Source organism: Vipera ursinii (assembly GCF_947247035.1).
Source record: "Vipera ursinii genome assembly, chromosome: 1".
Classification (NCBI taxonomy): domain Eukaryota; kingdom Metazoa; phylum Chordata; class Lepidosauria; order Squamata; family Viperidae; genus Vipera; species Vipera ursinii.
Window position 1 is genome coordinate 334,228,195 of NC_139512.1, and position 72,089 is coordinate 334,300,283.

Genomic DNA, 72,089 nt, shown 5'->3' on the forward strand with positions numbered 1-72,089 from the left:
GGGCAATCATCCCCGGGCAACTTGCAGATTCCGTACTGCCCGATGCAGATTGTGTGGGAAGACCGGCCACATTCAGGCCATTTGCAGGGGTCGTGCACGCGACAATCGCTTACATGAAGTCAACGTTTGGCCCGAAGGTAAGGTAACCCCTTACTATAGTGGCAAAGAGACCCCTAGACCAAGGGCTAAATTACCGAACCGCGGGGAGGTGGCGCGAGTCAATCACCGTAGAAAGGGAAAAATTGACAATAGTGCGGGAGGAAAATTAAAAATTATAGTCCAATTGCAAGGAATTCCTTGCAAAATGGAAATCGATTCTGGGGCCTCCGTGTCCATAATCTCCGGTGAAACCCTTAAAATGATCGAACAGAAAAGTGGCAGAAAGATTCCCCTTAATTCAACCAAAATCCAATTGACCGACTTCCAAAAAACCCCCATAAAAATTAAGGGAAAAATTACCCTCAGTGTTAAATATAAGGGGTTTAAGGGAGCATTAGATTTAATAGTTACAGAAGGCCAAAGAACTAGTTTAATAGGCCTTAACTGGTTCCCTGCCCTGGGAATTTGGATAGGGGGAATAAATACAGTTATTAAAAATAAGACCCTCAAATCAGTCTGCGATGAATTCGCAGACGTATTTGATGGGTCTTTGGGTAAATATAAAGGGCCCCCAATTAATTTTAATTTAGACCCGTCGGTTAAACCCATCAGGCTTAACGCCCGAAGGATGCCTTTCGCCCTTAAGCAAAAAATCGAGGCCGAGCTCGATAAGCTTGTAGGCCAAGGCGTCCTAGAACCAGTCGAGGGTGGCTTGTGGGAAACGCCGATCGTCACACCCCTTAAACCTAATGGGGATGTGAGGATCTGCGCTGACTACAAAGCCACCCTGAACCTTGGAATGAAAAAACATGCTTACCCGGTCCCGACGGTGAAGCAGGTCCTCGCCACGATACAGGACGGTGCCATATTTGCCAAGTTAGACTTGGCGCAGGCGTATTTGCAATTAACTGTTTCTAAAGAGGCTGCTGAAGCTCAAACTATAGTTACCCACAAGGGGGCGTTCCGAGTCCACAGACTGCAATTTGGTATTGCAGCAGCTCCTGGCATCTTCCAAGAGGTGATGGAGAGGACCTTAAAGGGCATACCTGGTGTATGCCCTTACTTTGATGATGTTCTTATAGCTGGAAGAAATGAAGAGATATTAGCTGAGCGTCTGGAACAGGTATTGGAAAGGTTTAGGAGGGCTGGACTTAAATTAAAAAAGGAGAAATGCTGTATTGGGGTTAAATCTACTGAATTTTTAGGATTTAGGATAGATAAAAATGGAATTCATCCTACCCCTGATAAAATCAAGGCAATTAAATTGGCACCAGAACCAAAAAACAAGGCTGAATTACAAGCCTTTCTAGGTTTAGTTAACTTTTACCACACATTTGTGCCACACAAAGCTGCCATAGCAGAACCACTACATAGACTTTTAGATAAAAAAAACCCATGGCAGTGGCTTGATAAACATAGAGTCAGTTTCCAAACATTAAAAAATATTCTTTCTAGCCAATCCACAGTAACCCATTTTATTGAGAATAAACCAATTTATTTAGCTTGCGATGCTTCACCTTATGGTGTGGGGGCTGTTATCAGTCATTTGGATAGTCAGGGGATCCAAAAGCCAATTGCATACTATTCCAGGACGCTTACTAAAGCAGAGCGGAATTATGCACAGATTGATAGGGAAGCATTAGCAATTGTGGCAGGAGTAAAAAAGTTCCATGATTACCTTTACGGTAGGAACTTTACCATACTCACTGACCACAAACCATTATTGGGACTGTTTACCACTGATAAACAGACACCCCAAATAATGTCTCCCAGAATGCTGAGGTGGTCAATTTTCCTCTCAGCATATTCATTTTCACTTCAACATAGACCAGGTAAGGAAATGGGACATGCAGATGCCCTTAGCAGACTGCCCTTAAACAACATTGAGGAAGACCCTGCTCCTGTGGGACAAATTATGTCTTTACAGGACATTCCTGAATGCCCCTTAACTGCTAAAGATATAGCTGAAGCTACCAAAAAAGACCATACCCTAAAAAGAATCATGGCCTGGGTCCTTAGTGGGTGGCCAAGCGCTAACCCGGATGCAAAGTACATTCCATATTTTAGAAGGAAGGATGAACTATCATCCCATTTGGGATGTATTTTGTGGGGCAACCGTGTTGTCATTCCTGAAATCCACAGATCTACAATTTTATTAGAATTACATGAGGGTCACCCGGGAATAGTACGTATGAAGGCTTTAGCTAGAAGTCACTTATGGTGGCCAGGACTTGATAAGGACATTGAAGAATGTGTTTCAGGATGTTATTTATGTCAATGATCCAGACCGGAGCTGCCTCACACACACACTCATAAGTGGGAATTGGCCAGAAATCCTTGGTCTAGAATTCATATTGATTTTGCTGGACCTTTCCAAGGGTTAACCTTCCTAGTAGTGGTGGACAGTTTCTCTAGGTGGCTAGAGGTAGTACCTGTCAGTTCTATGACTTCTTGTAGAACAATACAGGTCTTAAGGGGCCTCTTTGCCACTCATGGGTTACCTGATGTAATTGTGTCAGATAATGGGCCCCAATTCACCTCTGTTGAATTCCAGGATTTCCTCAGGGCCAACTCGATTAGACATGCAACATCAGCACCCTTCCACCCGTCCACCAATGGCTTGGCTGAACGCAACGTGAGAACCACCAAAGACGCATTGAAGCGTATCATCCGCGGTGATTGGCACCAAAGACTGGCAGACTTTTTGCTGACCCAACATACAACCCCTTGCACGGCTACCGGAAAGAGCCCAGCGGAAATGAGGTGGGGAAAAAGGCTAACCACCAAACTGGACAGGTTACATCCGGACAGACTACCCTCAAGTGCTGAACTGGACATTCCAAACAGATCATTCAAAATCGGAGATTTAGTCTGGGCCAGAAATTATGCACAAGGGGACAAATGGATTCCAGGGGTGGTCACTGACATATTGGGGCCCTTGTCTTACACCATTGAGGGGGAAGGGAATAGGGTAAGTAAAAGACATATAGATCAGCTAAGGAAGAGAATTATTGGTAGCATGCCAGTAGACGGGGATCAAAGTGTACACGGGGGGAATATTGCATCATGGCTTTATCATAACAACCTGCCAGTTAGTGGAGAAGCAGAAAGTCAAAATCAACCCAGAGCATCCACTGCTAACCCACAACACGGTCAAATTGACTGGGAGTTGTCCCCCTTGAGCAGGCCCGCATTAGCTGAGCATCAATATCAAACACAACAACAATCACCATTTGTCAGTAGAGAAGCATCTGAGCCAGCAATCCTAGAGTCCAGACCCACAAATGTAAGCCAGCCAAGCAGACAATCTAATAGCAATGACCTTGGTAATCAACCCAATAGATATCCATCAAGGGTCCATAGGCCACCCAAATACTTAAGAGATTATGTCAATAAATAACAACAACTGGGGGGTAAGGGGTGTTATGTCAGTAGATAGTTGCAAACATGTAAATAGCAGGTTGCAAAGATGGTTCTTTGAAGCGGGAGATTCTGGTGCAACTATTGGTTAAACTTGTAAAAGCGGGAAAATAGAGACTTGTGATTGGATACAGTTAAATCAGCTCCAGTATAAAAGCCTGCGACATTTGACAGTTGAGAGTTGACATTTGTGTATTGAATAAACTCTTTTCGTTGCTAACCTCTCTGAGTCATAGTCTACCTGAACCAAACACTAAACATTAAATAAAGTATTCTGTTTTTATCCTCCAAAGCGCTCTTTCAAACATCTAGCTCCTCTTTTGTCACGACTGTATTCATTTCATACATTGCAAATAGCCAACCTCAACAATGCAAAACAAAGTGTAAATGAGGTAAATTTATTGGTCTTTAAAGGAAGAGGAAAGCCGTAAGTGAAACAACAACAACAAAACCACTCTGATCTATATTTCCTGAATCTAGGAGTTTCTCTATGTATTGTGTATTGGGTGTGGGGGAAGGAAAGATAGCAATTGTAACTGGTTGAAGTTCAGCTTTTTTGCGGTGTGCATCACAGGCCACCATGGATCACACTGTGGTGGTCTATCTTGACTTTTTTTTACCACCACCTCACCTCCTGAAGATGCTCAGTTTGACACTGCTGAACTTGATGAAATCAGAAGTGTCTCAATTTTAATTACCAAAAAAATAGTTTCTAAATTTTTGAGCCAGCTCTTCTCAACCTGGTGCCCTTCCAAATTAAGGAGTACGTTCCCTATGACTTGTAGTTCCATGATTGGAAGTATGCTGGCTATAAATGATGGGAGTTGTAGCATGTACTATGTTATCCTAGCCTATCTTTAAACAAAAAGATGACCAGTACATCCTGTATATCAGGATTTAGCATTCCATTGTTGTAGGTGCAAGAATATGGTTATTGTTGATCACCAACAGCAGGAAGTAGGGTGAAGTATTAACAATACTTTTGAGCCCACAGGAAAACAAAGAAAATTAAGTTGGAGATATTTGTTAGCTATTAGTGTCTTGGGGCCTATCCTTACTTTCCATATTTGTGAAGTTGCCTTCATCCCAAACTTATTTTATCCCTAGTGGGGCAAGGTTAAGTCATTCTTTTATATAAAAACATTAAAATAGCATTTCCACTCTTACTCCAATGTTCTAAGCCATGTTCAAGATATGTAAAATTGATTGGGCTATATCACCCCCTTATCTAAAGGGGTCAGGAAATTGCAGTCACTTGAAAAGGAGGCAAAAAGAGCAATTTTCTACAACTTTGTCTTGATTATTGTCAATCTGCAGGCAAATTGAAGAAATTCCAGTAACTGAGATGAAGACCAAGTTGTATTTGTATTGGGTTGCATTTGTTGCATGTTCCCATCTAATATGAAACATCCGTGGGTACACAGTATCATCTTATTCTCATCAGCATTAAATTCTTTGGCACCCTCCTAGTGAGAATTGTCTTCCTCAAAGAGAACAGCAACATGTTTCATGAAAATGTATTTGACAAGATTTTGAAGCAGGTCAGTTTTTGAATAGGAGCATGCAAGCTCTCCATCCCTCACTGCTGGAGGCCTCTGAAATTTAATCTCAGCCTTTCAAAACTATCCCACAATATTTGCCACCCACTCCGGCCTGCTGGGCCAGAGAGACGCCATGAGTGCTGAGGTCTACTCAGAGGGTGGAATTAAAACAAAGCATCTCCTCCCCCTTTCTCCAAACATACACAAACACGCTGTACTTCCAGATAAAATACTGTGGAAAATAGCTAGGGTGCTGACTGCTTTCAAATCAAATTAAGGGTTGACTAAAACCACAAATCCCCTGGGATCTGGAAAAGAGTGATCACGCAAGGAGTGGGTGTATTGTTTGCCTTCCATTCTCTATAGATCAACCAGCTTCACATAAAAGGTTTCCTAAGGCAAAATTAGCAAGACTTCATAAAGGAGGCAGGAACTCAGTGGGCTTCCCAGGCCAAGCTCTACAGCTTTTAACTAGACTATAAGATGACCATAAGGAAACACTGAGGTGAGAAGGAAATGAAAAAGTCCACCTAGTCATATACATTCATTGTAACTGTTGTGTAGCCGGTTCTTTGCAGGCATTGAGTGAGACGGAAGGTTCAAAACAGCAACAGGCTTTATTGAAGGTCAAACATAACTGAAGCAACAAGAGAGCTGCTGCAAAGCTATTTATACGGTTGGCTGATAGGCAGCGACCAATAGGTTTGAAGCATAGGTTTCCCGCCCAAACACCTACTTAGCCAGCTGGAGACAACCAGTCTGGGCTGGCTAGCAACCCTTACAACATACACCTGAACTAGCACTTAGCAATTGAATGCAAGCAGTTAGCAAGTAGCGCAACAAGAGCAAACACTTACAACATATACAAAAGGCCGACTTCCGGTGGGCTGCCCGCGGCTCAGCTGAGTAATTTTCACCCGAAACAGCGCCGATCAGCTGTTCGGGTGAATTTGAAGCCCTCTCCTCGGGAGAAGAGGAGGGGGTGAGGCCCCAGGTAGGGGTCGAGTTCTCCGGGGCCGCCTGAGCTTGTAGCTTGGGCGGCTGAAGGATTGAACTCCCCCCATAGCCTGGGTTGCTCCCAGCTGGTCAGCGTCTCTGCTCCGGATTTCTTGGAGCAGAGCCAGGCGTTTGCGACCACCCCTGCCTGAAGGAAGGACTATGGAATAAAAGGAGCAGGCAGAGCGGTACAAGAGGAAAAGGTAAAGAGGATTATTATATTTTACTCTCGAGCTTGATGGACTTTTTAAACTTAAAGTGAAAGTGCGTCACAAGTGAAAGTAAAAGATGGCGGCTAAACCTCCTTCAAAAACTCTTCGGAGTGCTGGAACTTCTCCGGTGCAACAGACATCGTTGCAAGCCTTGCTTCCTCCTGCTGCATTGACATCGAAAGATTTAGAAGATGCCCTTGAAAAGCATGCCCAGGTAATTTTAGTAACATTGAGTGATAAACTGGCGAAAATGGAGGAGAGAATAGATGAGAGGATGGAAGAGAAATTTAGTGCGATGAGGGTAGACATTCTGTCTACAGTGGAAAGTGTGGCTGAATGTGTACAAGGCCTGGAAGAAAAAGTGGAAGATTTGACTCAAAAAAATGCTGTATTAGAAGTTAAGGTATTGGAGAATGAAGATAAAACGGACAGAGAGTTAAGCCTTGTTCAGTTTTACCAGATGCAGTATGCTATTAGAATTAGGGGCTTAAAAGAAAATATTAAAGAAGATTTAAAGCAGCTGATTTCTGAAGCCCTGGAAGCAGTATTGGGTCAGCCAGCATCTGAAATAAAGGCATGTATGGATAAAGTTTTTCGTGTAAACTCATGGATTGCCAGACAGAGGAAGCTACCCAGAGATGTGGTGGTTTATTTTACAAAAAGAGAAATTAGAGATGAAGTTATTCAAGCTGTCTATGATACTAAAGTAGTGGTTGCTGACCAAGAAGTTTTGGTTTTAAAGGAAATCCCTCCAAAGATCTTAAGGAGAAGAAAGGACTTTGCATTTCTGGTGCAGGAACTTAAACAACGTGACATAAGGTTCAGATGGGAGATCCCAGTAGGGCTGGTGGTAATGCATGAAGGTAAAAGATACCGTCTGGTTACTGTGGCACAGGCGCATGAATTCTACAATAATGTTTTAAAAGCAACTCCACTATCACTTCTGGAAGCAGCAAAGTGATCTGGAGAAGGGAAACCTCAAGAGGCTGAAGATGGACAGACAGAGGAGAATGGTGCAGGAGTGGATCAAACTATAACTTCGTTGGCTGACGCTGGAGAGCAGAGGGTGACGCGTGCTGCTTTAAAAAGAGCAAAACAAGTAAAAGAACAAGACCAGCAGAAGTTTTTGGAATCTTCAAAGCGTACTTACAGCGAGGCAGTGGGAGGAGCGCGGCCTAAAGACGGCAAGGCCATTGGTGAGGTGCTCCAAAAGCTTTGGGGCGATAAGAATGGCGACTAAATTTTTGACTTGGAATGTTAATGGATTGAACTCGCCTCAGAAGAGAAAGTTAGTTTTCTTATATTTAAAACAATTTAAGACTGATGTTATATGTTTGCAAGAAACGCATATTAGGGCTATGGACCAAAAGCTTTTATTGAACTCAAGACTGGGTGCGCACTTTGTTGCCTCTGCAATGAATAAGAAAAATGGAGTGGTTGTTTATATTAAAAGTGCCATAACAGCGGACTTAATTGAAGCAGACAAGCATGGAAGATACGTACTGATAGACTTGTTGCTAGAAGGCAAAAAAACGCTTTTAGTTGGACTGTATGCCCCTAATCAACAACAACAACAGGCTGACTTTTTTAGTTTACTTCATACAAAGCTTACCCAGTTGGATTACAAATCGTTTATTTTTATGGGGGATTGGAATGGTGTAGTGGACGTACAGATGGACAAGGCTGGCTTTTTTAAGCGTATTCCGTGTCATGCCAGATTGCCAAAGTCTTTTTTTGAAATGAAGGATGATTTGGAATCGCGAGATATTTGGCGTGACATACACCCGCATGAAAAGGATTATACTTTTTTTCTGATAGACATCAATCTTTTTCTAGGATTGATTTTATTTTGCTGACTAATGATTTTTTTCTAGGATTAAAAAGGTGAAGATTTGTGCAAGAGCTATTTCTGACCATAGCCCAGTATGGTTAGAGATTAATAAGGATAATAGAGATAGGCGTTCGTGGCGCGTAAATGAGAATTTGTTTAGAAACCAGAAAAATGTTGAAGAGTGTAAACAGCGAATGAAGGATTTTTTTGAATTTAACATGAATAAGGATACTTCTATGGATATGGTCTGGGATGCTAGCAAGGCCTATATGAGAGGAGTGTTGATATATATGAACAATAAACATAGACGTATTTTGGAAGCTAGAAGGAAAGAATTGGAGAATGAAATTAAGGAAAAAGAGAACGTTTTGATTCTGAATCCATCGGATGTGAAGACTAAGGAGGCTATTAAGCTATTAAGAGGACAATTTGATAAATTAATGGCTGATCAAGTGGCAACCAATTTGAGGTTTGCCAGGCATAATACTTTTTGCAATGCTAATAAGCCAGGTAGATGGCTAGCTTATAGACTAAGGAAAAAGCAGAGGGCTTCTAACATAGACAAAATTGAACACAAGGGAAAAATGGTGTTTCAACAGGATTTTATTAAGAAAGCTTTTGTGGATTTTTATTCCAAATTATATGCTAAGGAGAAGATTAATGAAAAAGACATTGATGAATATTTGGAGAATGCTAGCATCCCGATGCTTACACAAGTACAAAAAGAGGAGATTAATCAACTGATTACAGAAGAAGAAATACTTACAGTAATTAAGGAACTGAAGGTAGATAAAGCGCCAGGTACAGATGGTTTGACGGCGGCCTACTACAAAAATTTACAATTAGAGATGGTTAAACCGTTAAAGGAACTGTTCCAGACAATCCAGCGAGGGGGAAAGGTGCCTCCATCTTGGAGAACTGCTTTTATCTCTTTGATTCCGAAGGAAGACCAAGATGCTACTCAAGTAAAAAACTATAGACCAATATCACTATTAAATACAGACTATAAGATATTTGCTAAGGTGTTGGCTAATAGATTGATGAGGGTTCTGCAACGGGTGATTCATGGGGATCAAACTGGGTTTATTAGTGGTAGGCAAATGAAAAATAACGTGAGGCATATAGTAGATGTGTTGGAATTTTTGGAAAGGAACAACCAGATCCCTGCGGCGCTAATTTTTTTAGACGCGGAAAAAGCTTTTGATCAATTGAATTGGCAATTTTTGATGAAAGTTTTAGACAAAATGAATTTTGGGGATAAATTTTTGCAACCAATCAGGGCATTATATCAAAAACAAACAGCCCGAATAATAGTTAACAATAGTCTGACAGAAGTATGTAATATTGAGAAGGGCACAAGGCAAGGGTGTCCGTTATCGCCCTTGTTATTTGTGTTAACATTGGAGATATTATTGGTAAAAATACGAAATTCGGAAAGAATTAAGGGTATACAGATTAGAGATCAGGATTATAGATTGAGAGCGTTCGCAGACGATCTGGTTGTTACAGTGACCCAGCCGGAGAACTCTGTTGTGGACCTGATGGAGATAATAATGCAATATGGGAAGGTTTCTGGATTTAAAGTTAATGTACAGAAAAGTAAAATTTTGGCTAAAAACATGACAGTATCGCAAAAGGCCCTTTTAGAAGGGTTAACTGGATTTGAGATTGTCAAAAGGGTTAAATATCTGGGGGTGTTTTTGTCACCCTCTAATACAAAATTATATAAAAATAACTATGAAAAATTATGGGGAAAAATCCAAAAAGAAATGGAGAGTTGGGAAAAACTGCAATTGTCTTTGTTGGGGCGAATAGCAGCAGTAAAAATGAATGTCCTGCCTAAATTTTTATTTTTATTTCAAATGATACCGGTTCTTAAGAAAGATTCCAATTTGGAGGAATGGCAGAGAGGTATCAATAAATTTGTTTGGGCAGGGAAAAGGCCATGAGTTAAACTTAAGATTATGCAGGATACTCGTGAAAGAGGTGGTCTTAAAATGCCCAATCTTAAACTATATTATGAAGCTGCTGTGTTAGTAGGAATAAGTGATTGGATTAATTTGACACAAGAGAGATTATTAAATCTTGAGGGCCACGACTTGTTGTTTGGCTGGCATGCATATTTGTTGTATGACAAGAAGGTAGATAATGTGTTTAGAGTGCATATTTTAAGACAGGCTTTGCTGAGAGTTTGGAAAAAGTACAGACATAAGTTAGATTGTAAGATACCATTGTGGGCAATTCCAAAACACGCAATAGAAAATATACATGCTGGTTTCAAACATGATGTGACTACGTACAAGGAGATTTTAAGCTTGGAACGAAATGTTTGGTGTTTGAAGCCATATAGTCTCTTGCGAGACGAGAAGATTGTGCAAAATTGGTTTCAATATACTCAGCTACGGGCCAGGTGGAAAGAAGATCAGAAAAATGGTTTTACAATGACTGATGAAAATCTGATGAAGCAAATTAGAAATCAGGGACCAGCACATATTAAACGGATATATCTTGCATTGATAGAGATTGATTCAGAAACAGAACTTGTTAAGGACTGTATGATAAAATGGGCCCAAAACATCCAGGAAGTTATCACAATGGACACGTGGGAAAAGATTTGGGTGAGGAACGTAAAATTTACACAAGCTCAAAACTTAAGAGAGAACTTTTATAAAATGTTTTATAGATGGCATTTAGATCCTAAAAAGCTTGCAAGTATGTATCCGAACTATCAGCCAAAATGCTGGAGATGTGGAGATGAAGATGCAACATATTTTCATGTATGGTGGACTTGTAAAAAGATCAAGGTTTTTTGGATAAAAATTTGGTGGAATATGCAGAAGATTTTTAAGCAAAGGATAAAGTTTTGCCCGCAACTCTTTTTGTTGGGAATAATCACGGATGCTACGGTTGTGGACACTAAGTTGATGTTAAATTTAATTACGGCAGCAAGACTTTTGATAGGTCAGTATTGGAAGAAAGAGGAACTGCCGACCATAGAAGAGTGGACTTTAAAGGTTTCCGACCTGGCAGAGATGGCGAAGATTTCGGCCTATTTGAAAGATCACTCGCAAGAACGTTATATTATGGAATGGAGAAAACGGATTGAGTTTATCCAGAACAAGTATAGGGTTAAGAAGTTTCATGTAGCATTTGAATAAGTCTTCTTTCTTTTTTTCTTTTTCTATTTTAGTTTCTTTATATATATTTAATATTACTAAGGTTTGTCTTATCCTATATAAGCTAGAGAGTGATGGATTTTAGAGTTTATGGTTGTTAGTATATGGTTGTTTAGGATGGTTTTTTTTATATATACCTTGTATTTAGCTCTGGGAAGTTGGGGGGGAGGGGGGGAGGGGGGAGAGGGAGGGGGGAGGGAGGAGGGAGGGGGAGGGGGGATTCTTAAAGAAAAATTGTATGTTAAAACTTTTCAATAAAAAAAAAACATATACAAAAGGCCATTACAGTAATTTTGGAAAATTTTATTTATTTATTTAAAGAAAATTTACATGGCTGCCCAATTCACTCTTGGTGACTCTGGGCAGCTTAAAGGATAAAACCCTAATATAAAAAGCAATAACAACCACCACCACCCCAGCAACAACTATCAGACAAGCCACTTGATGGGCTCCATATCACCCTGGGGTCCCCAGTCTATTGGCAGAACTATGTCTTCAGGGCTTTGCAAAAAAAAGTGTCAAAATGAGGGCCAATCTTATCCCTGCAGGGATGATGCTCCACAGGGAGGGACCCACCACAGGAAAGATCTTGTTCTTGGTCCCACTAGATGGACCTCCTTAGGAGAGGGGACCCATAGCATTCCCTGCCTTCCCACTTTGGTGAATCAGGTAGATGTGACTGGGAAAAGACAGCCCTTCGAATAACCTGGTCCCAAACCATGTAGGTTCCTTGAATCAAACCCAGTAGCTCCTGCAGGAGAGGTTAACACATGTGCAAATCTAAGCTGGTACAAAACCATGTGGGTTACCACATTTTGAACAAACTAAAGCTTCCAGATACTTTTCAAGGGCAATCCCATGTAGAGGGCTTGCAATTGATTGCCCGAATGGCTGGTAACTGCCCAGGAATCCCTTTTCAGTAATAATAACAAAGGTTCTGGTATTTATTATAAGCCTAGAAATCCAGAAACTCAACTGTTGGGGTGGACTAACCAAGACTTTGAATGTTTTGGGAAGCAACTCACACTTGATGTAGCTCTCTTTCCCTCCCCATTCCTCACTCCCCCTGCCAGGGATACCAGGACAAATGCATCTCTCTGCATTAAGTCTGATCAACACATGTATACACCCTGAAATGTTGAGCCTCTGTTACACAGACTGTGGTTGACTCTTGTTTTACGTAAATAGTGGCTCTGGGGATTTCTTTCTGCTTTCTTGCATTTCCTCCCACACATGCACAATATAATGAAACTCAACAACTGTTGTTTGCAAAGGAAAGCGGCGAAGACACTCTGAATACAGCACTGCCTGGAGAACTCCGAAAAAATAAATAAATAAATAACCAAACTGCTGATTGCTGTGTTCATTAAAAAGTGATTCCCAATGACAGTATATCCACTTTATTGAATAGAAGTCATCTCCCTTAACAGGACAGCTTGGTTCAGTTTACTGAACAATTTGGCATATGGAGCCTTGAGTGATGGTGTACATGAAGCCATTACTGTGGAAGATAAAAATAAGTCAGAACAGCCCTTTTTCAGTGCTGTGACTGAGCTAGCATGCATGGTGAGAAATCAAGAGAGCATCACATCATCCCCCAAAATGGAGAGAATCAGTTGCCACAGCTACATTGTGGTGAGCAGATAATAGGATTGCCACCTATTGTGAATTCCCTATGGAAAAATCATACTTTAAAGCAGGGATGTTTAATCTTGGCAACTTTAAGACTTGTGGACTTCAATTCCCAAAATTCCCCAGCCCACATGGCTGGCTGGGGAGTTCTAGAGTTGAAGTCCACAAGTCTTAAAGTTGCCAAGATTAGACACCCCTGCTTTAAAACAAAGAATATTCTACCTGTTCAAGCTCTATTCAATGGGCTGGAGTAAATGGAAATTTAAAATTATGGAGAACTGCTGCAAAATCTCTCATTTGCTTTTGAAAAGTCTGGGCTGCAACTTTGGAAATTTTCACCTGCGAGGGCTAATCACACTGTTTGCTAACACCTCCAGTATCAAATATTGAGGCACACAAGGATTCCATGACAGTTTAAAAGCAAAATTGCTTTTAAATTTTACACTGTTCAATCCTTTCAACCCTGAAGCACTTTGGTGCTGCCAACATGATTGTAATAGTAATTCTTCAGCTCTCTGATCCTACAACATCAGACGTCTGGAAGGGAGTTGAACTGCTTTATTTCTAACTCAATTGCAGTTCATTTGGAACTATGACAGAATTAGTATTTTCTTTTGCAATGCTTCGAAATGCAGCAACTCCAATGGTCTTGCTCGTGGTGTGTTGCTCTATTGGAGAAAACTGGTGAATCCCATCGAGTTTTGCTCCCTTTCATCTAACAAAAACATAAATATGGCCTGCCTGGAAAAATCCCACCCCCCCATAATTTAGCCTTCATCTAACCTCAACCCATGAGTGAGGCAGCCTGAAATCCTTCACTGCAACAGTGTTAAAGGAATAGAGGTAGTTCTCAATTTACAACCACAACTGAGCCTACTACCAGCCCTGCAGAAATGTCAGGGACAAACCCTTTTCAAAAGTCAATAGGCTGAAAGTAAGCCAGCCAAATTTATTTACACAAAACAGATCCAAAACAGAGCAAACAGAGCAAAACAAATACGAAGCACGACTAAATCAGAAGCTGTTCAAACGGTTGCCTTCAGCAACCAGCACATCCCACACATTCCCCTTTTAAACAGTTTCAAGGCGTGGCTTCCCTTTGCCTCCTCCCAAGGTGCCCCATTGCCTTCCTTTGTTTACTCCTGCTTGTCTGCCTCCTGCTTGTCTGCCTCCTGCTTGTCCTTGAACAAGGCCAGCTGTGGGTCTTCTTCGTCCAAGCTGTCAGGCTCACACAGCTGGGTCTGAGGAGGAACCAGATGGGAGGGGCCTGGCTGAGAGCTCTGCGATGCCTCAGAACTGTCCTCTGCAGGCTCTCCAATCCCCTCCTCCTCCTCCTCCTCAGAATTGTCCGATTCAACTGCCGAACCCACAGGCTGACACTGAATCACAACATTGAGACATTTGTTAAGTGAATTTTGCCCCACTTTATGACATTTCTTGCCATAGTTGTTAAGTGAATCACTGCAGTTGTTAAGTTAGTAACCTGGTTTCCCTAGTGACTTTTTAAAAGGTGATCACATGACCCTAGGATACAGCAGTCACCATAAATATGAACTTGTTGCCAAGCATCTGAATTTTGACCATGTGACTCTGGGGATGCTGCAAAAGTTGTAACTGTGAAAAATGGTCATAAATCACTTTTTTCAGTGCTGTTGTAACTTTGAATGGTCACTAAATGAACTGTTGTAAGTTGAGGACTACCTGTACTTTGTCCCTTATTCTGACACCGTCTAACGGGAATCTCAACTTGGCATGTCAAATTTGTTAGGCTTTGACTTCTTTTCCTTGGAGGATAGTCAGATGGTTTGGAAGAGGGAGAATTAGCAATTGGACCAGCAAATTGTGCCAATGTACTTCTCGGCTGACTCAGAAATCATTGGAAAACACTTCAGCTCAACAATGGCAAAAGCCTCCCGTGTGCTGACTCCTGGCTTTAGCAGTCCTAGCAGATCCTTCGTAGGGGAAGATAGCTTGAAAGGTCTCCAGATTTTTCGATGTATCCTTGCATATAATCTGGAGTAAAAGCAGGGGGGAGCCTGTCATCCATAGCAATGTCAGTGAGGAAACGATGGAAATTGCATCATTTTAATTTCTTTATACAGTATAATTTCTACAATAATGTATTTTATTTTATGGAAATAAAATACTTCTTCTGCCTCATCTTATAAACTTGAGTGATGACTTTATTATGCAATTGATGCTCACTGGCACAACCAACATGATTTTTTAAAAAGTCTGCAGCAGCTGAATGTAAGGTGGTGATTGCTCCTTGTTTCGCGTTTTTGGTCCATGGTATTGAGGACCACTGCGGTTTATTTTGAAACTGGTTCTGAAGTTTGGAGATCTGAAGGATGGAAATGACTTTTTATAAAACACAGTAAGTGTCACGAAATGACCTGAAAAACTCAGGAACTTTTGTTATTTAAACGTTTTAATTATCTTAATGAAAACATTGTCCTTGAATGAATTTTTTATTTGTTTTCTTATAGATTAATACGATACTAAAGACCAGCATTGGCTGGCTTTCTATTTTTTATATGTGTAAATGTGAGTATCTTCTACAACATTGTACCTTTCCCTGTTGGCAGTTCCAACATTATATACCCAATCTATGAAATTAGAATGGATGTATGACAGATCACTCCTTACATCGATCATTATTTAATAATGGTTAGGTTTACACATTTTGCTGGGCAAGGACTACTATAGATCCAATGGTTGCGTTTGCACAATGTAAAAATATTGGATTATTCATTCATTCATTCATTCATTCAATTTATATGGTTGTATATCTCATATACATGTCTCTAGGTGGCTGACAAAACAGAATAAAAACACAACCAGCATTATAAACATAAAGAACACAAGACAAGAACACTCACCACTTCTCAAGGAATGAGCTCACCCACACTATCAGGGTCCCAAAGCTTGAAGGCCAAACAAATTTTTAATGCTTTGCAAAAGGGTAACAGGGGTCGGGCAAGTCTTATCTCAGGAGGGAAATAATGTTCCAAAGGATGGCCACCATGTCAAAAAAGGACCTTTTCTTGGGCTCTGCCAGATGACATTCCCTTGTGAACAGAAATCGGAGCCTGCCTCTTCTGGTAGATCTAATCGGACAGGTAGCCAATGGATCTAATCGTTTTGAGTTTGCTTGCGTGTGCATGTGCGGGCACGCGCACATGCAGCTCAATATGCTGTGTGAACCCAGCCACTTTGAATAATTTGTATTTGTCGTGCAAACACTGAACATGATTTTACCCAAAGTAAGTACCGTACGATGAATGCAGACTGCATCTGAAAACTAATTAAAGGAAACTGTTGTAGAAGCTCTCAGATCATGTTTTTGCTGGATATTCATAATCCAATCCAAATTTACCTTCTGAAAAGCCAGTTCTGCTAGTTTACAGCAGACACTGGCAGATGTAGCTGATGTCATCAATTCTTTTTTCTTTTCCCAGCCCTTTTAAATCTGTTGCCTAACCACAGGAACACTGTTTTTATTGATCAGTCAGTCACTCTGGGTGCTTCTCCAACTGAAGAGCAAGGTATGAACATATTAAATAAAGTATGTGTTTGAAGATCTTGGGTTAATCAATTTCCAGGAAAACATGTCCTTCTTTTGTCTACTGCCAGATTTTTCTGACTCATATGTAATTATATATTCACCATAACCCTCTCAGCCAGTTGCTTATCTGACCTTACATTCTAGACCTTATTAACAAGATTACTGAAAGAACTCTCGTACGAAATTGCCGATCTTAAAAAAATATAAAAAGTACCAGCTCTGCAAAATAAACTTCTGTGTCAGAAGGCTGGTAAGTAGCCAATATAATGTCAACTTTTTTTAAAAAAAGAAACTAGGAGAGACTTCAATAGGATAAATTTGTGAAAGCAATGAAAGATAAAAGCAACAAGTGTTGTGTACAACAGGAATAGCAAACATTTCACAACTTTTCATGGATTAAATAGATGATATATTATAAAATGACAATCTTGGCTGAAGATTCAAAATAGCTTCTGCAAGGGCTTCTTTAGATCTCTATGGTGATTCTCAGTAATGCAAAGGTGCTTTTTTCAGGTGACTCTGAGGGCACAGATAAACCTCCAAGTGGCCTCAACAACTCTCAGAAAGAATGCTAAATGACCAGATGACTGCAAGGAATTTAAATCCTTCCACCTTCCACCATTCAGTCAGAACTGAAGAAGCTTCTTGGATGAGAAGCGAAACATCTTCAAGGAAAAACAAAATCCAGATGCCTTTTGAGAAAAGCACCTTTGCTTCTTTAGATATATTTATGTGAACTTATATAAGCTTTTTGCCTTTTCTCATCTCCATGCCTTTTATTATTTCTTTTCTACATTAATTCCCTCCTGCCCTGGAACAATTATGATAACAGGAAAAGATTACAAGAATGAGAAAAACAGAAAAATGTGGGGAAACAATAGACTTTTTCTGCTAACAGAGCTAATGGAAAAGCAGAATAAATCTTCAACAAAATATAAGGCATGTTCCACCATTCTGGACTGATCAAAGGAAGAAACAAATGGATGAGTGAAGCTTGCCAAGGGATGGCAAGAAGTTTCCTCCACAATTATGTAACACTAAACAATTCACAGGTTGGATTATGCTGGTCTTTCCATTCTCACCTTGCAGTAAGTCTCTTGCCTTCTTAAAGAGGCCCCAAGGTATGTATGCCAATAATGCAGGCTTTCGCTGGTGCTGCAGTCTTGAGGAATATTTTGTTCTCTGGTTGCTTCTTGGCTCCTGGGGAGAGGCTATGTGCCAGGATGGGCATTTGACCAGCTTCCCAAATACCTGCTACACCTGAACATGTAACAAACCTCAAAATCTTTTGTGGAAAGGCTTCAAGCAACTACATGGCTCCTTTTTGGCTCTCAGTGAAACAATTTAATTTTAATATACGGTAATTGGTGCTCTATGGATCTTGTGATTCAGAAAACAGATTATAAAAGAGGAGAACGGCATTTAGTGTCTAATCCCAGGATTTAGAAGTCTGAAAATTGGAGGGTGGATTTATTAGAGTATTATTCTTATAGTATAGCTACTTTACTTCTGGAATGCATAGCACATATCACAAGCAATCTTCCTGATACTATTTTCAGTCCAAACCCCTTTTTTCTTTTCACTGAGCCATGGTGGTGCAGTGGTTAGAATGCACTATTGCAGGCTAATTCTGCTGGCTGCCAGCAATTCTATTTTCACTGGCTCAAGGTTAACTCAGCCTCCCATCCTTCCAAGATCGGTAAAATGAGGACCCAGATTGTTGGGGCCAATATGCTGACCCTGTAAACCACTTAGAGAGGGCTGTAAAGCACTGTGTAGTAAGTAGTATATAAGTCTAAGTGTTATTGCTATTCTTCTGACTGCTGTGATGACAGTTTCTTGTCCTAACCTGGTTTAGTAAGCTGTGGTTACAACTTGCTTCAAACCTATATCTTCATTTGTGGAAGGCTATGCTGGAGAGAAATGTAACTTGGGACCTAAAGCCATTTGCGACTTCTGAGTCTTTTTAAGGCCAGACATTCTCTATGCTTGCTGAAAATTGGCAGCCCAATTTTCCTCCTTTTCATGTAGAAACAGTTGGGAACTGTCCCTTAGACTCAGAGCAGGAGTCTCCAAACTTGGCAACTTTTACGTTTTGTGGATTTCAACGCCCAGAATTACCGGTACTCTGCTGACATGGTTGGCTGAGGAATTCTGGGAGTTGAAGTCCACAAGTCTTAAAGTTGTCAAGTTTGGAGACCTCTACCTTGGAGCTTAAACGAGGCCAAAGATAAATACCAATCACCAAACTATCCCAAAATCCAGACCAAGAAAACAATCATCCACTACCACTTGAAGCAACTGCCTCGTTGCGTGGGCTGTGGACAACTCACCAGAACAACTTACTGCTTTGCTGACTACTGTACTTACCACTGGGGATCATCCAAAAGCACCGATTCAATAGGAGGCGAGTGTGGCATTGCTGCTCCTGGGGGACAAATATTTGGGGGAGTAATACAGGTGGAGCACACTGCTGCCTCATTACCAGTAGGGGGAATGGTGCATTTCCTCTCTATTAATTGGGGGTTCATTCTCCAGTCTCATCTTCGGTCATTACCATCATGGTAGGGAGCTGTTTGCTTATATCCCACCTTATTTTTATAAGTAATTCAGAATGGCAAAGACAACGAATATTCCTTCTTTCTCTCAACAACCCTGTGAGGTGAGTTGGGCTAAGAGACAGTGACTGGCCAAAGATTACCATGAAAGCTGGCTTTCATGCCTAAGGCAGGACTAGAACTCGGAGTCTCCTGGTTTTTAGCCTAGCAACTTAACCAGACAGGCACTCTATAAAATCAGTGTCCTTAAGATCAGATCCAGATGCTTTTTCAACTATCAGGCAACACTGCATTTATTCCACTTCTAACTGCTGCTCCATAGGCACTCGATAACCAATACATGAGAGCAGTTGCTTGATTCACAATTGAAAAGAATTCACAGTCGAATATTGAGAGAAATAATACCAGGAAGAAGGCTCTTGTACCTGAAAAGTGAGCTAGATATCACAATGATATGACAGGACTTCAAGCTCTGTTCTAAGAGGAAAAAATGAGATAAAGCAAGGAATGGCATAGTTTTCTGCCTGTCTCTGAGATGGGCCCCTGATCCTAACTAGCATCAACCTCTCCTCTTCCAGGCATGGAACAGGAAAGGGAGAAGCTTCAGTGATTATTTGTTTGGGTTTGTGAGTTTTCCATTCAATGAGGCTCTGGCATGAAAAAGAGCTACCCAGTGACTGGGAATGAAGCCCAATCCCTCTGAGCACCCAAATGACTCATTAGTGTGAGGGGTCATGTTGCAAAATGGGTGGGTGGGGATAAATAAATAAAATGTTATTGATGTTCTTGAAGAGAACAGATAGAAATAGAAGACATGTACAAAAGCAAAAGTTCTAAGTACTGTTCAAACATTTCAACCCAAACTATATTAAACTTAAATACCAAAACTTAACAACAAACATAGTTATATAAGAAAAGGGGGAAAATAATAAAAGTATGACAATTGGTGTTTTTTTATTTTATTTTTTTCCAGTATTAAATAAGAAAAAAAAACTGGACTTAGGAAACTACAGGCCAGTCAGCTTGACACTTATGTCTGGGAAAATCCCAGAAAAGGTAATCAAGCAATGGCTTTACAAGCACTTAGAATGAATAAACTAACTGCCCAAAGCCAACAAGGATCTGTTAAAAGCAGGTTGCACTGGACAAATCTAATTCTTTCCCTTGACAATATTAGCAGATAATTGAATACTGCATGTATAGCAAAATTAGACTTCAGTAAGGCATTTGATAAAGTAGGACATAACTAGATAACCTGGGAGCCATTAGGGTTTCATAGATATTTCTTTAACTAAACAGAGAAACAGAATGGGAGAAAAATCAGTGGAAGTGACTTCTGACTTCCTGCTGGCTTCCCCACTGATTTCCCTTGTAGGAAGGTTGCAAGGAACATTGGAAATGATCACACGACTGAAGCTGACTGCAGTAATATGATGCAGCAGCAATGAATCAACCATTACTTTGCAAGTTTCAATCCCACAGAAGTCATGAATACATTTGGATGCAGTTAACCCATTTGAGGTACCTTGATTAAAAAAATTGTTGCCCTATGATGCAGCATTTACCCAACTGAAAATTACAATCAAAAGACACAAGAGTTTTAGTAGTGTATAACTTGCTTTTGAAATCAGAACACTGATACTCTGAAATTTTGTGATGCCCTGTGGATTTTGAGGTCCTAAAGTGTACCTTGTTCAGTTTATGCTTAAACCTGGCACTGCTAACAATACCTTTATTATAAGGTTGCAATAACAGAATTTTGAACTGTGAAAGTACATCTCTCCCCCTCCCCCTTCAACTTTACTAAGAGTTCCTTTTGAGACATTTGTCACACCCTCATTGCTTCTGCAGCCTAAGCTACACTGTTACCTAGTCTGCTGCTCTTTTTCCTCCTCCTCCTCCTTCTGTCTCTCAAGGATATTTATAGATATCTATGGTTCTATAAAGGACGCGTGGGTTAGGACGCTGAGCTTGTCGATCAGAAGGTCGGTAGTTTGGCGGGTTGAATCCCGAGTGCTGCGTAGCAGAGTGAGCGCCTGTTACTCGTCCCAGCTTCTGCCAACCTAGCAGTTCGAAAGCACGTAAAAAAATGCAAGTAGAAAAATAGGGACCACTGCAGTGGGAAGGTAACAGCATTCCATGCGCCTTTGGCGTCTAGTCATGCCGGCCACATGACTACGGAGACATCCTCGGACAAGCGCTGGCTCTTTGGCTTTGAAACGGAGATGAGCACCGGCCTCTAAAGTCGGAAACAACTAGCATGCATGTGCGGGGGAACCTTTACCTTTTTATGGTTCTATAAATATTCTTACAGACTATTAATTTAATTTAATAATTTAATTTGTATACCGCCCTTCTCCCGAAGGACTCAGGGCGGTGAACAGGGCAATACATAATAAAAAACAGGATACAAAAATTAAAAAGTGATTAAACAACTATGCCCGTAATTAATACATATTAAAAATTAAAACTAATTATAAAAAACCCAACCCCATCCCGTCAGACCAGGCCAGCTTGTTCAAAAAAGAAGGTTTTGAGATCGCGCCGGAAGGAGCGAAGGTCGGGGGCCATCCGGAGCTCGACCGGTAAGCGGTTCCATAGGTCTGGCGCACCCACAGAGAAGGCTCTCCCCCTGGGGGCCACCAATCAGCATTCTTTGATCGGAGGCACCCTGAGGAGGCCCTCTCTGTGGGAGCGCACTGGACGGAGGGAAGTTGACGCCGGCCGCAGGTGTTGCCGTAGGTAATCCGGACCCATGCCATGAAGGGCTTTGTAAGTCATCACTAACACCTTGAACCTCACCCGGAGAGCAACTGGTAGCCAATGCAGCTTGCGGAGCAAAGGTGTAACATGGGAGTATCGGGAAACCCCCAAGACAACTCGCGCAGCTGCATTCTGCACCAGTTGAAGTCTCCGGGTGGACCTCAAGGGCAGCCCCATGTAGAGAGCATTACAGTAGTCTAGACGAGAAGTCACGAGCGCATGAGTGACTGTACGCAAGGCATCCTGGTCTAGATAGGGTCGCAACTGGCGCACCAGGCGAACCTGGGCAAAGGCCCCCCCTAGTCACAGCTCCAATATGCTCTTCCAAAGAGAGCTGTGAATCTAGAAGGACCCCCAAGTTGCGAGCCCTATCTACGGCAGGTAATAGCTCACCCCCCATGGCCAGAGATAGAATAATCGGAATATCCTGGGATGCCGGCACGAACAGCCACTCAGTCTTGTCAGGGTTGAGTCGAAGCCTGTTCCTCCCCATCCAGACCCGGACCGCCTCCAGGCAGTGGGACATCACGTCAAGGGCATCACTGGGGTGGTTTGGGGTCGAAATAAAAAGCTGGGTATTACAAACATAGACTGAAAAAACCCAATTCAATGCTGTGATACTGAGGACTCTTCTATGGTTTCAGGTAAGATGACCTATAATCCTGCCCCCCTCCCAAATTAGGAAACACAATACAGGTAGTCCTTGACTTACACTAGTTCGTTCAGTGACCGTTCAAAGTTACAACAGCACTGCAAAAAGTGCATGACCATTTTTCACACTTATGACCATTGGGGCCTCTCCATGGTCACGTGATCAAAATTCGGATGCTTGGCATCCGACTCATAATTGTAATGGGTGCAGTGTCCTGGTCACCTTTTGTGACCTAACAAGCAAGGTCAATGGGGAAGCCAGATTCACTTAACAACCATGCTACTAACTTAACAATTGCAGTGATCCACTTAACAATTGTGGCAAGCAAGGTCAGAAAATGGAGTAAAACTTACCTAACCAATGTTGGGCACAATTGAAGACATAAGTCGAGGACTACCTGTATGTTGAAAGGCCTCCCATCTGAGGCTGAATGATATGGAGCTTCTCTTGTATAAGACAGCAGTTGGGAAGGAGACTCCCTCATTATAAATTGGAAGTGTTCATTATAAATTGGAAGTGTTCTACTTCAGATACTAAATTATCTTAGGCTGAGCTTGCAGGCCTACTTGCCCTGCCTTTATAAAACTTTGCCTGAGCTACGTACACTGACCTGGGGCTAACTCAGTTGTCCTCTAGTCTACAGTACATAAGTAGACAGGCAAGACAAAAGGAAATTTACCAGAAACGTTGATAACACTTTTACACCATGGCATTGATAGATGCTAAGTATACGATAAAATAAGTTGACAGAAGGGAGAAATACTTTCCCTACATATCAGTTTTTATTCATATACAAGTAGTCCTTGACCTACAACAGTTCCTGTAATGACCATTCAAAGTTACAACATGGTGAAAAAAGTGACTTATGACCATTTTTCACAGTTACAACCTTTCCAGCATCCCCATGGTCTGTGATCAAAATTCAGATGCTTGGCAACTGGTTCATATTTGTGATGGTTACTGTGTCCCAGAGTCCTTTTGCGACCTTCTGACAAGCCAGGTCAATGGAGAAGCAGGATCCACTTAACAACCACGTTACTAACTTAACAACTACAGTAATTCGCTTAACAACTGAGGCAAGAAAGGTCGTAAAATGGGGCAAAATTCACTTAACAAACCTCACTTAACAACAGAAATTTTGGGCTGATTTGTGGTTGTATGTTGAGGACTATTTGCACATCTGCACAGTGGAACGTAAGCAGCAGGAGTGGGCTTAAACATTAATCTTCACTTAAGGGAGATTGCAATTCTGGGGAGCTGCTGTCAAAGTAGAACAGAGGTGGCAGCAGATGTAATTCCTTTTCTAGTCCCCTTTGATCAGTGACATGGTTTCTTCTCATTTTTTGATGGGAAACGCATGAAACATGTAGCAAACTTTCTAATAGCCTTAGAAACCAAACAAAATTCCACCCAGCCCCCAAGTGTTGAGATGGCCTCTAATTATCAAGTTTGTCCACTTGGAGTAAAGAGAATACGTCAGTTAATTTTGTGATTTGCAGTAAGACAACTTCTAGTGTCAAGTGCCTCCAGATCTTGTTATATGTATGCATCCCATTGAATTCTTGTAAGTTGTTCCAAACTTGGCAAGAAGATATTCCTAAAATAAATCAAAACATTAACAGGTACCCAGTCTCTCCAAACTTTGCCCACAATTAGATCCAAATTGGCATTACTGCACAAGATCAGTAAGAAGATCAAGAACAACTGGGTTATCCACTCCTTGACTATTAAATACATTTAAGAGACCAATTTTGAATTTTGCCAAGTTCTAAATAAAAGCCATTTGTTCACTTCTGATTTACAGAATCTTCCAATATTACCCAACTGTTGTTTTGATATGCAGGTGTTAAAGACAGGATTTATGTCACATTAATGATGACTAAGTGACCCTAGCAGACATTTGAAATCACATATGAGGAAATGGATTGTATGTTCTCCCACCCTTGCGTTACCCAGTCAGCCAAGGATTCCCTGGCTACTGCTGGCTCAGCAGGAAGAGAGGCCATTGCATAAAGGAGAGGCCAGGGCCCAGTCCAAGACTTTGGGGTTTTTCATTTACTCCATTATCCCAAGCCAAGGTCAACAGTTCTGCAGCTGCTGGGGCTGCTGACAAGCCTGATTCTGATGACTAAGTAATTTTCTATAAATTCACTTTTGCTACACTCCCAAACCACAAGGAGTCTTTCAGTGTAAATATTAATTGAAGCAAGAGGACTAGGCTATAGCAGGTGAAATGCACAATCTGTGCAACTAAGATGCCCGCACAGGTTCATTGCAAAGTTTGGAGCTGTTTTACTCTGCTCCTCCCCTTCCGGACTTTAATATAATATGGTGGAGATAGAGGTCAGCACCTCTACCTCATCCATAATCACTATTCAACCAGAGGCAATTGGTATTTGTCATCTATATACTGATAATTCATCCCATGCTGAGCAACATTAAGCCAAACCCAGAAGTCATGTAACAGAGGGGGATCCAAGTTCCGTAGCACCCCGTAAGTGAATAACCACCAGTTAACCTTTTCCCACCCATCACCAATTGGTAACAACACAACATCCACACACTCCCAACACTTGCAGCTGGTCCAACAGGATACCATGATTAATAAGATCAAATGCCAGTGATAAAGTAAACAAGACCAGAAAGGCCACATTTCCCCCTATCCTAATCTCACCAGTAATCATCAAACAGCAACCAATGCAGTTTCAATTGGATAACAAAGCCGGACTCAGATAAGTCTCCAGATAAACTGGGCCCTCCAGAACTCTACAGACATAGAATAGCTCTATCATCTTTTTCTAATTTCTTTGCCTGTGTAAGTAGTTGTTTGTAGTTAGCTTGTGTCAACTTGTAATTAGTTACTGGCAGTTTGGTTCAACATCTTGTATCAATCTGAAAGGATATGAAAGGAAAAAGGCAAAGAAAATAGGTCAAAGGGAGGGGGTTCTTTACACTGTTTAAAAATTATACCAAAAACAAAGGTTCATATTTAACATGGCTGTTCTGGCAAAGCGAGGTTTCTTGGCTTAAATCTGGTTACTTGGATTGACTGTTCTGCGGATTGTTGTAACTGAAGTGCTCCAACTGCAGAGTGTCCTAGATCAGACTTTCTCAACCTCAGCTACTTTAAGATATGTGGCCTTCACCTCCCACAATTCCTCAAATGCTATGGAGGACGGGGCTAAAATCTGAGGTCCAGTTTCATTTGTAGCTGATTTATGCATGCAAGTCAAGCAATGTGGAAAAGTCTCTACTTGTCCAGGTGTCTTTCTGAATAAGCCAGTTTAAGGCTGCATTAGATAACACCAAGTTGGGTTGGCAGGCAAACCTGCATTTTTTCCCCCTTGAATGTTCTTAAAAGAAAGCTAAAGAAGCCAGTTTTCATATAAACTGTCATCCTTCTACCAGGTCTGGACCTTTTCTGTTTTCAACAGCTCTTTTGTATTTGCCAGAAACACAATAATAACAGTATTCCCAAACTGATCTCTCTAAAAGTATTCCTTCCCTCAGGACTAATGCTGCTGATCAGCAGTGTATTTCATTTTCATACAGAGACTAGCAAAACGATAGCACAGATGTCCAATTTTCCACTGAGACATTGCCAATCCCACTGAACTGAGTTTGATGTCTTGGTCAAGACTAACCTTGGTCTCATGCCAAGGGTTCAGGAAGCCTAAGTCCATTGGCCAGCATTCTGCTAGATTTTCATGAAGAGGCCCAACTTGACAGACTTCCAGCAAAAAGATAGATGGTCACCAACCAGGGAAGCAAAGAAGTCCAACCGGAAAGTCTCATAATGTTCTGGAAAGGTCTCCAGAACAAGCAAAGGAGAGGAGACGCCTCCACCCAATAGCCTCATTTGTATGCAGCTGCTGATGGTAACCAACAAACACCAGTCTGGAAAACAAAAATTGTTCCAGACTGTTGAGCAAAATCTTAACATGTTCTAAAAACAGATGCCCAAATCTCCTTCTGGCCAGTCCTAATTATTCTCTCTGGAGCTTTAGATGCCACCTTCCTCAGCATGATAACCATTTAGTATGTTAGCGCTATGAAACTCAAAATTCCCAGTCAGTATAGAAGACATGTTAGATGGGGTTTCTGGGAACTGGAAAGCAGCAGGTTGAGTGTATGAGTGAATTTGTTCAGAATGAGATGCATTAATGGATTCAGCAAACTGTTTTAATATGTTCATTTGGAGGTTTTGTGATAAAGCAAAAAAAACCTTATATAAATATATACTTGTGTTCCAAATTAAATAAAAAAGCAAAGATACAAAAGATTTTTGAATGAATTCAGCCATTAGACTGAATTCTAGTTTTACGTTTCAAGCAGAGAAATGACTGAGGCAAAGCAGAATGAAAAGGCATTCAGAATGTTTTAAACCTTTATAGATTATTATAATGAGTTCTCGGTTGGTTAGTATATTCATGTAATTTTTTAACTATGAAAGTGTTCTGCTGTTGCTATCCTCTGGAGTGTTTTGGATGGTCCTCCATTCAAATACTAGCCAAGTTTGACACTGAAGAGCTTCCAAGCTTGAAGCGGGCCAGGGACTGCTATCATTCCTCTCACTTAAGTGAGATACTGAAACTTCTCAGCATTACAGCTCCCTCTGCCAATAAAAGCGAAACACTACAGCTTTCGAACAACAAAAAAGCTAGTGAAAAGTGGGCTCTTGTGAGCTTTGGGGGATGGGAGGTTTTACAAAAAGATAACAAAAAAAAAACCCAATCTAGTTTATGACGACTGGTATTCAAATGAGTAATCAAGTTCAAATGGTGAGTGGTGAGGATGGCTGAAAAGATCATTGGCAGTTCCCTCCCTTCCATCCAGGACATAGCGCATAAGCGTTGCTTGAGCAGGGTCTGCAAGATTGTCTGGGATGCTACACATCCTCTTCATGACCTGCTTTCCTTGCTGCCTTCTGGGAAGAGGCTTTGTGGTATCTGTAGCAGAAACATCCAGATTCAGTCAGTTTTGTTCCACACAGTATTACCCTTGTGAACTCTCAAGCTTCCTCCTTTTGTTATGTATTCAAGATGGACAGTGATTAACATTTATATGTTACTTATATGTAAGGGTGTAGGTCTATACATGTGTTGTATATAGTATGTTTAAATGTGTGTTATGTACGTGTACACTTTGAGAGCAAGCAACTAAATTTCATTTTTAATGTGTGCTGTTGTGCCCACAGTAAAAAATGACAACAAACGTTATCTAATCTAATCAAATCTCCATAAGGATCAAGGCATCTAATTCATCCCAGCCTCGTGCATTTTGGGACAGTGTGGGTTGCATCACAACTGGCCCACTCTTAAAAGTTCAGATGAAGTCTATTTTTGTGCAGATTTGTGACTTTCAAGAAGCAATCCCAGCAGAGAATTGTTCTTTTCTTTCTTCTGTGAGACAACCCTTGGAAGACCTGAGCAGCTGCAGCTACATTAAGTTTTCGCTCTCATGCTGCAACATTTCTGATCTGACAAAAGACCAAACTCTATCTCACCCAAGCCACCCGAGTGTCCAAATCTTTAAACTGGTTATGCAGATCGCAGCTACTGAGTCTGACTGAAATGTATTTCTTTAAAGGTTTCCCCTTATTTATTTATTTAACGTATGGCTGGTCACACACAGAATTAAAAGCACTTCATATTTACAAGTTAGAACAGTTAAAACAATTTTTTTAAAAAAGAAGCAATTATAAAACCTAAGAGGAAAACAGAAATAACATTTCAGAGTTTAATGTCGAGTTTGGAGATCCAGTCAGTCGCTGCCGTTGTTACGCAGAGGAAGTCCTTAAAATCTCCTGGGTATCTTCTATTAGTGCATTCCCTCACTATATGTTGGATAGTCTGTTGGGGAGCCCCGCAATCACATTGTGCTGAAGGTGTCTTTCCCCATTTATACAGAGAATCGGCACACACCCCATGAGCCGTTCTAATTCTATTGTATGTCACCCATATGTATCGGGATAGATTAAATCCTGGAGGTATACTATTAGGATTAATATGCTAAGAAATATCTTGGGATGTATAGCTACTCCATGCTTCCATCCACTTTTGTATAGTGCTCTGATGTTTGGCCAGCAGCTTAAGCGCTGTGAGGAGTGGTGGATTTCTTGACTTTAATCAACATCTTAAGAGATCAGAGGTATAGGCATGAATGGTTTCCCCTATCCAGTTGTGTCTGACTATAGGAGCGGTGCTCATCTTCATTTCTTAGCCAAGGAAGCCAGGGTTGTCTGAAGACATTTCCGTAGTCATGTGGCCAGCATGACTGCACCGAGGGGCATGGAACACTGTTATCTTCCCACCAAGTGGCACCTATTTATCTACTTGCATTTGCATGCTTTCATAGGCAGGAGCTGGGGCAAGTAACTGGAGCTCATCCCGTTGCATGGCACATGGAGTCTTGAACCCAGGGTGTCAGCTTTCCAGCTGACAAGCTCAGTGTCTTTAACCACTGAGCCATCACACCCCTTTTTATTTCTTTACTTCCAGCCAAATATAAATACAAATAAATCAAAATCAATCATTCACAATTTAATATAAACAAACTTACTATCACTTTGCATGCAAGTATTTATTATTATTATTATTATTTTAATTCCATTTATATCCCGCCCTTCTCCGAAGACTCAGGGCGGCTTTACAAACTTAGCAGTAGCCTTCATTCTATGTATATGCCTGCTTATTAGGGCTTTCACACACACCCCCAAGCGGCATTATTACAAAGTCAGCTTATTGCCCCCAACAATCTGGGTCCTCAATTTACCCAAATTAGTTCACAAAACAAGCGGAAAATGTTTAGTTGTAAATTAAAAGAATCAGAATAAGATTCCCCAGAGACAAATCTATGCTTAATCTAAATAAGTATTTAATTGATGTCTGCTGGTAGCTACTTTTCTGAGAATAGGTATGTGGGACTACTGCAGGAAGCAAAACAAATGTGCTTTATAGGCATGAGATAGTTAGCTGGATGGATGCAACAAAAAGCTACCCCAAACTTCCTTAATTTAATGAATTTAATGAATTTATTAAATTTAACCAGTTAAATTGTATGTTTTTTGCTTATACAACATAACAGGTCACATGACAGCAGCTGCAATTTAAGAAATAATCAACAAATTTTTGAAAAAAAATATGGACTCAAGGTTTGCCATGGGATTTTAGTCCAATTGCAAAAATTCAAAACTTTAACCTTAAATCTAAAATTTAAGATGATTTATTTTTTAAATTTAACTTATTCCTGGAGATTACTAATTAGGCTGTTTTCCTAACTTCATTCATGATAAGAGGAAAAAATACAGAGTTGAGACCTGGGAAAGAATAATTATCTCAAGTCCAATCTCTATTTCTATAATTTTGGGTTTATTCTAATTTTTCATAATTGTTATTCTATGCATCAAAGTCACCAAGCATCAATAATGATTGCAACTGAACAAAATACTGAATAAAAGATACCTAAAAGTAGTCTCATTTATCCCAATTCACTGTCTTGAAATTACCTCCTCTAATACCTCTGTGAAAGGTTAGTGCTAAACAGACCTTACAATGTTCAAGCCTCTGTCTTATGACTTAAAAGACGGGGAAAGAGGAAAACAGAGAATGTAGCAGACATTTTAAATAACTATTTAATGGGAATAGTACTAATATTATAATAGCACAAATTTCTGCCAATGCATGCAGAGAAACATTGCAGATCGTAATTTGTCGTGCCTCACAAATTTAAGAGGAATCCAAATTATGTAAGATAAAATAACATAGACAGTGATAGGTTTAAATGGTTTATGTGTCAGTCAGGACAAGATTCAGGTGAAGACAAAAGACAGGAATATACAGATGATTGAATCCCTCAGAAGAACAAAATCACCGAACTTGGGAAACTGTCTTTATGACTTTCAGTCAGAAAATAACAGCAGTCTCAGCAATGAACATTTATGTAAGGATAGCAACAGCTCAACAATTTACTTGCAAGATATAATCCAAAACTAACAACATAATAACATTAAAAAAAATACACATGTCCTCTAATTGGCTAAAGGTGTTCTATTATTCAGAAGAATCTTTTGAGTCATCTCTTTAAAATTCTTTGTTGCAGAAAGTTGATATTTCCTGAAATTTAAAGCTATCTTTAATAAAAATGATTTATACTGAATATTTAGAAATTATTTGAGGCCATTTCCCTCACTTTGTTGACCCTCTTACTTTCCCAAAGTCAATGAGAACAAGGAAGGAAACTCTTGTTCCAAAGCAAAAAGAAAGGAAAAGGTCCCAGACTGCAATGAAATCCTGAGCATGCTAGTCTCCAGAATCATAGTAGTCATTTTACAAGCATGTCACAGTGTCTGTACAATGAATATAGTAAAAGATTATTACTCTTAGAAGGCCCAAATGGTTAGAAGCCACCTTTTAAATATACTGAACTTCCTGGAGGGAGATAGAAGCTATAAACTAGGTCTCATTTTCCAAAAATAGTATTAAACAGCCAGACCATTTGAGACAATACCACAAATTGGGGCATAATGATATGTTAGGAACTATAGCCAACTATTTAGCTTGGCTTTTACTTTATATAAACATTTTAATCTATCTAGGCTAATACTAATCCAATGAGATTATACTATTTGCAACTCTTTAAAAATGAATAATTTTATAAGAGAATGAGAACAGCAATATTGAGCCAAATTTTGTGTAAAGTCTCAGAAGGAAATAAACTATTTTTTGCAATGGAAGTTTGCCAAGCTATTACTGAAAATGTAATACTCAGCAATTTCAAATTGCTGAAGATCAGTGACATTTTGTGAAATCAATGACTACATACACATTTGGGTTTTTTGTGGAAAAAAAAACTCTTTGTTCTGAATAATTTGCAGTATGACAAAGTTGCCAATAAAAGCATTATATTTAGTGTACGCAGTATTACCCTTCTAATAAATTAGCTTACCTCCTGGGGATTGTTTATTTTACTATAAACACATTGACTAATGTGTATCTTTCTTTAACTAGATGCTGAAACCTGATCTGCAGACCCAATACTTCTTTGAAGTAAGGTCCAAGGTCCAATGTTGTATAACTAGATTTCTATTAGCACTATTTTCTCTTCCTACATGCTCAGAAACTCTGCTTCAGAGAGATGGAGAAACCATCGTAGCAGATTTCAGGAAAGCATGGAACCCTACAAAAGCATACAGATCCAAATTTCACTGGCGTTTTTTTTTTTAATTTATTTTTGGGGTTTCCTGGTGAGCATCTGTAAACTTCTAATGTGACAGAATTTCAATGCTGAAATTTGAATTACTTTGAAGGCATTTTCTAGGATTATTTAAGAACTTAATTTTTTTTTGCATCAGGGACAGCAGCGGGAATTTGAGCCTTTGGAGAAGTCAAGGCCAGCCTTTAACTTTTTCTGCATGTTCAGTGATAACACCACAGAAAACAAGGGAATACAGTAAAAGATGGTGACTTAGCAAACCTCCAACATCCTGTTAGAAACTCTCTAGTTTACAGATTGTAAACACTAGAGATTGTAGCTACTACCCTAACCCTAACCCATATATTTTTTTATACTGAGGCACTTGTTCAGATAAAGAAATTCACCTTATATCTTTCCCTCTTAGGCTAAGCAAACAGTTTTTGTATCTAGGGATCCTGACTTCATATGCAATACTTATACATTTCAGAAGATGCCCCGGTGACACCGTAAGACAGAAAACAGACAAAATCCCCAAGCAAGAAAAATGTGGGTAATGCCAAAGCAAGATGCAATATTGAGAAAGCAGCTTACCACCTTTTGTTGGTTTTGTTTTCTTGGTTTTTTAGTTTTCGTTTTGTATGGGAGAAAAAGGTTGATATTCACTGCAAAGACATATTATACGTTGCTGGTCAGAAGAGAACCAAAGAAGCAGACCTTTTGAATGCCCTCTTGAATAGAGAATCAACACTGGATGCTTTCCTGGCTCCTCTACTATACCCATTCAAAAACTCTGGGCAGGCAAAAAAAAAAAGCCCACGTAAAGCTCTGCATCAGGATCACAAGGAATCCAAACATAACAAAAGCAGCCCCAAAGTGCATACTTCTTTCCTTGAAAGATGGCACTGGGTTTTGCAGAGTGCTACAAATGCAAGGAAATTCTGACTGTTAGTGAAAAATGCTTTTAGATTCTAGCCAAGTATAATAAGCATGGAAAGACAGCTGTTCTGAATTCAGATTTCTAAGGGATGAGAGGTATCAAATTGTAATTGGTGCAACCAGGTACCCAACCAAGGAAACTAAAAAAAAAAAAATCAAACTCCAAACACTGTGAGATAAAAATATTTCTCAGCTCAATGATGCATATTGAAAAGATAATGGCAAAACATTCCAGATCTGCTCCCCAGGAAAATTTAAGGCAGAAACTGATTTTCTGGCTCAAAGCCTCTTGAGTGTAGCCTTCTCCTCAACCTATCCTGGAAATATAATCACCCCAAAATCCAGCCTCTCCAAGAAGTAAGACATCCTAGTAACTCTGGAGTCACAACTGATGGTTTCAGAACTTTAACAGGAATGATCTATCCAGGAAAATGAACAGATACTTGCTGTTCACAATAAAACAATTTTGTTTGCTTATTTTTGGCATCCAGAGCAAAAGACTAAGATGTCAAAAATCATCTTCATCTTCCACAAGGAGGGTGCTAGATTTACATGAAGTCATCAGAGTCATTGCCATCCTGTGAAAGGAAAGACAAAAAAAATGTGTCAGAAGGGATATTTTTATGACTTTAACATTTTAGGCTGCTCAGCATGACAGATTTAATATCAGAACCCCTTTCTCTCTTTCTCTTTCAGTTAACTATTATAACCTCTTCAGAGAAAGAAAGATTGAAATCACACTCTTCTGTTCCTATGACCTCACAGTAGAGGTTTGCAAACATTTTCATCTCACAGTACACATCACATATGTGGGACTTTTGGATCATAAAAGTCCCATAACATTACAGGTTGCTGAGACACAGAAGAAGAAATGGAGGCAGTCCACCCTGGTTTCTGCCCGAGGCAGGGTTCTAGCTAATGAGGTGCACCTGCAGACCTTTTGCAGCACACAAGATGCTACAGCAATGTGGTTGAAAATCACTGCCTCAGAGAATGGCTGTAGACTAGTTTCCTGAGGTAAGACGTTACTGATTCCCTTGCAACCTTCACTGACAACTTTCAACAAGAAAAGAAAATGGGGAAATTGGTAGTTGGTGTGTGTGATTCTAGACACTATGACTACACAGGATTTGCCTAACAATTGCAACTGGGACTGCTGGAACTACTGTGGTAAGTTGGTGCAGTCACGACACTACACCTTGCCTGCATCATTTAACAACAGTTTTTCTGGTCCCAATTACCATTAGTAAGTGAAGGCTACATGAATGATAAGGGTCACCCATTAAGTTCCACACAAGGAATTATCTGAAACGGGGAAATCATTCAAAAAAGAATTTTAAAATTCTTTTTAAAGAATTTTTAAAAAGGCCTATCTTGAAATGACCTTATATAAAAATCTACAGTGTGATCACTTTGGCAATGCTAATTACATTTTAGAAAGTATTGTGTAAAGAAGCAGAAATAGCCCCCACAGTGTCAATTTATTGGAGGCATTCTTCTGTATGGAAAGGCTGTAATATCTGTAACATTTTAGTGTAGCCAAGAAGACACCTAATATGACAAAGCTGCATAAAATTATGATGTGGAAAAGCGGGTAGAAAAAAGTTTCTTTCTTTTATTTATAATAAGGGAATTTGAGCAGTGTCCAAAGAAGCTAATTAAAGAAAATTCAGGACAGATAAAAGATAATACATTTTTTTATCAAGTACATTGGTAAACTGGCATTTGTTTACAAAAGGCAGATTGCTAGTTTAGAAAATTATATGGAGGGTAATGCTATCAATTACCATTAGACATAATGGCTATGCATGACTTATCCAAGACTTAACTATGGGAGGAGAATAATGGACTGCATTTACCAAGATAGAAAGTGAAGATCTCAAGATTACAGATTTTTCTAATAAAGTAGCCTAGTATCAGGGGAAATTAGGACTCAATTTGATAAGCAAGAAGCATTTCATTCTCTGTTACTCTACTGTACATGTTACTTACTAAGTCGTAACATGAAAGGTGGACTCAAAGAAGACTATCATAATATCCATAGTCTCATCAGAAAAGTATCAAAAAACACACCTGGTTAGAAGTCATATTCTCTGCTTTCATTAAGGAAGAGTAACTTCTGTAAAAAGAAATCAAATACATTTTAATTTTTTAAGGTTAAATAATTAATGTAAATGGGAATTTTGCCACTGAGTGACAATAAAAGGGGAAAAAAGTAAGTTTATAAATTAGAAGCTAAAGATCTAAGTGCAGAAAAAAATTGCGACAATTAGAATTCATGACTAAATTCCAGTTTCCACAGATCCAAAAATGGCTTGGTTTGAATGATAAACATAAGATTCCTACAATGGGGGGAGTAAGATGCTGGCATGCTTGTTTACTGAACTTTGGAACTTTACTTGTAATATGACCAATTAGAAACTGATACTGGCAGTGTCTTTTGATTGAACCACATACAAGTATCAGCTCTTGCTGAATTTATCTTCAAAATCTCTGGAACAAAACAACCTAAGAAGATTCCTATCAACTCTAAAGCAGGGGTCCCCAATCCCCGGTCTGTGGATCAGTAACGGTCCGTGGCATGCCAGCAACTGGTTCCCACAAACAAGAAAAGCCCCTCCGCGAGATGTAGGCAGCACATAAAACCATGCAACATCTGGTCTGCGGAAAAATCTCTCTCCGTGGAACCAGTCCCTGGTGCCCAAAAGGTTGGGGACCTCTGCTCTAAAGGCACATAGCTGTAATACAGAAAAACAAACTACAGGTAATCCTTGCTTAATGACCACAACTGGCACCAGAATATTAGTTATTGAGTGAAGATGTTTGTAAGTAAAATGCCCACATAACTGCTTTGCTCAACAACCACAATCCCAGCACTCCTGGTTACACACACTGAGTGATCTTCTGGGTCATTAAGGAGACAGAATGAAAGAGCTGCCTGCCAAAAGATTTCAGCTACACACAGAGCCGAAACTCTCTCAGCTGATACACCTTTCTCTCTTAAACACTCTGGAGTCTGCCAAAGGATTTCAGCTCCCCTCTGGTGTGGAGGGGAAGTCAATTGTGAGACTGCAGGAATAGAGTTGAAATCTTCAGGATTTCTCTCAGGCTTTCAACATTCTGTTATTATACGATACAAAAATAAACAAGAGTTAGAATCATTTATGTGATATGTGTTTCCTAACCAGTCCTGGCCTATCTCAAAGGACTGACAATTTCCGAGAGAGGATACATTTTGAGACTACTATTCTGAAATGTAGAATGTAGTCTGACTAGCAAAAAGATATCAAATTGTAGTAGTACCATTCTACATATTGTATAGTTGCAAAAACTAGCTGCCCTAGTTGCCTACAAGGAACACCAAGAAGAGAAAGGCAGGAAGGAGCAAAGAAGAACATTTTGATTAGTGAACTATATGGCTAGAACAGGTTGCAATCCATTCCATCTTGGGACATTAATTACTTACATTTGTAACAATATTGTGCGTGAGCATTCTGTTGATTCTGTACATACAGCACAAACTGTTAACCTGCAGCAGCATTAGGATGAAGCTGAAATATTGGCATTACACCATCATTATTAGAAAGTTCTATTTAAAGTTATTTGGAAAGTCAGGGGCACAGGATAGAAATCAAGAGTTGGGCTGGCATTCAAGCAAGTTGTTCAAGAAGCCAAACCACCTCCCTTCAAAATTTAAAACAAAACTCTTCCATGACCTGTTGAACATCCAAACCTATGGATACTGTCTGCGTTTATCAGTTCAATCAGACCTTCCATAGCTGCCCATTCTAGGGATAGCAAGAAAGGAGCCCATTTCCTCACTCACCTAAGCTCTTCCAGTTCCTTTTTCTTTTTCATTTCTTCTTTCTCCTTTCGTTTCATGTCTTGGATCTGGGCCTTTTTCTCATTTCTCTCCTCCCTCTCATGGGCTTCTTTCTCTGCAGCCAGGTCTGGGAATCGTTCCACTTTGGTCTTTTCCAGTCGGTTCAAAATCTCATTTATCTTCTTCTCCACTGTCAATATCTTCACCTTGGAACAGGAAAGAACTGTAATTCTTATAAAAAGTGTAGTTGAATTAACTTTGAGTAACACTCAAGTTTCTGTTCCCTGAGGCAACACTGATGTAGAAACACCTCAAATGGTCATGTACTTGGAGAGCCAATATTTTTACAGGTACTAAGAAAGTGGGCATTTAAGAGATACTATTTTGATCTGATCCTGGTGTAAACAGAATTACTACAGAAATTACTACACAAAGGCCACATTTGTCATCATGGTGTTGTTGTTTTTTACTATATATTGACTGTTACAAGCACATAAGGCACCAAAGTAAAGCAGTCATTCAAAAAAAAATTTGACTTGATGATTTAAATAATTACTTCCAAATGTGCAATTTTGTAATTTTTTAAGTCTATGGAGTAAAATTGTATTTGGCACCATAGATATAGGATTGATGTCAATGTCACTGAAATGTTTTCTATTCATACTGCAGAATAAAGGGGGGGGGAAATCATGAAAATTTGAAATTGGGATAAGGAAACATGGATTGGGTTTTTAATGCTTCCAGAAACCACTGTCAGAAACCCGCTGAAAACAACATCCATAAGACTTGTTTCTGCCTTTCAAAGTAGAACTTTGGAACATTGGAGAGCAATTGCTAATTTAAGACATCCAATTAAGGAAGAGAAAATTCTGAAACATACGAGTTTCCTTGGTTGCACTATTAGTTACAAAGTACTGACAGGCAGGAAGCTGACAGGCTCCATTCCCTCCAAATTCTCCTACATACTCAAACCCCATAAAGTTAATGCAGAGAGAAAAATTCTGAACACTGTTCTACTGTGAGGCCTTAAAATCCATGCTCATATTGACCAAATATTCTGATTGTCCCGGGTTCACTTCTAAATGTTACTGACAGATGTTCTTTTAGAACAGCAGGACACTATCCTGAGGTTCACCTAGTTCACCAAATAAAAACATGGAAGCAGTAACCTTCTGCTTTCATTTGGTTAAAAATACCTTTTGAAAAATGCAGGGGCCTCTCCCCTCTTTGATTCACAGCCCTCTGATGTCACTGGAAAGGACTTGTTTTTCCAGGCTCAGGATATTAGATCACTTGCTGAAAATAATGTAGGAAGTCTTCAAAGTACCTAACATGCCAAATAGCCAGCATGTATGTTCCCATTTGGAAAAAAGGATCACTCGGGGGTCTAAGTGACCCTGGATTCAAGTCACATATATAGTTCCTGTGGATAGATGATGGACTAAGGCAGGGGTGTCAAACTGCTGGCCTTCGGGCCGGATGCATCATAGCGAAACCACGCCCACCCTATTGCCGGCAATGGCAAAAAAGTCACGATACCTCGTGACACATCACGTGACGTTGCGAGTTTGACATGCCTGGACTAAGGCTTCATAAAATTTGAAACTTCTTCATCTACAATTGCTGATAGTTCAAGAATAGATAAGAAGAAGCCCGAGAATTTGTGTGGTTTCAGCCAAATTTCACATATTCATGCATGTTCCAAATACTTAAACTCCATATTTATTCTCAAGAAAATAATAAAAATTATATTTTTGGTATAATGTCTGCAGTGGCTGGCCCTTAATGGAATTTGTTCAGAATCATCTGCCTTTTTAAAAATTCACTGGTAAAACCAAGTCCTTCAGCAATGCTATTAGTTTTCCTAAAACTAATTAGCTAAGAATAATTAAGCGACTGGATTTCTTCCAAGAGAAATAGATATGTAGAAATAAAAGTTTCAAAAGGTGATACATAACTTACATTTTAAAGATTTTTTAAAGAGTTTGGAATTCTCAATTGAAAGAGAAACAGCAAACATAAAGGCAGGTGTCTTCCTAGTTGAAGGACACTTGCTTCCCCCCCTAATTATTATATGGCATTCATTTTACTATGGTTGCTGGAGACGTTTCCCCCAAATTTCTTTCATTCTTTTATTTTCCATTCTCTCCCAAAAATGCATTTCTAAGTCTCTAAAGGCAAAGAAAAACTTTGAACGCAGTGAAAATACCAATTTAAAACAAATTATTTCACTGGTCCGTAAGTCATCCTGGGGGAGTAGCACAGAAGACTTTCCCAGACATAATTCTATAGTTTTTCTTTTAATCTAGGAAGACAGAAGCTGATGGAAGGCCTTATATGTGCAAATCATGATTTCCCACCAAAATACATACCCCTCTCACAGTATGCAAAGATGATCCTAACAATTCATTAAAAGCACTGTTCCCAGCAGTTTTGGACAACCCTCTAAAATTATAGGGATAATGAACAACAAATATAGCTACTATCCAAAGATGATTGGGATGGAGCTTCATTGATTTATTCTTGTTGGTGCTCTTCACATGACTGTCTATTCCAGGGGTGTTTCATTGAGGGCCGCATCAGCATTGCGATTGCCCTCAAGGGGCCGGGTGGGTATGGCCAGGGTGGGCGTGGCCTACTTAGTGGGCGTGGCTAGAGAACATATGGCCTACTGGGTGGGTGTGGCCAGCTCTACAACGTTCGCATCAAGGGTGCCTATGGGGGCCTGGGCAGGAGTGGGACAGATCTGAGGGTCTCTGGCAGAAGGAGGGTCTCTGGGCCAGGGCCAAGGCAGTGGGGGCCGTTCCCTCACTGTTTCCAGGATGGCTTCACAGGCCACATGAAACCACTTCGCGGGCCGGATCCGGCCCCCGGGCCTTGTGTTTGACATGTCTGGTCTATTCTGTCCTCCCTAAGAACATTTGCATGATATGCTTCATCCTTTCATTTTTTAACCAAGATCAATTCTTTCTACTTTTACCTTTTGCAACTGGAAGAACCAAATTTAGTGCACTGTGGTATTTATCTGCACAATTTATTCTAAATACAGGAATTGCAGATGGGATAGCACTAGAATATTAAAAGTCAAGACAACCATCTTGCAAACAAATTACTAGCAATAAAGGGAAGCCATGTATAACGAGTTGCTACAAAAGGTATCATAGCTTAAACATTGGCAATGTTTCTCACACAATGTCATTTATTGAGAGTTTAGCTGAACATCATATCAGGAAATTGAATAATTAACAGCAGGGCAATACTGTTGACCCCTTTGCATTGCAACTTGTAAAGGTTCCAATCAGTATCAGATCTCCATTGCAGCCTCAGGCTTTTCATGAGCTATACCCGCTTTAACTTCAGCGGTGGGAGAAGAAGCCAAAGACACTTCTGCTTTCCCACATACTCTTTCTGCATTTTACAGAAGATTAGCAAAATCTGCCATTAGCTTCTTGGTCTGATGGAGGAAAGTAGCTTGAAACCTTTGGAGAGGTCAGGGAGGAAGAAGATACTTACGTCCTTTTGTTTATGAAATCCAATCTGGCCCACATCCATGTCTGCTGTTTTCTTTAGGTTGGCCCATGGGGTGTATACTACACTGACATTATTCATTTTGCAGCCTAAAAAGAGAGAGTACTTATACAGAAAAAGAGTAATTATGCCCATTTCTGGGCATCTTTCTCAATGCCTTAATTAGGATCAGAAATATTTACATAGTAAGAATACAATATCTACAACTAAGCTATTTTCGAAGAAACTTGAAATGCTTTTTGTGTTTTCAATTATGTAAAAGAGGCAGTGGAAGATCTCATCAGCTCCCACAATACTGCCCAATCATGCTACATCACATCTGCTAAAAATTGAGGCTCAGAGCAATTGACTAGCTCCAGTTATTCCCAGAAAGGTACTAGAGACTCTCAATCTTTCATCTGTCTAATTCCTGCAGGAACAAGGAAGCAACGCCAAGAATTAAAGAGATGTTCCAAGATTCTTGGGATGAAATTTTTGAAGACAACAACTGAACAAACCATCTGCTTCCCATGATAATAGTCAAGGCAGGAAAGGAGTATCTAAATATAGGTCATAATTCAACAGTTATAATCCTCTAAATGTAGCCCTACACATTTTGCTATTATTCTCTAGCTTTGAAGCATGGAGTTGATCTATCCAAAACTGACATAAATTGTAAAGAACTCTGGATAATGGAACGTTTATTGTTCCACACATATCTAACATACTTAGACTTTAAGTAGCATACTAAAAGCTGCATTTCAAAAATGACTGCGGGACAAAGACTAGGTTTAATTATTGAAAATTTGTCTTCTATCACAGTGGTTCTCAACCTTTTCTTCACCACAGACCCTCTTTAAATACCTTTTCTGGCCACAGACCATGGCCACAGGCCACCAAGACTTAACTCAAGAGTTAAAGCACTAGACCGTACCAAATATTGTGACATCGTGGCCCCCCAGGAGACTGCAGACCATAGGTTGAGAAACATTGTTGTATCCTATTAAAAATCACTATACAATTTGATAGCAATTTTGGAGCCATGTGGGAAGTTTCATGCAAGCTTTTTGGGGATTTTAGACTGTTAACAAGGCTCCATATTTTTTACCATTTTATAATTTTAGTTTTATCCATATTTCCTCCCAAAAGCTCAAAAATAAGTTTGTACTTAGCCCTCAAAGTCCTAAATTATGATTCAGCACATGAAATTTTTGAATGATGATTTGAAACTGGGACTCTGAAATTTCAGTACTGTATTTGATCCCCTAATATTATATTGGGGTTTTCAGAACACTTACTCTGTAACCCATTTTGTATTTGCCTAGAGTGCTCTCTCCAAATATTGAGATGTGATCCAATGAATGCAGATACGCAGGATAAAAAATTAAAATTTATGAGATAATACTAAAACTTCCTTTTACTCTTATGCACGTGGTGCCCTAATATTTCCTCAAAAACAAAATTGCAGAATCTAAGGCACAGAACTGAAAGGAGTTTTCAAGACTAAAAAACATCTCTAAGAGATGCTCAGTGGCCTATGGTAAAAGAGATCACATAAGCATTCAGCTGAATTTGTTAGAGGTTTCATACAGTACCCCCCTTGACATAAAACAGAAGAGACTACAAGCCTCAACTTTCAACTGCTTGTATCTCCTAGAGGGCAAGCAGGCAAACCCAGCTCTGGAATTTTGAGCAAACCAAAAAAAATAGAAGCATTCCACAAACCAAGACTTCTGGCTTAGGTGGAAGAGAGGGAAGATAAAATAACACTCCTGGAACTAACCAGTCAACTGAAAAAATAAGGCTCCCATGCAGCTGGTGCATAATAATCATTCCATTATTACATCTTATTTTTAAAATTATATTGGATAGCTAGTCATTAGGCGATTAATTGAAATTATAAAATTTGGATCTCCAAAAAGGATCCATGAGTCTGACTATATTCATGGTATTTTGACTTCACTCTCGCTAAAGCAAGCAAGCCAATCCCACTAATTTGGATCGGCAGAAAAGTCAAGGGGGGAACTTCTGGAATGTAGTTTGGGGTTTGTGAACTGTGTCCCCCAGTAGAGCTATCTTATGTATTAAACTATGGCAACTGAAGAACTGTGGACTTAACAATCCAATACATCTGCAGATCACACGGCTGGAGAATTAGAGGGAAAAGTTGAATAGTTTTCTGTGATCCTAATGCTGGTTAAAAAGGAGGGAAAGATCTTTCTTTACTAAACTTCCCTGAGGTATCAATGGTTAACGACAGTATCTTAATTATCTAGTGTTCCCCCATGGCTGGAACCATCAAAAGGTTAACAGGACAAGGAAACATATATCAAAAATTCCTTTGAAGGCCACAATGCAATAATTTTTGGAAATTCTGAGACAATGCTGGCCAAGTCCACAGACAATAAGAAATTTGGAACATACAGTATTTTACTTGGGGAATTATGTTCTCTTCTCCCTCGCCCCCAGCAATGCCCACAAAACATTAGAAGTTAAGTTGGGAAAAGATGGACTTCATACTGGCAAAAATCCCATAAATACATAAATAAATAAATAAAAATCCCATAAATAAATACATGCAAAGTGTCATTGGGATGAAAAAAAAGAAAGAAAGAAAGAAAGAAAGAAAGAAAGAAAGAAAGAAAGAAAGAAAGAAAGAAAGAAAGAAAGAAAGGAAGGAAGGAAGGAAGGAAGAAAGAAAGAAAAAAAGAAAGAAAGAAAGAAAGAAAGAAAGAAAGAAAGAAAGAAAGAAAGAAAATAAATCTCTATGAGCACCTGATGAGATCTGAAGTAGGAGAAGAAGATGGCTTACAGAAGCAACTACTTAAATATTAACCCGAATATTGACCCATCTCTAATAGTGGCTTCCTCTGTTCAACATCAGGTGGACAAATGCTAGATCAAAGCAATCCGTTGGGATAGGGCACATCTGGAATTTAAAGAACATGTAGTGGGCACACTTAAGGCTGGTGCAGATGTTCACAGAAAAGATATGACCAATCAGAAAACATAAATTTATCACAATACAAACTAGTCTCCTATGATATTCTTTACCATCTCAGAAGGAATTCTGAGGAGCCAACAACGTTCTTACATGTAGTGCAGTATGATGGTTGAATTTTACCTTGCAGCATTCCATTTTTTAAAAAATATATTCTTTTAATAAAAATTAAATAGGATAAGGAACTTGGTGAGCACTAAGGAAAATATATGGAAGCTACTTGTATCAACGTTACAAAATTGCCTATTTCTGTGCTACACTATACCCTGTCTTCCATTACAATTTGACATCATCCTTGTGCCTATGCTAGGACATATTTTGAAATTTCCAAATGATTCATATTGTTCTAGGCTCTGAAGTTTTGGTATTTGTTAATCCCAAATTCAAAAGCCTTCCTCCTTGACTCTCCATTCAAAATCTTGTAATTTATTTTGGCTCACTTTCTCATATAGGCAAAATTTTACCTTGAATGCTGTTGGCCTTCACAAGCTGTGCGCAATCTATCAAAACCTCCTTAGGAATATCATCCACTGTTTGCCCCTAAAATAAATCAAGGTGGATATAAGCATTCTAGGTGTGGGAATGCAGAGAACGTGCTGTGAAAAGTTTCACAGTCCCTTGCGCTGAATTTATGGATACATAAGGCTGTTACAGCAAAAATGCCAAATGCTTAAAAGGAGTAATAGTATTATATAATTTTTCCTGGGCTAGATCTCATTTCATGCAAATTATGAACTGGACTGGAAATTTAAAATACTGCCTTATTAAAAATGTGTTGTTCTATATAATGGTGTAAGACTATTTGCTTCTATTGTAATGAACAAGTTTACCATAGCATTGTTGTTGTTGTTTTAAAAAAGTATACCTTGATCTTTCTTGCACACAATTAAATCAGTTTATGAAAGATTTCACATGTCATACCAAGTCATTCATTTTAAAATCTTGTTTTGCAGACAAAGATACAACTCTGGGTTCACTAACTGCCATAAGCTATACAACATGTAATTGTTAAGCTGACACGATACAAATAAAAACCATGAAAATCATATAGCTCACTATAACATCTTGGTTAGATGTTTTGAGAATAAAATTGATCATATTTTCCATGATTGAAATCCTAGAGTTTTGGCAATCCAAGCTGCATTAGTCCAGAGCACTATTTGATTAAACTCCTTTAGATGACTTTGTTTTTAAGGCATAAGGATATAAACAAGTATACTTTTTTCAGGTCCTACTCCTCGTAGCTTATTATGCCTAGTATGAAAATTATGCTCAGCTGAATTCGAGAAGAATTTCAGTTTGATAAATTTTTTATTTCCAAAACAGAAATCAGAATTCTAGGCTTGATCCACATCTGAAAAATATCAAATGTTCAATCAGGCCATTCTTGAACACTGAAATGTTCTTGGGAAACTGCAAAGAGCCTTGGTGGAGCAGTGGGCTAATGCCTCCTTAAGTAACACCAGCTGCCTGCAATTGGTGCAGGTTCGCATCCCACCAGGCTCAAGGTTGACTCAGCCTTCCATCCTTCCGAGGTAGATAAAATGAGGACCCAGATTGTTGGGGGCAATAAGCTGACTTTGTAATAATGCCGCTTGGGTGTGTGTGTGAAAGCCCTAATAAGCAGGCATATACATAGAATGAAGGCTACTGCTACTGCTAAGCTTGTAAGCCACCCTGAGTCTTTGAAGAAGGGCAGGATATAAATGGAATTAAAATTAAAAAAATTAAAAAATAAAGTTCTGCCACCAGAAAAGAGAAATTTTGTACACAGCTATTGGTGTATTACTCTGCATAATTTTGTGTATTGTTGCTATATAGCTATGAAAGCACCATCCCACAACTATTCATGGATGCATGTAACTGAGCAAAACAAGCAAAGCTGGACAGTTACCTTATATAGCCGGAGGTAGACATGTGCTGAGGAGAGCTTATCCACATGAAACCTAGACAAAGTGTAAAAGTTTGATAGGAATTGTGATTCAGTATCTTCCCCACAAACACAACACTTCTAGATATTATCATGTGGTGTCTGTCACTTAATAGTATGGAAAATAATTATGTCTTAACATGTTAATCTCTGACTGAAGACTAAGAATCTAAAGAAAAGGAAACCAGAGGGCTAAAAGAGCAAAATCTTTGGTGAAAAATACTGACATAAAGTCAAGTACTCCCTCCAGTGATTCAGATGAAAACAGCACTAGATACTGGCAAACAAAATCCAGTGTTTAACTTGTCATGCCCATTTCTCCACCAATAAGTAAGGCAAATTCATAAATCATTTCAAATAGATGCTCAGATTTTTAGTATCTTCCAGAGATTAAAGGTAAAGGTAAAGGTTCCCCCGCACATGCGTGCTAGTCGTTTCCGACTCTAGGGGCCGGTGCTCATCTCCGTTTCAAAGCCGAAGAGCCAGCGCTTGTCCGAGGACGTCTCCGTGGTCATGTGGCCGGCATGACTAGACACCAAAGGCGCACGGAACGCTGTTACCTTCCCACCGTAGTGGTCCCTATTTTTCTACTTGCATTTTTACGTGCTTTCGAACTGCTAGGTTGGCAGAAGCTGGGACGAGTAACAGGCGCTCACTCTGTTATGCGGCACTCGGGATTCGACCCGCCAAACTGCCGACCTTCCGATCGACAAGCTCAGCGTCCTAACCCACTGAGCCACCGCATCCCTGAGATTAGAACTTAATAAATCTGAGTAATGTGCCCTGTTGTTCAACTATCTATTCTTTAATTGATTTCTTGGGCACGAGTATCCAGGCGAGACAAAATATTTATAAATAAGTATTTGGGGAGGAAAAAAGTAGAAATTACACCTAACACACACATTTTTCATCACTTTAATCATAATCTTGCAAGCCTCTCCAAAAGACATTAAAAAAACATGAAAGGAAGACTTCTTTATCACTTTATGGTTGCCCTTGGCAACCAGTATTTGGAAGTTTACTACCTCTTGTGGCTGAACCTGGAAGGGTTATTCCACTCTATCTAGATTTGAATAAAAAGTAATGCCTCGACCTCCATAACTTTAATTTAGATATATATGAATAAATGAAATAAGAAAATAATTCTTAAAATGATGTCTTATTATCTGCATTTACTTCTCCACATAACCACCACTATTTGCTACACACTTGGACAAAGAACAAATTTATTAAAGCCATCACAGAATTCCATACTTGAAGGTCTTTCCCCTCTTCTAGGTTTGTCCCTTTGAAACAATAATTAATTAAAATTCAGAAGCACAAGAAGGAACTCTTTCTGTAATACGTCAAATGGCTTCACTCTTGAAAAAGCAATTGCAAAGATGGATCTCACTATCTTACTCTATCCATCATACAGTCCAGATATGGTGCCATTTGGCTCTCTCTTTTCCCAATATTGAATTTATTTATTTGTGTGTGGATGGGTGATGCCTGACTCCAAAACAAATACGTTGTTGGGCACTCATTTGACTCAAATGTAGAAAGGACTGGTTGAAGAGACATTATGTGGAGGGCTTTGTGATAGCTTTATGAAGCTTGGCCATCATTGAAGAAATATGAAATCAATGTGATTACATGGAGAAGTAAATAGAGGTAACAAAAATAACTCATTTCAAGGGTTATTTTCCCATTTCTTAAAAATATTACTATTTAAACTAATGTTATGGAGGTGGAGAATTTACTTCTCATCCAATACTTATGTAGTAACACAAAAGCATCAAGCTGACAAATCTCCCCTTTAGGTTTCTTATATGTTCACAAGCTATTTTCCACAGCCATTGAAAAACACATGCTTTAAGAGTTAAGCCCAAAAAGATCTACAGCAGTTTCCCATTGTTGTCAACTTCCAGATGTGTGGTCTCCAACTCCCAGCATTCTTTAGCCAGCACAGTTGATGTTGAAAATTCTGGGAGTTCACATCCACACATCTGTTTTTGTCAAGATTTGGGAATTCTACTTTTCAGGAAATGAATATATATGCAGAAGTGCCAAAGCCTTAGTATGTATTTATCATTTTTATCATGCTTTTCAACTTGAAGGGCCATAAAGCATCGATTTTACCTACTAAAACTAAAGTCAAATCCTGAAACTGTTTCACTAGAAACAGATGTCTGGAATTAGTAACAAGATAGATGATGGTTGATAAGTTGAAATTCATTCCAAATAAGTCATATTATTAACTAGCAATGTTAGTGATTTAATGCTGTTGTATTAAATAATAATTGGCTTTAAATAGCACATCTCATTTCCAGCCTACATAGTTTGCTGTCTTATAAATCTGTATGAAGAGGCAAAATACAAATATTTTATATATGGAAGTAGAATCACAAGTAGCAGTCATGAGATGTCTCATTTAACGACCACGATACACCTAATGAATGAACTTAAAATGAGATTATAAACTATCATGGTCAGAGGTTTTTCCACTTATGAATGTGGTGCTTAACAATAGAGTTGGCAGTCCCAATTGTAGTTGCTAAGTAAGGACTACCTGTATTAAGAAGAAACCCAGATTAATTCTCCCAAGTCCTTGGGATATAAAAGAGTGTGAAGGAAAAATGCAATAAGAGTTTGTGTGGCTTGTATGAAGCCTGGCAGCTTTTGTGAAACTTTTAATAAATCTGTTACTGTTTGAGTATTTTATAATTCTCTCTATGGAACAAATTATATTTATATATATTATAATATAATTACATTGTATATAAAATATATAACCATAATTACCTACATAACTATAATAATTAATTATACACACACAAAACTTAATAATTCATGGGTTGCTTTGCTATGATTGTTTTGGATAAGCCATACTTTCTGTTTGATCATACTGCTACAACAATTTGTTTCAGACAACACAGTAAAAAAAACAAAGAAATTGCATTACAATTAAGCATGGTTGTGTTAATTTTGTCTGCATATGAGATGATATAAAATCTCATCAATTTTGATGCTGAGTTAAAATGATATTTGCCAGTATTCTTGTGGTTCTTGCAGTCAAGCCTTTAAGAAAACATAAAACCAACAGGAAAAACATTTTGACAGAATGCATAACTTGTTTGGGAAGACTACAAAATTGCAACTGGGAGGTTGAAAACTTATTACTGGAAACTGGGGGGAAAAACCTCCAAAAGCATAAAAAGACAACAGGAAATGAACTCTTTAAAAAAAACACAGCTACTGTGTTTAGCTACTGCTAAGCTTGTAAGCCGCCCTGAGTCTTCGGAGAAGGGCGGGATATAAATGGAATTAAAATAAATAAATAAATAAATTTTTATAGAGAGAACTAGAAAATTCATAAGTGCTATGCTAGACCACTTACATTTGAGAAGTAGGGAGAGAATCTCACTTTTTGGGGCATGGCATAATATTAGAAATGGAATCTCTTCTCATATCTTAAGTCTGAGTCCAGAAAAGATGCTAATAAGTAATTATTAGGAAGGAGAAAGATTTGTATCATATGAAAAAGGATTTCATTATAGAAAAGGAGACCCTTTTAAGTACTTACCAAATATCTTCTGGCCAACCATATTTTATTAGATCTTCATCTAAAAGAAAATGCAAACAAAGACTGATCAGAGCTCTAATAGCATTTACATAAATTGTTTTTCCTTTTCTTTTCAAATTGAAAAATTTGAGACTGAAACAAAATGTTAATCAGAAAGGTGACAAAGAATATATTATGTCTGTTTCTGAGATAACATATTCTAAATTTTTAAGGGAACGAACATAAGTGATTTGCAACCTTCAGGTTATTTTTAGGTAGTTTCAGGTTAATTTTAAACAACATTTATCTAAGAAATCAGATAAGATCTCTGATAATAATAACCTCTAGGCAAGCTGGGTGACATACGTTTAATATATAACTATAGGTATAGGTAAGTATAAGTATAAATAACAGCTATTTGGCAGTTTTCTGTAAATTACTACTTGAAAGAGAGAAATGTTACACAGTGTCAGAGAGAAAAAAGTATCCCTAATTTAAGTTGTGGCTTCACCCGGTGCATACTTCCATTATATTCAACATGTAGCTTTCAACTCATGAGGAAAAGTAGTTCTTGCCAAAAGCATTTTGGCATATCAGGGTTACAGAAGCTCAAGTGAGTGTAGCACTCAAATATTAATTTGTACATCAGCATTTTCTTCATTACAAATTCCAATTTCAAAATAAAAAATTTAGATGAATAGGAGTACAATTTATTTTACATAGCGTTTGATTTCTGCACAAGACACACAGTGCAATTTCACTTTTCAAAATGAACTTTACAAAATCCATTTGATAAAAGCAATCTTGAAAATACTGGTGGGTGAGGAAGATGCATAAGACATCTGGAAGCTGAATCTCTACTGAATTTATTTCTTCCCCCAACTTATCAATTACATTATCTTTTTTACTTTTCTACAAAATGGACACGATCTAATTTAGACTGTACCCTATACTCACAGTTACTACATTTGCCCTGGAACAAAAGAAATGTTGCATCTGTTTAAAGATAAAAGGTTGAGAATTGGGAGGCATGGGGTCGGGATATGTGTCACTGAATTATGCAAAACTTATTGATATTATTAAATTCCTTTTTTAATTATTAAATTTGTTTGCTGCCCATCTCACTGCGAGGCAACTGTATCAATACTGTATATATCAACTGTATATAAAGTACCATATCAAGAATCTTGATTAACACAATATAAATTAGGAAATGTAATTTCGTAACATTGTGTTAAGTTTATTCCATATTATGAAGAATCTATTCTGATTCAGGCACCTCTCTCACAAAGTTGCACATAACTTCTATGGACAAATAAATCCATATTTTTCACATGGTACCAACCCATGTATATAATAATCTAAGAATGGTTTCCAGTTTGAGTTGAAACTTGTCCCTGATTTACTTTTAAGGTACAAAGTTATTCCAGATGCCAAAGCATATTCTCACAACTTTTTAAATTTACTAGTTGAGAAAATTTATATGGCCGCCCAACTCACTCACCATAACTCTGGATGGCTTACAGAAATAAAACTGCAGTACAAAAGGCAATAACCCCCCACCTGCCAACAATAATTTTTTGAAAATGATTTATCCACTCTAGCAAAATTGGAGTAATGTATCAACAACAAAACATCTTATACCAATTTACTCCAAATAAATGCTCAGAGTAAATTTTATATTCTTCTTTTGAAGTTCCTAATATTAAATTATTACTACATTAAAATTTTGTATCCATTTAATCATGCAGTCTTTGACATTTCCAGATTCTAAGTTATATTTCACCAGCGATCTATAAATAAGGTTCAACAAATATTGAATTACGTGTTATAAGATTTTCCAACTTCCCAATACTGTATTCCCCTTAGTTCTGCAATTCTTTTAATATGATTCTACATACTTGAAGATAATAAAACCATTATCTTCTGCAAGGCTCTTCTGCACTCTTGCCAAAAACACTACAGGGACTTGTCCAGGGAGTTGTCAGGAGTTAATGCTGACTCGAAGGAACCAAGTAAATCAATAATCTTACTGATTCAAACCATCTAGACCAGGGGTAGGCAATCTTGGCTCTTTTATGACTCATGAACTTCAAATCCCAGAATTCCTGAGCCAGCCATGCTTATATTTTTATCCAACATTTTATCAATATTGATTTGAGCACTGATTTCCTAAAACTAATAATCATCCTGCCATTCTAAAAACTGCAGCTACTGTATCTAAAAGAAAGGGTGAGTGAATTCCCAAGCAATTGGAAGCTAAAAAGAGCTGTTACAGAAGATGCATAAATTATCAATCGATCACACTTTTTCATGCAAATCAAAGGAATATTTTACTTACTTTCATACTTGTCTTTTCCCATATAAATTGTATAAACAGAAGGAACAACTGAAGGACAGAAAAGAAAAAAAATAACTCATGGTTTACATCAAACTATGCAGAGATAAGCAAGGTTTCCACAAAAGATTTATCTATACTAAAACTATTAAACATATTCATATCCCAATGTCAGAATCATTATAAGCTTTCCTCAGCTGAGGGATAACTAATTTTGGTCTAAAAACATCAGTTGCCCCAGTATTATTTTCAGATAGGCTCTGAAATATATTTTATTATAAATATAAGGAGAAAAGGAAAATTCTAAAAAAATGTGGAAAAATGTGGTTAAAGAGAGCAAGGAATGAATAAGATTACAAGAGGTAAAGAAAACTTTCAGAAATGGGTGAAAAGTGTTAAACAATAAATGAATGGTATTAAAAATGAAAGTGATTATATTATGTTTGAAGAAACTGAAGTGAGAAAATGCTGGAACAATACTTTAGAAATTATAGTACTATGCCAAATAGAATTCCATAAAAGTTAGTGCTTAGGAAAAAGCTGAAAGAAAAGAATATATGCTCTGAGAATGCTGGATATGGTAAGGCTACAGAGATAAACAGTACTGTTGAAGAAATGATAAAATATGGATGTGGTTTGTTTATGAAATGGTTGTGTATAACATATGTATGAAAACCTCACCAGTGAGGAAATCCATTAATGTTCCCCTTTTTAAAGAGAAAGATTAATAATACAAAAGGGGAATTAGCTTGGGAGTCTTAGAAAGTGTTTGGCAGAATTCTGATTGAAAGCATACCAGACATAACAATGAAGAAAATTTTTGCATTACAACAATTCTCTGAAAAATATATGAAGGTGATAAGATTTATTGTACCTTTTCTCATATAGAGAAAACTCTATACGTATAATGAAAATAGACTTGAATTATGGAACGTTTTGTGCAAATACGGTGCTTAAAATGCATTGTTGAATGAATGTTTATGCTGAAAGTAAAGCGTAATTGACAATAAAAGGAATACTTAGAAAATGGCTTAACGTTAAGAATATAAAACAATCCTTTTGCTTATTTAATGTACTTCTGAATAATTTTATAAGAAGTTTTTGTGATGACATTGGAGATACAGTATATAGGTTAGGGATGTGAATATGCATATATTTGCATGCAGAGGCTGCTGTATTATTGGCTGAGAATCCAGAGGATTTCCAGCAAATGTTGTACAGGTTGTATGGTGCAACTAAAACATGGATCTGAAAATCATCAAATATAGCTGCATTTGTTAAGAAAAGTGAAGTGAATAATTGCAATTTATTCATATTTTTGTACTCCTTTTGTCTGCTTTACAGAACACTGCTTACCCAAAGTAGAATAGTATGATATGTAGAAATGTATACTACCAGAATGGAGAAAAAATGTACCAGAAAGATACTGTAATAATCCTGCGAGGCAAGGCAAAAGCTTAGGACAGTATTTTGTTCTCACAAACAGGACATGAGACAACAGTACCCAACAATTCTACCTCCTCTTAGTCAAAATCCAAAGCAATCATTTCAACAAAAGTATGCCAAATTATGGGAAGATATAGATTGGATCCACACATGCTAAATTATGATTTGAATCTAGCTAAACTATTTAATCTGATTTTTATTGTACAATTTTTCTTCATTTCCCCCCCCCTGAAAACGTGTCAAATTGAGACGTAATTAAAAAATGTGTCCTTTTTTCATAAATGGTGGCAATCAATGCACCAGCAAGCACTTGGTTGTATTCCTTCACAAGATCACTTTTCATGAACCCACCACAGAAATCTGAGCGAAGATGCTTCTCGTACAGAGTACAGAGAAGAGCAACAAAGATGATTGGGGGACTGGAGGCTAAAACATATAGGGAACGGTTGCTGGAATTGGGTATGTGTAGTTTAATGAAGAGAAGGGTGAGGGGGGACATGATAGCAGTGTTCCAATATCTCAGGGGCCGCCACAAAGAAGAGGGAGTCAAGCTATTCTCCAAAGTGCCTGAAGGCAGGACAAGAACCAACGGATGGAAACTAATCAAGGAGAGAAGCAACCTAGAACTAAGGAGAAACTTCCTGACAGTTAGAACAATTAACCAGTGGAACAACCTGCCTCCAGAAGTGGTGAATGCTCCAACACTGGAAGTTTCTAAGAAGAGACTGGACAGCCATTTGTCTGAAATGGTATAGGGCAGGGGTCGGCAACCTTGGCTCTTTAATGACTCACGGACTTCAACTCCCAGAATTCTAGAGTCCGCGAGTCATAAAAGAGCCAAGGTTGCCGACCCCTGGTATAGGGTTTCCTGCCTTAGCAGGGGGTTGGACTAGATGACCTCCAAGGTCCCTTCCAAATTATTATTATTATTATTATTATTATTATTATTATTATTATTATTTATTATTATTGTTTCATCATCTTCCATTTGCCTCCTGTAAAATCTCCTAAACTCTCGGGGGTGGGGAGTTACCTTCACCTTGTTTATCAACTATAGCACGACCAGCCCACCCTGACTGGATTGTACAGCGATAACAGAACATCATGCGGAGATAACGAGGCCACTGGATAGGTTGGGCTGATGACTACAAACCCATCAACCGCCAACCGAAACAGAAGTGGCTGGTGATAACAGGAGTTGTAAATCTGTGACATCAACCGGGGAAAAAGCGGTTTCAGATGTAAGCATCCACTTTTATCTGACCAGAGTTGTGAGCGTTGGCCAGGCCATTCTTACCGTTGGACGTGAAATAAAAAACCATGGCAACACAACACGAGAGCTCCTTCTCACCCGCTTCGGAAATTTAAGCCAGAAAGCTTCGCAAACGGCCAGCGCCTTCCGGTTCTAGCGAAGCGGCTCTCAGGAAATGACGTAGGTCAATAGTTCCCATAGAGCAGAGGTAGGCAACCTCGGCTCTTTTATGACTCATGGACTTCAACTCCCAGAATTCCTGAGTCAGCATAGCTGACTCAGGAATTCTGGGAGTTGAAGTCCATGAGTCATAAAAGAGCCGAGGTTGCCTACCCCTGCCATAGAGTTAATAATTGTTAGAAGCAGAACTTTCCGAAAATCCAACACAGAGGTTAAGTTTCCAGCGGTGGGTTTCATCCCTATAGGTTTGAGGATAGGTACAGGGATCCTCATCCATGTTCCCTCGTCTGCTTCCTTAAAAGAAACAAAAATCAAACTCTCTGTTGTGTACTTTTATATAAATCTTACTCCTTTACGAGAAAAAAAATATGTTTCTTTACTTTGAAGGGGACATATAGAAACGGGTGACCTCAGGCTCAAGCGCCACTGAATGGGGCTGGATACGTATTTGCCTACGTGACAATTTTCTACCTGTGATAACCTGCAAATGTGCATTCCTTATTTTAAATATTAAAGTATTCGTCTATGCCAGTAGGGTAGGATTTTCTGCTTCTGGGAGGCAGACAGAATTAGCAGCCTTTCAGAGGCTAACGTTCATCCAGTTGATTAGGAAAGTTTCGTAGGAACGGATCCAAGATATGGGTCTGTATCAAACTTCAAAAAGTTACTGTGTTCTAAGAGTTAAAATGTAAAGCAACATGTTTGAGCAGCTTAAGATTTAATGCAGGGGTCTTCAAACTCGGCCCTTTTATGACTCATGGACTTCAACTCCCAGAATTCCTCAGCCAGCATGCCTGGCTGAGGAATTCTGGGAGTTGAAGTCCATGAGTCATAAAAGGGCCAGGTTTGAAGACCCCTGATTTAATGAATGGTATATTCGGCTTTGAAACGGAGACGAGCACCGCCCCCTAGAGTAGGAAACGACTAGCACGCATGTGCGGGGGAACCTTTACGTTTACCTTATATCTCTACTTTAGTCATGTTTATTTTAAACTCCATATGTTTTGGGCGGGTTACTCATAAATAATCACCATTTCTCTATTTTTCTTTCTGTTGGTGCTGGTTGTTTTGTATTTCACTATTTTTTTTAAAAAAAAACACCTCCCATTATCTCCAATAAATGTGGCCATGCTGGTTCTATAAAGCTGGAAAAAGCTGATCTGTATATCTAATACAGTATTTTATTTATTTTCCACCGTTATTATTTTTAAAATAATTCAGGGCAGCAAACATACCTAATACTACTATTTCTTATTTTCTGAAAAGCCAACTTTCATGCCTAAAATGGGACTAGGACTCATGTTTTCCAGGTTTGTGATCTAGTGTCTTAACCACTAGACCAGACATGTCAAACACAAGGCCCGGGGACCAGATCCGGCCCACGAAGTGGTTTCATGTGGCCCGCGAAGCCATCCTGGAAACAGTGAGGGAACGGCCCCCACTGCCTTGGCCCTGGCCCAGAGACCCTCTTTCTGTCAGAGACCCTCAGATCTGTCCCACTCCTGCCCAGGCCCCCACAGGCACCCTTGATGCAAACGATGTAGAGCTGGCCACGCCCACCCAGTAGGCCATATGCACTCTAGCCACGCCCACCCAGTAGGCCACGCCCACCCTGGCCATACCCACCCGGCCCCTTGAGGGCAACCGCAATGCTGATGCGGCCCTCAGTGAAATTGAGTTTGACATCCCTGCACTAGACCAAACTAATTCTGTTGTTTTCTGTTTCTGTATTTCATGTCCCCTTGCTTTAATTCAAGTAATAAGAATTGAACAGGGGAAAGTCCTTGTAAATCAAAAAGTTTGCAGCTGTCTTATGAAACTTTATAGGTCTAATACAAGTATCATTTGAAAATGGTTTTTAAAAAGTATTTGCTAGACCTAAGTAATTGATACACGTTTCATTCTCAGCTTTGAATTCTTGCCTGAGTTGGGTTCATGTTTATGGTGAGATGATTCTGCCTTAGAATTTTATAGCAAAAAAGTGAGGTCAAAATAATGAATACATAAACAAATGACTATAAGCAGCACTGGTGTGTATACCCAGGGCTTTTTTTTCTCAGAACGCTCAGAACGGAGTTCCGGCACCTTTTTTGGATGGAACCTTGTACGGTAGGCAAGGCGGGTTGTATGACATGTTTGAGTTCCGGCACCTTTTTCTTTTACAAAAAAAAGCACTGTGTATACCTAACATCTTCACTGTTTTGTGGACTGAATGTGGTTAATTTTGATGTTGTCTGCTGATCAGAGAAAAGGCTTCAGCCAAGCAAAATGGACTGTAAAAGACATTTGTGATGCAAGCATGACCTCAGATGGGAAGCCCTAAGAACCTGTAGCTGACAGAGCAGCTGCTGATATACCAGCTGGGCCCCAGCACCATGCTGACAGTCCTGCAGAATGTCATCTCAGACTGCTGCCACCTGCTGCTGTTTCTGCTAGCCGCCATTTTATTTGTGCCTGCTACTATCTGGGCCTTCAAAAAGGTGAAAAAAATACAGGTAAGATCAAATTCTTCATTGAAAGTTGCTTAAATTGCTGGTCTTGGCTCTGGTCATGAAGGGTAGAGGCTGTTACTAAATACTAGATACAACAAGCTATTGACGTATACTTTGTTTACTTCAATTCACAAAGATCCATATATCTTTTTAGGCTGTAAGCAAGCTTTTAAGGAAGAAGGTGGCTCTTAAACTTCAGCTATAACTTCCCAGATCATTATCTATCTGACAGAAAGCAAAGGCTTATTTCATGAGACCATGTAACTGTTTTATGAACATAGTAGAGTATATTTTCACTATGTTTGATGGCTGGATCTGGAACATCTTAACCAACTATTAAAATATGTTGTGTTGTGTAAAGTTGTGGAATTATTTGGGAAGCAATGGGAAAGAGAGAGAGTTGGTTATATTTTTGTGGCAGCTTGTTTAGCTTTCTTTTTAAAAAAATCAATAATTTGACTACAATAAAAAAAGCAAGAAGTGGTATTTGTAAAGTGTTCTATTCTCACATTTTCCTTGAGAAAAATATTTCTCTGCTCTGAGAAAAGAAATCACAGAAAAAAATGTATTTCATATTCCTTTGTGGAGGAAAGCACACCTTCATCTTTATTTGGATAAGCTCTTTTGTGCCATCCACTCTTTGCTATTGCCCACATCATTATTGGTTTGATTTAAATTCTGCTTTTGTTTCATCTGGACTTATGGTCAGAGAATGACAGAATAATAGCTGATTAAACAAAACAATATAATTTCTTTCTTTCTTACATATGAGCACTAAGCAAATCTGAGAAGGCCATTTTTATGGGGTTTTCCTCATTTTTAAAAGTAGTGTAGGAAACTGATTTTCCCTGCAGTCACTATAATAGTCTTCCATAATAAAGGATTATGGACAAATAGGACTGTTTGTATCTTGTTTTTGATATGTATTGCCCTGTTCACTGCCCTGAGTTCTTTGGGAGAAGGGCAGGATACAAATTTAATAAATAAATAAATAAAATAAAGACTACTATATATAATTTTTGTCTGTCAAAATGAGTCACATGTCTCTCAAGAATGGTGTCCAGAAGCTCAGATGTTGCAAAAGATGCCAACTTATAACAAAAGAAATCTGGGAAACCTTGGCTAAGAAGCAAGATGAGATCATACACAAGTCTTTTTGTTTTATGTTATTTAGCTGGAGAGAAGGAGAATAAAAATGGATTGGCTCATAGTATTAATAATTTTGAGGTTTGCAGAAATGAAAATAATTATAGGTCAAGTTTAAATTGTTTGTGAGGGACTTGGGAGGGAAAACACTGGTGATACAAAAGTAATCTCAGGTGGCATATTTCTTTCTTTCATATAACCATACAGATAGAATGGATCCTATAGACCATCTAATCTAACCCCGTCCAGTGTTAGAACATCCCCAACAGATGGTTCTCCAATATCTGCTTTAAGAACATCAGTGACGAAAAAAACGATTCCTTTAAATAATTGTTTCACTTATTAAAGTTCTCAAAATGGAAAAATCGTAAGATTCTGTTGAAGTTCAATCAAACTGTACCCTCTCTTCAAACTTGCTGTTGTTATATGTAATTCTACTCTTTGCGACAGAAAAAAACAATTTTTCATAGATTTTTATAGAACAATTCTTATGTGTGTTTCTTTTCTTCTTTTTCTTCTATAGGCTGATGCCCGCAAGAAAAAGCAGAGCAAGTACAGAGTACCATGGATAGGTAAGTGATGCACTTAATTTCACTTTCTTTTTAGCCCTATAGCACTGGGGTGCCTTGACAATCCCAGCCAACACGCCCTTTGCTGTGAATTCTGAGGGTTGACGTCTACACATTTACCATGTATTAAGGGTGAGAAACATTGCTGTAGTAATTGGGAGGTTGAGTCTTGGAGCAGTCAACCTTTCTTCTTTATCTCTCCCACTGTAGCATCTTTGGAAAGAATAAGTGTCACAAGCACAGATCCAGAGAGGACAAAGGGTATAAGCTCAGCCACAGAACAGAAGTAGGTAACCCCACTTACTCTATATCTTTCTTAATAAGCTATTTGTATGTTCCAAAGAATAAGATTATGTCTGCCTAGAAAGAGCAGACATAATTCTGGTAAAGCTCAGACGCTGCTCTTATCTTCATAGTGTTTATGATCATCTTCATTTTTTGAAAGAAATACAATAAGAATTATCCAAGTTAAGTAGGAATCCCCGTTCTTATATGACAGATGCAGGGGCATTTTTATACTTTCATGGGGAATTTAGCAAATTGAAAGAAATCAAAACTAAATTCTCACTTCAGGATTTGGGTAATTGTTAATAAAGTGTCAAACAGGGAGCAAAAACATATGAGCTTTTCTCTATTTTTCTGGGGCTGTAAGAAAAAAGAACAGGAAGGGAGATTCTTTAACCTCGGTTGGCAGACCTGAGGGAAAGGGAGGGGGAAGCACTGGGGTAATTAGCAAGAAGGGAATTGCTTTTTGAATTTTCATTCATTGGAGAGGAAGGGATTACACGACAATAAATACTGATAGGTAGATCGTGGGGAATATACATTAAAAAGTATGCACTAGTGCCAACTCTTTACTCAATATACTTATGACTTCAGCCCTTTCTATCTGTATTTCCCACTATGTATCTACTTACTCTCTTATAATCCCTTCATTTCCAATCTCTCTACAAGGTGGGATGGAGAGAGAAGAAAACAGGTCTAGCACATGAGAAAGTGTCTACAGAGATTACCTATTTAGTGTGCCTGACTCATTTTTTTTCTTTTTTTCCCTTTCATCAGAGTGGAGAGATTGGATAGGGTGGGGTTATGTACAAGAGGGTAAGAAAGCCCACAATGGGGAATATTCAGTACAGCAAAAGGAATAAGTTAGTACTGTCTGTTTACCTAGCATGCTTGCAGCTCCCAGCCACAAAGACTCTAGGCAAACAGCTGATACTAGCCTTTAATATGTACTCCCCATTGAGTACCTGCTTACTCTCTTGTAATCCCTTCCTCTCCAATCTCTCCACTCTGGGATGGGGGGGGGCAGAAAAGGTCAGACACAGGACAATGCATACTAACTGACTATAATGTTAAACACATGACTGAGACAGGAAGGGTCATAAACATGAACCTTAATTGCAAAGTTATTTTTTCTGTGCCATCATAACTTTGAACGGTCACTGCATGAGACAGTGACTAAGGAAGATCTACCTACAGTTAAGAAAAGCATAAGGTAAAAGGTCATAAAAGACAAAAAGATTAGTTAATAGTTTTTCCTTTGGATATGAACAAATGGTATTGCCAGATAATGTGGCCTCCTTTGCTTATTTAACCGCCATAGGTACTTGCCAGGCACACCTAATGCAAATGTTTTACTTATGGCTTGGCCAAACATTGAACCAAAATTGTGGTGCAATATAAGTGATCTTAAACAGTGAGACTTCAGAAGAACACGGAGGGAAGGGAGAGACCAAGGTATGAAGAGGAATTTTACTTGAGGGATTTTTTTTCACACTGAAGAAAGATTGCAGTACATTTTTTTATTTTTTCAAATATGCAGCCTTCCATATTTTATCAACTCTGGGAAGGGGATAACAATTGCAGAATAACAGGAAAGAAAGGAAAATATAGCTGTAAAATAATTGTAATGAAGGGGAGCCAAATGAACTTTCTAGAAAAGGTAAAGGCTGTTTATAAAAAAAATAAAAAATAACATATCATAAGGATGCCCCATTGCCATCTTAGCTCTGCCCCTGCCCCACCCCCCCAAAAAACCCACTGCAAAAGCCAACAAGAAGACATTGGTTATAAGTATGTGATACATTACTCCCTAATGTGCATATGGCTGTCTCCCATTTTTGTCAGGTCCTGCAACAATTTGAACCTCTATCGTACTCTGTGTGTTTTGGACAAGAAAATTGAGTACCTCACCTGGCAAATGCAACATATCAGTAAACCGTAAGACTCTGATAGAACATTTTTGAAAGCGAGGGTCTATGCAAGGGAGGGAGCAGGCTGAGCAGACCTCTAGACTTCTTAGTCCAGGAACAATGGGGGACACTTTCTAGTAAGCAATGGAGTGCTTTGTAAGTATCAAAGTAAGCTAAAGCTTTCTAAGTGAATAAGTAGATGGTGATGGAAAAAGTCAGAACAGCTAGATGCATATCTCTTTTATTCAAGAAATTCAAAGTTCTGGATTGCATAACATCAATCAAAAATCACCTTGCTTTGAGGCTCTTTTCAGCAGATAATGCTGTAGTCTTCTTAACAGGCATATTCACATTCCTTTTCCTCTTCTGCTTTTGAGTCTTATTAACATTTGATACTATGATAAAAAAGCAAACACACATTCTTCCAGCCAACCATAAAAAAGGCTTTCAGATATGTTAATTTATTGTAAACCTTGATAAAATATGTTAAGATAGCTCTTCCTTCAAAGAGTTAATCAAAAATAAAAATCAGTCAAAACATGCCCAATAAAAATGTCCTGCACATCTACAAACTTTCATAAAATATGGTTTACAAGGCAAATACTAACAATATGAAAAGCTCAAATTAGAGCTATCGCTTATACCAACAAGTTGTACAACAGACTTCCACAGTATATCAAATGGAAGCCAATCCTAATTTACCAATGAACAATGCTGTATTCATTCATGTCAGTGACTGCCTCACTTCTTTGATGGTACTGAGCCACCGTTGATGGTGTGGTATTATTATCCTTCCTCACAATTTTACGTATATATATCTCCTTCAAAGCTTGGGGAAATGGAACAAGGAAAAAGAGACTATAGCTAGAGAAATCTCATTTTTGTGACCATTGTAACCTATGTCTACAACAGTATTTCTCAACTTTAAGATCAACTAGTATGCTGGCTAGGTGAATTGTAGGAATTGAAGTCCACTAACCTTAAAGTTGCTGAGATTGGGAAACACTGGCCCACAGGTTAAAACATTGAGGCTTGGAGGTAGAAATCAGAGATATTTTGTTTATTAATAGGTGTAATCTCACATCCTGAAAGGTTACCTATCACTTTGGGCCAATTCATCCTCTTTGTATGTGTAAATTTCCATGTCCTGAGGAATTTCTTATAGTTTTGATCGAGTTGCTGATATTTACCAATTTCCTATGAGAGATGCACTTAAGCCAGTTTAGCCAAATATGGGCAGAAAAGGTTCTGGTTCATTATTTGTGACCTGGGGTTTACTAGATCAGGCATGGGCAAGTCTAATGGGTGATGTTGCATGGCAAGGATGACATACTGTAGATTATGTCATGAGTGATATGGAAGTCACTTTCTTCCCATATTAGGTATGGGAACAAATTTGTAACTGATTTTAGTATCTATCTACAGTATATTCAAGGACCAGGAATGAAGCAAATAATTTTAATTGGGGAAGTCCAAAAACTGAAGTACAACAACTGAAAAGATGCTCCTCTAGGTAGCTTTACCCATCTCTCCCTATTCGCCAGTTTTTAACGCAATACTGTATCACATAGATTTTAGGCAGGGGTTCTTCGGGGAGAGTTTAAAATGTCAAGATGGTGGCTACAACCATGTTATTAAAGCTCCACCCCTTTTCATATACAACTCAAGGCTACATAAGGCAGGGGCTGATCCTGACACAGGAAGAAAATAGCATTTGGAGTATGAGACTTCCCTCTGACCTCCCAATGACTCCTCTTCAACATGCCCTGCCAAAAGTAGGGGATAGAGTACATTTTATCTGGAATAAATACAGGTCTTTTCAATGTGGGAATGATACCTGTCAGCTTCACACCTTTCCATCCCCCAATGCTAAGGCTATTGGAAGCTGAGCTGGTTAATTCACAGCTGGATATGTTCATCATCTTGAGTTACTTGTAAAAACAAGTCAGGATGCAAACATACAATAAATAAATAAATAAATAGCAAGGGATGGGATGCTATATAATTAAGCTCCAAGGGAAATGGCTGTTCTGACCATTTTTTTGTTTGTTTTTGTTTTCCTGTCTCCCATCACATGTTTAGAATCTCACGTTCTGCATCCAACAGCACTTTGGATTCCATCACCTCTCTGTACAGCTGGGCCCATTCATCAACCAGAGATGTCTGCTATAGCCGGTCTAGAACACCTCCCTCCCCCCCAGTCCCCATTGCTTCACAAGAAATTACAGAGTGGCAAGGGCATGTCAGCAGACCCTACAAGACTGGTTTCCAGAAATCACACCAAAAATCTTCTTCATATCCCCCAATGAACTTCCAAATGCACCAGAAGCCAAAGCAAAGGAGAAGAAGTACTCCAACATCTGAATCTCTGACCAAACTGACGCCAAGGGTTCCTTCAACAGTCAGAAGCAGCCCTATCCACATTCAGAGACTTGGAGGCAGGATTTATTTTCTGGACTACAAAGAGCAGGAGCTGCTTGACTGGCACATCCACAAGAAACATTGGCAGAATGAAGCACCACCATTACATTGGGAGAAAGAAGCATCACCATTATATTGGGAGAAAGACGTGCCACCATTACATTGGCAAAAGGAAGCTCCACCATTATCCTGGCAGAAGGAAGCTCCATCATTACATTGGCAGAAGGAAGCACCACCATTATATTGGCAGAAGGAAGCACCACCATTACCCTGGCAGAAGGAAGCCCCACCATCACATTGGCAAAAGGAAGAATCACCATTACATTGGCAGAAGGAAACACCACCATTATATTGGCACAATGAAGCATCACCATTCTCTCAGGTGCCCAGCAGAGACACCAATGTGCAGGTTGGCATCGCCCCACAAAATGAGGTGGTACAATGGGTAAGTCAGCAGCTCTCCATTAGTCAAAAGTCACATGGTCACACACCTCCTTCAACTAGCCCCAAAGGTCATCACACTCCACGTAAGCCTTCACCTGTCAGAGTAAAAAGCCCCAGACCCCGGACCCAGACCCCTGTACCTTCTCCAAAAGATTTGCTGCCTCCCCCATTCATTATCTGTCAAACTACTAGCCACAGCAATCTCAAGGCACCAACCAGTGTGCAGATTGGCATCACCCCTCAAAATGAGGTGGTGCAGTGGGTAGGTCAGCAGCGCTCCATTGGTCAAAGGTCACGTAGCCGCACACCTCCTTCAACTAGCCCCAAAGGTCGTCAAACTTCACCCAAATCTCCACCTGTCAGGGTAAGAAGTCCCGGACCACACACCCAGACTCCTGTATCTTCTCCCAAAGATTTGCTGTCTCCCCCATTCATCATCTGTCATACTACTAGCCACAGCAGTCTCAAGGCACCAACAGATGGAAATCTGAGTAGTATGACCCCCAAGGAGGAGTTAAAAGACGTACTTAACCTGCTAGCACAAAACAAGAGCCTTTTGACAAAGCAGCCTGGAAGACCCAGAACTCCCAAGAAAAAGGAGAAAGAAGTTCATGGCAAAAGACCAAGTATCTCCAAGGAAAGTGCAGGAAGAACAGGCAGTCCCAAGGACAAGCCAGCAGAGACTCAGATCAGCCTGATGCTTGACCAAAAGATACACCGATTGAGCTGGGCTAAGGACATGACAGAAGTCCCCAAAGAGAGTGGAGACCTCCCTAGCCCTGCTCGGACATCATTCTTAGACCCTACTTTCATGTGCCAGAACCAACTGGAATTGCCTTGTGTTCACAAAGCACAAGTAGAACTACATCAGGAAAGTCTCAAACTTGCAAAGAGCCCTCCCAGGTCTCAGTGTCTGGCCCATGCCATTGTGGAATCATTGGATATAGACCAAGCTACACAGGATCTACATATGTGCCTGGCTAAAGGTCTGAAGAATGGGCGTAGCCAACCAAGTGTAGAATATCCTGTTTGCTTGTTATGTGGCCGCTGCGCTCCTTATTGTCCGCACCCCCATCCCCAGCACGGGCCTTGCCTCCTTGTCTATCCACGGCTAAGTGTACAAGATGGAGAGGTTTACATGAATTTGGGCTTCCTCCTTAAGATCAAGAGGCATGAGGCCAGCAAATGGGGTCTGGTGCAAGGAAAGGATGCATCAAAGTTGCAACACAGCAAAGAGCATCCCTCCAAGCGAGAGAGGAGTCCAAGCAGGAGCAGGAGCAGAAGCAGGAACGTCCATGAAGCAGCACCTCCATCCTGGGCCCCAGAGAGGCCATCTCACCAAGCCAGGCTGCGATCTACAGAGGCAATTGATCTGAGAGCCAGACAGCACAGGGCTGGTTCCAGGCCATCCAGAACAACAACACCTAGATCCTCTCCACGTTCACCTAAAATGGAGCCCAAGCCACAAATTCGAAAGCCAGCCCCAGAGGCAATCCACTCCAAATCCCCAGAGAAGCCTCCCAGCATTCTGAAAAAGCTCTTGTTGTGCATCAGGAAAGTTTGGGCGAAGGTACAGAGGAAAAAAGAACACTCCTCCACAAAGCAGAGCTCTAGGGCATCCCTCCAGAGAGCATCTTCATCTCAAAATCTGGTGGTTCCTTCAGCTACTTCTGGTTTTCAAGCCAAAGGTATTTTGCACCATAAGCAAGACTCTCTTCCTAAAGATGCAATGACTCCTACTCACGTGAAACAAGGACACCCCTATGGTCGTAGAAAAGTATCAATGAAAGTCTCAGAACCTGAAACATTTCACTCCCACAAGAAGGTCGATAGCTACCGTGCAAAATCAGCTTATTCTGGAGCACCAAAAAAACATTCTAGACATTCTCCCGCAATGCAATTACAAAGAAGCCCCTGCAAACACCCCAGAGATCAAATGTATTGAGGTCTCAATAAAGATGTGGCTTGCTGCCAGTCTCTGCGGTCCCTCTCGAACAAGGATCTTCTTGTCACTCATCTCCACAGATAAAACACAGCAGGTCTGTGTTGTTTTTTTCCAGGCTGCAAATAAACTGGCTGGGCTATTATATATTTCTGTATTTTGAAATACCACCTTTGCTCAATTCACATGGGTTTCTCTGAGAAATTGCAGGGAAATGTAAAAATACATCTAACTAATTGTCCATCATAGCACTATTCCAGAAAAACCATCTGCTAGATTTATGGATTGTAAATGTTGGTTTGGGGATCATGAGCTTACCACACAGCCAGGCAGAGAGGAAATTGGGCTCTAGGGAGCACCGAGTGGAAGCATGTGGGACGAAAACATTGGTGAGGCAGATGGCAGTATGATCAATGTTGCAGCTTTGGATCAAATTGAATACTGGATGGACCGGTAAATCACATTATTGGAGGAAACTGTCTAATTACTCATGCTTAGTTTTCCTGGTATACTGTATATGCAGAAAAAAAGAAAGGGAGATAAATAATAGATCCACAAAAAGACAAAAGAGTACAGCTCAGTTTTGAGTAGATTTTATATTGGAATCAGGAAAAAAATGGCAGCTGTCTGTAAGCATCCTTAGAAGTAATTGTATCCCAGTATTTCTCTCTCTATGCCATCACCTTTCTCTTATGTCCTCTACTAGCATTAAACTCTATGATTCCCCCCATTCTGGCTCTGAGGCATTAGTATTACCTGCTTTGATTCACTATGTTTTGCACCCAATTATTTGTATCTTTACCCTTGCAGCTTATGGCTGTGTTGTTTAATGATCTATATTTTATTTATCAAATTTATACAGTTGATTCTCAACTTACAACTGATCATGGGACTTTGTCCTGGATTCAATTTTTTTATTTTCCCCTCTTCCGACTGTATTTTGGGTGCTCTGCAAACGCCTGCATTTACAGCCATTTTTAGGGCCCTGCAGTCAGAATCGCAATTTACAATGGTTTTGCTACAAACCAGCTTTTACTTCCAATTTTTGGGCAAAAACCAATAAGTTCACTTAATGACCACTGCAAAAAAGATTATAAAATTGGATCTGGTCACCTACTTTATGATCATTACAACCTTTAACAGAAATTGTGGGCTTAATTGTGGCTATACATTGAGGACTATCTAGATACAGAAGGTGCCCATCTCATGAAGAATGACTTTGGGCAGCATACATTAGTCAATAAAAAAGAATACATACGGGTCTGTACAATCCACATTATTTCATCAGTTAAAACATAAGGAATAATTTTTCCCTAGAGAAGTTCCAGTGCTTCTGTTGACTTTCTTCAGGCTCTGCTCAATATTTTTCCTGGGGTGAGGGGTAAATGTAATTTGATTCCTTTCTGTATTAAATGAACTCGTGTAGAAGTGGCCTGTCCCCTTATGTACCTGACCCCATTGCCTAAAAAAGAGGTTTATTAAGTTTTTGAGCCAACCCAGCCAGTGTCCTTTGTAAACCCCATTTTTTAAATAAATCACAAACCAACTGGGGCAAACAGAACATTTACAGCCACTTATTGAACCCGAATGTCTTCAACCAATTTCTTTCCATTAGCTAACAAATTTATTTATTTTATTTATTTATTTATTTGTTTTTATAAACCGCCCTTCTCCCGAGGGACTCGGGGCGGTGTACAGAGTAAGGTAGGTATACAGATTGAACAATAGTGAAAAACAATAGTAAAAACAACTGAGACCCCAAGAGCTATCAGGCCAGGCTGGACTGCTGGAACAGGTAAGTTTTTAAATCGCGCCGGAAGGTGCGGAGGTCGGGGGCCACCCGGATTTCGGTTGGCAAGCAGTTCCAGAGGGCTGGCGCACCCACTGAGAATGCCCTCCCCCTGGGGGCCACCAGCCGACATTCCTTGAGCAGTGGCACCCTGAGGAGGCCCTCTCTGTGGGAGCGCACAGGACGGAGGGGTGTTGACGTTGGCAGAAGGTGCTCCCGTAGGTAGTCCGGACCCATGCCATGTAGGGCTTTGTATGTCATTGTTAGCACCTTGAATTTCACTCGGAAGGCAACCGGAAGCCAGTGCAGCTCACGGAGGAGAGGTGTGATATGGAAGTATCGGGAGGCCCCCAAAAGTGTCCGTGCAGCTGCACTTTGCACCAGTTGAAGCTTCCGAGTGGATCTCAAGGGCAGCCCCATGTAGAGAGCGTTACAGTAGTCTAGGCGAGAGGTCACAAGTGCATGGGTGACTGTACGTAAGGCATCCAGGTCCAGATAAGGTCGTAGTTGGCGCACCAGTCGAACCCGGGAGAAGGCCCCCTTGGTCACAGCTCCTATGTGATCTTCCAGGGATAGCTGCGAGTCTAGGAGGACACCCAGGTTACGGGCCCTATCAACAGGGGGTAATAACTCATCCCCGATGTTAAGGGGTGGAATGATCTGAGTATCCTGGCTTGCCGGTACGTACAGCTTGTTGTGATTCAGGGTCAGCCTGTGGGTCCGGCAGCCGGGTCGGATGACTCGGATGACTCAGACGAGGGGGAGGAGGAGGGTGTTGAAGACGAACTTGCTGATGATGGCTTGGAGGCTTCACAGAGCCCTCAGCCAGGCCCCTCTTCTCAGCTGCGCGAGCCCAACAGTGCAGATGAAGAGGACCCACAGCTGGCCCTGTTCAAGGACGCCCGACGCAGGAGGCAGACCAGTAGAAGCAAGCAGAGAAAGGCTGTGGGACTCCTCGGAAGGAGGCACAGGGAGGCCACGCCCTGAACTCTAATAAAGGGAGTGTTTGGGGAAGGGCTGGTTGCTGAAAGCAACCGCTCCGTTTGAGGATCAAAGTTCCGGTATCTTGTTTCTTGTTCTGTTGTTTGTGAATTAAACTTGGCAGACGTTTTCCAGCCTCAGACGCTCTCCAGCCTCTGCCGTTTGTACAGGGGTTGCCTTTCTGCAAGGCCGGTAGCAGGCTGGTACAGAACAGTTTGCTTTCAGCCTCCCACCCCTTACAACTAATATGGAGCAGCTTCGTGCCGAGAATGCTCAGCTCACTCAGCAACTCACTTTGCTGGCAGCTCAGGTGGCTCAACTGCAAGCACAGGTTCATGCTGCACCCCCACCCAGGAGAAAATGCCAGGTAGCAATGCCGGACAAATTTACAGGTATTCCTGAACTGTTTCCTGCCTTCCTGGGACAATGCCAGCTCTTTATCAGCATGAGAGCGGCTGATTTCCCCACTGACCGGGATAAGGTGGGGTTTGTGTTAAGCCTTCTTTCGGGGGATGCAGCTCGTTGGGGCACGCCTCTGCTGGCTCAACCTAGCCCATTGTTGGACAACTTTGTGGGGTTTTGTGACCATATGCGTCTAATGTACGAGGACCCAATTAAGACGCAGACTGCCACCCGACGCCTGAAAGCTCTGAGGCAGGGTCAACGCCCCCTACAGGCCTATATCAGCGACTTCCGGCTGCTTAGCCAGGATTCCGCCTGGAATGAGGCTGTGCTCGTGGATGCCTTTCAGGATGGATTGTCCATCTTTGCCTGCGGATCGATGCCCGGTTGCAGCAGCGAAAGAGTCGCCGTGCCACCCCACAGACCCCTGCCGCCCCTGTTGTGCGTGAGCCCCCAGTCCAAAGAGAGGAGCCAATGGAGCTGGGTGCCGCCAGGTCTCGTCTATCGGTGACGGAAATGAACAGACGACGATCGGGGGGGTTGTGTTTTTACTGTGGGGACCCTGGACATTTGGCTGCTTTTTGCCCAAAGAAGCGTCAGCGGGCATCAGTGACCAAGCCTGCCCCGAGAAAGTCCCCTACTTTGCTGTCGGGAAACGCCCCGAGCCCGATCTAGACAGTGTGATAGATCGGGCGTCCCACAACAACAACACCGAGCGACGCCGTTCCGATGGTGCCTGTGAACCTCCACGGCATTTGATTTTGGAGGCACGTCTGATCCTTCCTGGCAAGCCAGAGGGGATTCCAGTCCATGCCTTAATTGACTCTGGGGCTACCACAAACATTATGGATTCAGCCTTTGTGGCCAAATGGGCTGTTCCCCAGTGTCCGGTGGATCCGCCCATGTTAGTGGAGACTATCGATGGTCGAGTGCTCCTGTCCGGGCCTATTACGGCCGCCACGCAACCAGTATGTATGGCCATCAGTTCCCATGTGGAGGCCATCCAGTTCTACATCACTTCGGATCTGCACTTCCCCGTGGTCTTGGGACTGGCGTGGCTCCGGGCGCATGACCCACAGATCTATTGGTCACAGAACTTGGTCACCTTCCCAAGCTTGCAGTGCGTGGACCACTCCCGCCATATCTGTGCCGGCCAGGTGGAGGGTTCCCCAGGGGTTTCCTTGCCTCCCGAACTGTCCGACTTTGCTGATGTGTTCAGCGAGTCAGAGGCGGATCAATTACCCCCGCACAGGCCCTATGACTGCTCCATTGACTTAGTCCCTGATGCGCCTCTCCCAGTGGGGCGTTTGTACTCCATGTCGGAGCCCGAGTTGGCTGCATTGCGGGACTTCCTGGAGAAGAATTTGGCTCGTGGTTTCATCCGGCCCTCGTCCTCGCCAGTGTCTGCACCCGTGCTCTTCGTCAATAAGAAGTCGGGCGAATTACGGCTTTGCTGCGACTACCGGAAACTGAACGCCATCACGGTGCGCAACCGTTACCCGCTGCCCCTCATCCCCGAGCTCTTGGACCGGCTCCGGGAGGCTAAGATCTTCACGAAACTGGACCTGCGTGGAGCTTACAACCTCGTCAGAGTTCGGCCGGGTGATGAGTGGAAGACGGCGTTTGGTACTCGCTATGGACATTTCGAGTACACGGTGATGCCATTTGGCCTGACCAACGCCCCCGCTGTGTTTCAGCATTTTATGAACGACATCTTTCGGGATTTGTTGGACCAGTTTGTCGTGATCTACCTGGACGACATCCTGATCTACTCCCCGTCGCGTGAAGTGCATCATCAGCATCTCCGTCAGGTCCTGCAGCGCCTCTGAGAGCATCGGCTGTTTGCCAAGTTGGAGAAGTGCCAGTTCTACCAGGTGACCATCGATTTCCTGGGTCACCGCATTTCTCCTGAGGGCATCGCCATGGAGCCGAGTAAGGTGGAGTCGTTGCAGAGTTGGCAACCCCCGCGTCGCATGAAGGATGTTCAGCGACTTCTTGGATTTGCCAACTACTATCGAACATTCATCCCTGGCTTTGCTGCCTTGACAGCCCCCCTCACCCGGCTCCTGCAGAAGAAGACTCGGTTCCAGTGGAACGCACCCGAACAACAGGCGTTCCAGGCTTTGAAGGAAGCCTTCATGAAGGAGTCCATCTTGAAGCATCCTGACCCGCAACGGCCGTTTGTCGTGGAGGCGGACGCCTCCGACATTGCCATTGGGGCCGTGTTACTCCAGGCAACGACGCCCAGCGGTACCCTTTTCCCTTGCGCGTATCACTCTCGGAAATTGAACCCCTCGGAGCGCAACTATACCATCTGGGAGAAGGAGCTGCTGGCCATCAAGGCGGCGTTCGAGGCTTGGAGACATCATCTGGAGGGGGCGCGGCATCAAATCGAGGTCCGGACGGACCATAAGAATCTAGAAAGCCTGCAGACCGCTCGGAATTTGAACCAACGCCAGATCCGGTGGTCTCTTTTCTTTGCAAGGTTTGACTTCCGGGTTCAGTACATACCAAACGGGCACAATCAGAGAGCGGATGCTCTGTCCAGGAAGCCCGAATATACCCGAGTGGAAGACAAGCTTCTGCCCAGGACAGTGATCCCCGTCGAGTCTTTTGCTGCGGTGCGGGAGCCGGTTGATATACGGGCTCGGATCCGGGAGGCGCAGCAGCAGGAGGCGTGGGTGGCTCAGCGGAAGGAGGAGGTGGGGCCAGATTCGCCTTGGACGGTCACGGATGGACTCTTGTATTATCGTGACCGGCTCTATGTTCTGGGAGGGCCACTCAGGGGTCTCGTCCTCAGCCAGTGTCATGATAACCTGGCAGCGGGGCATTTTGGCTTGTTCAAGACTCTGAACCTGGTCTCCCGTACCTTCTGGTGGCCCCGAGTCCGTCACGACGTCCAGTCTTATGTCACCTCCTGCATCCCATGCAGGCAGGCCAAGTCAGCGACAGGGGCCCCGCCTGGATTACTGCAGCCTTTGCCAACACCCAAGAGACCCTGGGGGGCTGTGTCCATGGACTTTCTGACGGATTTACCCCATCCTCCGGCTTCACGACAGTGTTTGTGGTGGTGGACATGCTGACCAAGATGGCGCACTTCATCCCCTGTCGCGGCTTACCGTCAGCTCGCGCCACTAGTCGTATGTTTATCCAACAGGTGTTTCGGCTGCACGGCCTCCCCGATAGAGTCGTCTCCGATAGGGGGGCCCAGTTTACAGACCGCTTCTGGCAGGAGTTGATGCGTGGGTTGGACATCAAGGTTTGCCTCTCGTATGCGCATCATCCTCAAACTGACGGGGGTACCGAGAAGGTCATCGGTATCCTGGAACAGTATCTGCGCTGCTACGTCAACCTGCAGCAGGACAATTGGGTGGACTATCTGGCCATAGCCGAGTTTGCCTTTAACAACTCGCAGCACACCTCCACGCAGATGACACCGTTCTTGGCCAATGTGGGTTATCACCCCCGGTTTTTCCCCCTTTCTCCCGTGGACTCACCGGAGCCGGCAGCGAACGACTTCAAGGCAGAGTTACAGGCGATCCATTGATTGGTGCGACGGCAGCTGGAGAAGGCCAAGGCCGATTACAAGAGGTTTGCTGATCGGTCAAGACGGGATACGCCTCCACTATCGGTGGGGGATCGGGTCTGGCTGTCCACCAGGAACCTACCATCCACACGGCCGGCGAGGAAGTTGGATCACCGTTACCTAGGACCGTTCCCAGTCGAGGCTGTCATCAATCCGGTCGCCTATCGTTTAACTCTGCCACGTTCCCTGCGCGTGCACCCAGTCTTCCATCGGTCCCTGTTGGTCCCCGAGCAACCGGCTTGTCCACTCCGCCAAGTGGAATCTCCCCCATCAGGACCTCGTGATGGAGGCAGCACCCCCGAGTACGAGGTCGCCAGCATCAGGGATTCCCGTTGGCTGAAAGGTCGTTTTCAGTACCTGATCGAGTGGAAGGGATACGGACCGGAGGACTTCACTTGGGAAGACGCGACCGCCGTTCATGCCCCTGCGTTGGTGACTGCTTTTCACGAACAATTCCCATCCCGACTGCATCCGGATCGGCAGCCCCGGGGGAAGGGCCCTGCGGTGCGGGATAGTGTTGTG

At 40.6% G+C, this 72,089-nt stretch overlaps 1 protein-coding gene across 1 annotated transcript; it reads right to left on the minus strand.

Annotated features, from left to right (window-relative positions):
* Positions 1-30,063: 30,063 nt before the first annotated feature.
* CCDC25 (coiled-coil domain containing 25) lies at positions 30,064-53,570 on the minus strand. Its single transcript, XM_083360795.1, has 9 exons — positions 53,466-53,570; positions 50,726-50,773; positions 48,406-48,445; positions 44,805-44,856; positions 43,375-43,450; positions 39,916-40,019; positions 36,406-36,608; positions 34,653-34,698; positions 30,064-33,157 (listed from the first exon to the last, which is right to left on the minus strand). Exons 1-9 carry the CDS (start codon positions 53,488-53,490, stop codon positions 33,128-33,130), a joined length of 624 nt encoding a protein of 207 aa, XP_083216921.1. The 5' UTR covers positions 53,491-53,570; the 3' UTR covers positions 30,064-33,127.
* Between the last annotated feature and the right edge of the window lie 18,519 nt (positions 53,571-72,089).

Coding starts and splice junctions, on each gene's coding strand:
- CCDC25 (XM_083360795.1), bottom strand. CDS start 53,490: ATGGTTTTTTATTTCACGTCCAACG. Junction 44,857..48,405: donor GGTTGGCCAGAAGATATTTG/GTAAGTACTTAA, acceptor CACTTTGTCTAG/GTTTCATGTGGATAAGCTCT. Junction 36,609..39,915: donor GATTTCATAAACAAAAGGAC/GTAAGTATCTTC, acceptor TCCTGTTCCAAG/GTGAAGATATTGACAGTGGA.